Source organism: Gopherus flavomarginatus, chromosome 3, assembly GCF_025201925.1.
Source record: "Gopherus flavomarginatus isolate rGopFla2 chromosome 3, rGopFla2.mat.asm, whole genome shotgun sequence".
NCBI lineage: Eukaryota > Metazoa > Chordata > Testudines > Testudinidae > Gopherus > Gopherus flavomarginatus.
In genome coordinates, this window is record NC_066619.1 from 143209115 (window position 1) to 143280566 (window position 71452).

The 71452-nt window shown below is 48.4% G+C and overlaps 2 protein-coding genes across 3 annotated transcripts; one reads left to right on the plus strand and one right to left on the minus strand.

Annotated features, from left to right (window-relative positions):
- Window positions 1-1050: 1050 nt before the first annotated feature.
- Window positions 1051-15884, plus strand: HOPX (HOP homeobox). Of its 2 annotated transcripts, XM_050948360.1 has the most exons (4): window positions 1051-1203; window positions 6057-6243; window positions 12027-12221; window positions 15224-15296. In XM_050948360.1, exons 1-3 carry the CDS (start codon window positions 1052-1054, stop codon window positions 12213-12215), a joined length of 528 nt encoding a protein of 175 aa, XP_050804317.1. In that variant the 5' UTR covers window position 1051; the 3' UTR covers window positions 12216-12221; window positions 15224-15296. The 2 variants fall into 2 exon arrangements, with proteins under 2 accessions (XP_050804317.1, XP_050804318.1); XM_050948361.1 differs by lacking the exon at window positions 12027-12221 and having other exon boundaries at window positions 15224-15884.
- An 11617-nt stretch (window positions 15885-27501) lies between these two features.
- Window positions 27502-58627, minus strand: THEGL (theg spermatid protein like). Its single transcript, XM_050948330.1, has 9 exons — window positions 58576-58627; window positions 57293-57323; window positions 54195-54251; window positions 53397-53525; window positions 49334-49471; window positions 45502-45622; window positions 37480-37611; window positions 34967-35142; window positions 27502-27616 (listed from the first exon to the last, which is right to left on the minus strand). The coding sequence occupies exons 1-9, from the start codon at window positions 58625-58627 to the stop codon at window positions 27502-27504; spliced, it is 951 nt and encodes a 316-aa protein (XP_050804287.1).
- Window positions 58628-71452: the final 12825 nt, after the last annotated feature.

Genomic DNA, 71452 nt, shown 5'->3' on the forward strand with positions numbered 1-71452 from the left:
AAATTCCCACCCCAACCCCGCCTCCTCCCCCAAGCACACCATTTTCCCTCTCCTCCTCCCTCCCTCCCAGACTTGTCGCACAAAACAGCTGTTTCGCGGCACAAGCGCTGGGAGGGGGGAGAAGCAGGACACAGTGGCATGCTCAGGAGAGGAGGCAGAGTGGAGGCGAAGGTTAGCTGGGGGGGCGGGGAACTGCTGGTGGGTGCAGAGCACCCACCAATTTTTCCCTGCGGGTGCTCCATCCTGGACCACCCATGGAATCGGCACCTATGATTAAAGTCCTCCATGAGAACCAGGGCATGTGATCTAGTAACTTCTGTTAGTTTTTGGAAGAAAGCCTCGCCCACCTCACCCCCCTGGTCTGGTGGTCTATAGCAGATTCCCAACACGACATCACCCTTGTTGCTCACACTTCTAAACTTAATCCAGAGACTCTCAGGTTTTTCTGCAGTTTCATACTGGAGCTCTGAGCAGTCATACTGCTCTCTTACATACAATGCAACTCCCCCACCTTTTCTGCCCTCCCTGAACAGTTTATATCCATCCATGACAGTTCTCCAGTCATGTGAGTTATCCCACCAAGTGTCTGTTATTCCAATCACATCAGAGTTCCTTGACTGTGCCAGGACTTCCAGTTCTCCCTGCTTGTTTCCCAGGCTTCTTGCATTTGTGTATAAGCACTTAAGATAACTTGCTGATTGCCCTGCTTTCTCAGGGTATGTCTATACTACAAAATTAGGTTGAATTGATAGAAGTTGATCTTTAGAAATTGATTTTATACAGTCGATCGTGTATGTCCCCACTAAGTGCAGTAGGTCAGCAGAGTGTGTCCTCAATACCGTGGCTAGCATCGAGTCACAGAGTGGTGCACTGTGGGTAGCTATCCCACAGTTTCCGCAGTCTCCGCTGCCCATTGCAATTCTGGGTTAAGCTCCCAATGCCTAATGGGGCAAAAACACTGTTGCAGGTGATTTGGGGTACATGTCATTAGTCGTCCCTCCCTCCATGAAAGCAACGGCAGACAATCGTTTTGCGCCTTTTTTCCGTGCAGATGCTATACCACAGCAAGCATGGCACCCACTCAGCTCAGCTCACCATCACTGCTGCTGTTGTGTACTGGATGCTGCTGGCAGCAGACGATGCAGTAGGTCTGCAAACCATCATCATCCACCGCTTCCGCTGCAACTCTGCTCTCCAGCTGTTGTGAGTGCATTAATTTTCAAGCCGCACTGCTGCAGGTCCCTGGTGTAGCCTCTGTCCTTCATGCCCTTGGAGATTTTTTCAAACATTTGGGCATTTCGTCTTTTGGAACAGAGTTCTGATAGCATGGATTCCTCTCCCCATACAGCGATCAGATCCAGTACCTCCCATTCGGTCTACGCCGGAGCTTTTTTGCGATTCTGGGACTGCATGGTCACCTGTGCTGATGACTCATCACGCTGGCCAAACAGGAAATGAAATTCAAAAGTTCCTGGGGCTTTCGTTGTGTACCTGGCCAGTGCATCTGAGTTGAGAGCGCTGTTCAGAGCGGTCACAATGGAGCACTCTGGGATAGCTCCCGGAGGCCAATACTGTTGAATTGCATCCACACTACCCCAAATTCGACCCGGTGATGTCGATTTCAGTGCTAATCCCCTTGTCGGGGAGAAGTACAGAAATCGATTTTTAGAGCCCTTTTAGTCAACAAAAATGGCTGCATCGTGTGGACGGGTGCAGGGTTAAATCGATCTAACGCTGCTAAATTCGACCTAAACTCATAGTGTAGACTAGGGCTCAGTATGAAGCAGGAGTCCTCCCCTCTTGCGCTCTCCTGCTCATGCTTGCTCCTGGTACCTCACTTCCCCACTGTAACACATGCAACACGTGTAAGGGAAGCCTGCCACAGCTCGTTCCTTCCCTGTTCTCCTACAGGAGGAGAGCTCTAGCTCTGGGGTTCACACTGGTAACTGCACATTTTTCTGACTTGACTGTTCCCTTCCTTCTTTCTTTCTGTCTAACCTGGCTGTTACACTGAGCCCCCGAACCATCACTCCAGCATTAGGCTACAATGCAGCTTCTATAGAGGGTCCAGCTAGAGCCACAGAGCTGGACTGAACCAGGGTAGAAATCAGGGTAGCTGGACATTATGTTTGATTGGACATTTGGGGGCAATGCACTAGATGACAGCTGGAGCTGGGTAAGGCCCAAGGGAAGATGTGGCTTTTGAGGGTGGATGTGAAGGCAGGTGCAGTTGTATAGGCCAGGGGCTCAGGAGGGATGTCCCAGCACAGGGGCAGTTAAAGAACTCTGACTCCTTTACTGCAGTTCTCTGTGGTGACTTGGAGAGCAACACTAATACATCACACAACTCTGCCTGCACTGCGCCGGGTGACAGCACATTGCCAGGACACATTTCCACTGCCCTGTGCCTCAGGTGGCCTTTGCATCCTCTGCCTGTGTAGCAGCTTGTAGATTGATGCACAAATTAGGTTTCTGCCCCTCTGCTGAGTGGTAGCAGAGGTCAGCGTTTTGCAGGTCACCTGCCCAGTGACCACGGGACATCCCAATACCAACTGCTTTTCTGAAATGAAAAGTCAAAACATTTAATCTCAAAACTGCTGAAGCAAATTGTTTCAACATTTCCAAGGGAAAAAAATCCAACCAAAACAATTTGCTGAATTCACAAATTGTTTCGGCTGACCAGAATCTTCATTATTATTTTTTTTTGGCAAACAAAGGTTTCGCATGAAGCTTTTCCTCCAGTGCTGTGTACTAGAAATGCACTAGGGCCTACAAACAAAACAGTAACCTGGGAGAACACAGGAATATTTTGGAGCTATTAAGATTAGAGTTTATGCAGCTATGTCCTCTTGGTGTCTAAGAGCTAGCAAACAAACCTTTGTTTTGCAGTTCTCTAACAGGGTATGAACACGTATCACAACCATGTGAAATAGTGTGACCTGCTCAGCCTTAGAATGAGAAGTATGTCAAAATACTACAGAAATCCCCTAGCAATGAAACTGAAGATGGGCATGGGAAACTCAGGCTTAGCACATACAAGAAATATTTCCACAATCAGTAGTTCAAAAGTTGTGTCGGAGTTGTTTAGGTGCCAAGCAAATGTATTGCCTTGGAAGCTCACTGGGTAACATTTCCCCAAGGTGATCTCAGGTGTGGAAAATCTTCAGTTGCTTTCCTGGAGGACTGCATTCCTTCTATCTAGGTTGGGCTCTTTGGGAATGGATGTTCATCCTCCTGAGAGCCCAGCAGGAGCTGTCCAGTAGAACCGTAAAGCACTTGTGGGGATCACGGAGAACAAACCATGGGACTCCGGGCCGTGGGAAGATGCACTGCTTTGACTGACAGTAGAATCTGCCCTGGCCTTCTCATTCGTTGAAGTGACATAGGAGAACATGACACTTAACAGATCAAAAACTAAATACTGGAGTGTCCCTCTGCTAAGGGACTTGCAAGCTAAAGATCTGCATTTGCGAAGACTTACGCATGTGAATAATTGAGTCCAATGGAGCTTTACTCGTGTGAGGAAAGTTCCTCATATTCTTAAATCTTTGCGGGACAGGTCTATATGTTGGCCATACACCATTACCAATGCTAATAAACAAGGGTTGGGGGAAAAGGCTGGAAAAGACCAGGGGGTGTTGGGCCCGGCATGCACAGTGACCAAAATCAGGACTGGGACATGCCAAGGTGGACCTGCAGGAGAAATAATGGAATAGGGGCACGAGGGGACTGTTCAATATAGACACGGTGGGAGCCAGCTGGGCCCATTGCATCCCAGCCCTGCTTCAAGCATGGCTCGTTAGTGAATCCCTTTATGCCTACACTTTCTATTCAAGAAAACAGGCTAAGCCTCCATCCCCATGTGTAGATCGCTGTGCTCCTTCCTGCTCTTATGTGCCCCTTTCCAACCTCTCTGTGCTGCCTCCATCTTCACCATCTCTACAGAACCCCGCCCCAAAATCTCACACTGCCTCCCCCTGAAAATCCAGCCAGCATGCACCCACTCTTCCATGCAGACACCTCCCACTGGCCCCAGCTTCAGTAGGGTGACCAGCTGGCCTGTGTTTATAAGGGCAGTCCTGACGTTTGGGGCTTTGCCTTTTATAGGCGCCTGTTACCCACACCCCTGTCCTGATTTTTCACACTTGCTATCTGGTCACCCTCAGCTCCAGCCACACACACATACGCCAGCTCCCCCAGGAAAACTCATATATAGGCTTCACACAAACCGCCTCACATCCGCAGCTGTCACCCTGTCCTGTCCCTCTCACCCCTCCAAACAGTGACAGAGCCCCCTTCCCTGTTTGCTTTCCTCTGTCTCCTCCTTGTGCACACCCAGAGGTTGGAAAGGCTCCCACTGACCCCGAGGGAGCAAAACTTGTCCTGCCATTATCATGTCCCACATAGAGCTGGGTGGGAATTTTTCACATAACTTTTTTTGTTGGAAAAATACCAGTTTGTCAAAACCCAAAGGTCTCCTGGGAAAAGGGCAGGTTTGACACATTTCCCCTTTCAAAAAAGTTGAGAGAAAAACCACAATTGTCAAAAATGTCCCATTTTGACATTTTCAAAATGAAAAATCCCATTTTCAGTTTAAAATGACTCTGGTTCAACTTTTAAGTTAATTTATAGTTTTAAAAAAATGGTTTTCAAAGAAAGGTCAAAATCAAAATGAAACATTTCAATTGACCCAATCTGAAACAAAATGCAGATTTTTCAGTTCATGAAAATTTTTGACATTTTGACTTTTCTGACAATTTTGAGACAGAAATGTCTTTTGAACTCTAGACAGTTCTCCTGGGAAGGGAAATCATTCCCCACGCTGCTCTAATCACGGCCAATAGGTCACACTCCAATGCAGTGGTTCTATAAGGAGTCCAGCCTTGCAGGGAAGCCATTCTATTGCTGATACACCCAAGGAAAAAAACAGGCCGTAAAAAAAACCTTTCAGACATTCTTTCAACATCAGGGAGAAATAATCAAAAAGCACAATGCATTTTTTTCCCCTTAGCAGTTACCCTTAATTCACTAATTTGTTACCAAGGCTTGCAGGGCACTACAGGATCCAGAGGACTGGCTCTCCCAGTGCTATAACTAGCAGCCTTCCTTCCCAGAGTCCTGCACATTCCTGTAACATCCCCAACCAGCGACGCCAACACCTAAAGTTGTGGACAGGAATCAGCCCTGCAGGAGTCTGCTGGAACTGTAAACATGGCAAAATAGCTTTGCCCAGCAGATCACAGAATCAGCACGGAAAGAGGTGGTTTTCTGCTCTACAGGCTCTTACATCTCAAGCAGATACACATTGATGTGAACTAGCTAACACTCTCCCCCCATTTCCTCTCTTCCAGATCCCCCTAAACAATTTCATTTAGGCCTTTCTGCTAATCTTTGGGCTGAGCAGTTGTAATCACACCGGCCCAACACTCTGTCCCCTCCATCACGTGGGGAAGGGTCTGTGCCAGCTCCCAGGGGAAGGAGCGATGCTTTTGCTCACGGGGAAGCAGCTCCTTGTGTTACCAGTGAAGGGGCTCTGCTCAAACCCAAGTGGGAACAAGGAACATAATGATATGGAGCCTCTGACTGGTTTACATGTAGCAAACTGAGCATTGCCCCGGGTGCACATTGTCTCGCAATAACTAGCCCGCTGGGCCTGTGCATCGGGGGCCTGGTTACTCCATTCAGGTATCTTTGGCGGCTGTTTCTGCCCTGCCTACGATGAAGGGGGGGTCCCAATGAGCCAGCACACTAAATCTCACTCATTCAGATTAGCCTGGTTTGGGACAGCCTCCAGCATGAGATTCCCCTGGCATTTGCCAGTGTGGCAGTCACAGCGCACGCAGGCCCCGCAGGGCCCAGAGACCAGGTGCTGCACGTGCTGCGCGGCAGCAGTGCCCTGCTAACATGGCCGTTCTGGCTGCTGAGTAGAGCTGGCTGTGGGGGGTACAGGCTGGAGCTGTGTGTCAAGGGCTGAGCTGAGCACCAGCAGCACAGGCCAGGAGGGGACGCAGCTCCACTCCCTGCTCTGGGCTCAGGAAGAACCTTCTTCTCCCCAGGTGCCTCCTCAGCCCCTCGCCCAGCACCCCGTGCGCAGAGGAAATGGCCACCGAGCAGCCAGTGGGCCCCACGCAGGAGCAGCTGGAGATCCTGGAGTATAACTTCAGCAAGGTCAACAAGCACCCAGACCCCACCACCCTCTGCCTCATCGCGGCCGAGGCGGGGCTGACCGAAGAGCAGACCCTGGTGAGTGCCCCAGCGCCCACAGCCCTGCTCTGGGGCCGAGAAAGCCATCCCGCCCACAGCCCTACCCACCCCACAACCCACCCCATAACTCCACTCCTCGCCCCATAAACCTACAGCCCTACCCACCCCAACTCCATTCCTTGCCCCGTAACCCTACAGCCCCGACCCACCTCACAAACTGCCCCATAACTCTACTCTTCACCCCGTAACCCTACAGCCCCGACCCACCCCACAACCCGCCCCATAACTCCACTCCTCACCTCGTAACCCTAGAGCCCCGACCCACCTCACAACCCGCCCCATAATTCCACTTCTTGCCCTGTAACCCTACAGCTCCAACCCACCCCCAACCGGCCCCATAACTCCATTCCTTGCCCCGTAAACCTACAGCCCTGACCCACCCCACAACCCGCCCCAGAACTCCACTATTCACCCCATAACCTACAACCCCGACCCACTCCGCAAACCACACCATAACTCTCTCCTCATTCTGTAACCTTACAGCCCCAACCCACTCCTGACCCCACACTCCATGCCATATCTCCCTCCTCGCCCCATAACCTACAGCCTTGAGCCACTCCACAACTTACCCCATAACTCTACTCCTTGCCCCATACCCTACAGACCTGACCCACCCCAAAACCCACCCCATAACTCCCTCCTCGGCCCATAACCCTACATGCCCGACCCACTTCACAACCCACCCCGTAACATCCACTCCTTACCCCATAACCCAAGAGCCCTGATCCACTCCACAACCCACCCCATAACTCCACTCCTTGCCCTGTAACTCTACATCCCCAACCCACTCTGCACCCCACCCCATACCTCCTCCTTGCTCCATAATGCTACATCCCCGACCCACTCCACAACCCACCCCTTAACTCCATTCCTTGCCCCATAACCACACCCCACCCCATAACACCCTCTTCACCCCATAACTCTACAGCCCTGACCCACTCTACAACCCACCCCATAACTCCCTCCTCGCCCTGTAACCCTACAGCCCCGATCCACTCCACAACCCACCCCATAACTCTACTCCTCACTCCATAACCTGCAGCTCTGACCCACTCCACAATTTACCCCATAACTCCACTCCTTGCCCCATAACCCTACAGCCCCAAACCATTCTACAACCCACCCCATAACACCAGTCCTTGCCTAAAAACCCTACAGCCCTGACCCATTCCACACCCCACCCCATAACTCCACTCCTCGCCCAATAACCTGCAGTTCCCACCCACTCCAAAACCCACCCCATAACTCCCTCCTCGCCTCATAAACCTACAGCCCCAATCCACTCCACAACCCACCCCATAATTCCACTCCTCGCCCCATAACCTACAGCCTCGACCTACTCCATGACCCACCTCATAACTCTACTCTTCACCCCATAACCCTACAACCTTGACCCATTCCACACCCCGCCTCATAAATCCCTCCTCACCTTGTAACCCTACAGCCCCAATCCACTCTACACCCCACCCATAATCCCTCTTTTCCCCATAACCTACAGCCCCGACCCACTTCTCAACCCACATCATAACTCCACTCCTCGCCCCGTAACCCTACAGCCCCAATCCACTCCACACCCCACCCATAACTCCCTCCTCGCCCCATAACCCTACAGCCCCGACCCACTCTGAAACCCACCCCATAATTTTCTCCTTGCCCCATAACCCTACAGCTCCGACCCACTCTGCACCACACCCCATAACTCCCTCCTTGCCTCATGACTCTACAGCCCCGACCCACCCCATAAGTCCCTCCTTGCCCCATAACCCTACAGCCCCAACCCACTCCACACCCCACCCCATAACTCCACTCCTCGCCCCGTAACCCTACAACCCTGACCCACTCCACACTCCATGCCATAATTCCCTCCTCGCCCCATGACGCTACAGCCTCGACCCACCCCATAACTCCACTCCTTGCCCCATAACCCTGCAGCCCTGACCCACTCCACACTCCACCGCATAACTCCATCCTCACCCCATAACCTTACAGTCCCGACCCACTCCACACCCCACTGCATAACTCCATCCTCGCCCCATAACCTTACAGTCCCGACCCACTCCACACCCCACCCCATAACTCCATTCTCACCCCATAACCCTACAGCCCCGACCCACCCCAAAACTCCACTCTTCGCCCCATAACTACAGCTCCAACCCACTCCACCCCATAACACCCTCCTTGCCTCATGACCCTACAGCCCTGACCCAGTCCCAAATCCACCCCATAACTCCACTCCTCACCCCATAACCTACAGCCCCAACCCACTCCACACCCCACCCCACAACTCCACTCCTTGCCCCATAACCCCACAGCCCTGACCCACTCCACACTCCACGCCATAATTCCCTCCTCGCCCCATGACTCTACAGCTCTGACCGCCCCATAACTCCACTCCTTGCCCCATAACCTACAGCCCTGACCCACTCCACCCCAGAAGTCCCTCCTTGCCCCATAACCCTACAACCCCGACCCACTCCACAACACACCCTATAACTCCATCCTCGCCCCATAACCCTACAGCCCCGACACACCCCATAACTCCACTCTTCGCCCGTAACCTACAGCTCCGACCCACTCCACCCCATAACGCCCTCCTTGCCCCATAACCCTACAGCCCCAACCCACTCCACAACCCACCCCATAACTCCTCATCTCACAACACACCTTCCTACAGCTGCATCACACTGCCATAATCCTGCTGTCCAGAGCACAGCCCCACAATCTCACCGCTCTGCCCCATAACTATGCTGTCCATCTTCCACCCGACTCCCACCCCACCACTCCTCACCCCACGCCACAGCTCCATTCACCCTATGCTCAACACACACCCATGAGCCTGCTCCCATCCCACCCCATATCCCTGGAAGTGCTCCCCTACTCCCTCCCAGAGCCTCAATTAGCTCCCCAGAACTTCGCCAGCACCTGCCCTTGCTACCCCAGGGCTCCGTCCCTTCCCACCAGCCTGCCTGGCCTGCCCCTTTTCATCTCTCTCTCTCTCTCTCTTCCTTTCAAGCATGTTTCTTTCCCGCTGGCTGGCTCTAGCTGTCACTTCCCCTCCCGGCTGGGCTCCCCGTGGCTCCTCTATTGCTGGGCTCCCAGCAGCAGCCCTGGCTGTCTCTGCTCTTACAATGCCAACCAGGCAACTTACAGCACCTTGACAACGGCCCCTTTCCCACGGGCTGTTCTCTCCTTTTGCCACTCCACCCCCAGCCGGCTGCTTTGTGGCCCCTTTAACTCTCTGTGTCCTCATTCCCGTCCCTTTCGATCAGATCAGTAGCATCAGCAGAATTCTCTGTGGACTAAAAGGGGACAAAGAAATCCTGGAAGCTCCTTCAGTACGAGGCAGGAGCTGCCAGACTGGCTGCAAGATGCAAGGTCAGGCCTGGGAGGTGGGCCAGACTGTCCGTGGGGTGCTGTGCATGCACACAGAGTCTTTGGAGGATTGTCCACACACACAGCTCACTCACGGCTGAGAAACTCCAGGCCATGGATTTTTCTTGGGGAACTGCTTGGACAGACTCACACAGACACACTCTTACTCGTGGCATGACTGCTTATGAGCCACGTGTGTTTGGGTGCAAGGCCCGGCTCATGGAACGGTTTGGAGCTCACCACTGGAAAGTTAGTGCATAGCTGAAAGGTCGTGCTGGCGCCCAGGTGTCATGCATAACGTCAGAACTTACAGACTGCACAGCAGCAGGCCGCAGATCCCAGAACTGATTGAACCTGGTGATATGCTGAACAAAAAGCTCTCAGCCATGCTCGTCGCTGCTCCCCTCGCTTCTCGCTGACTCAGCTATTCGAGGCTTCTGTGTGACACAGGCAGAGACAATCCTGGCATCTTATTATATGGATTAAGGCCAAAGTGAGCAGGTGCTGGTGGGAGAGAACACACAAAAAGCCTCCAGCCCACCCCTCCTGCTTGTGCTCCCAAGCACCCCTACAGAGGGCAGAGAGGAGATGGAGTCAGGGACCACCCCCTGGCCAGCACAGGCTAGCTGGGTGCACCGGGAAGGGCATGCGGCATTCTCCTTAGGGACGGTGCAGCGCACACAGTCCCCCAGCACGCAGGCAGGGAGGACGTATTATGATTCCTAAGCGTAGCCTCCCCATGGCACATGCTGGTGCCATGCAGCTCAGTGCTGCCCCCAAGTGCAGGGCTGGACCTTAAAGGCCCCTTGATGTGTTGCTCTTTAGCCAGCCACACGCAGCAGCTGGAAAGCTTGCTTCCTGCCTGCTGTTAGTACCAGGATGAAAGGGCACCAGGGACATTAAAAAAGGAACTGGATTAAAAGGAGCCATGGGAATACATTTCGATGCAGCATTTCATTAGCCTGTGGGAGTAGCTTGGGCTAGAAAGCTGCAAGGCAAAGAGGGCCAACAAGAAGAACAGCAGCTGCAGTGCCCAGCAGGGCTGCCATTACAGGGTTAGCCAGGGTCAGGAACCATTCCCTCTCTTGGGAATTGCATTGCTCAGCTGGCTATTTGCACTTTACACCTTCCCTGGAAGCATTTGGTTGGCAATGGGCATGGCTGGAGCTTCCCTGCTGAGGTCAGAGAGACGTTTCCTCCCGCAGAACGTCCCACCATTAGCAGCATGACATGGCCCACCACAGACTCCAGCCTTGACCCGAGATCAGAGGCCTGTGGTTGGTTGCAGTATGTTCTTCCCTTCTTTGGGACCAAAGCTAGTTCCCAGGCCTGAGCAGGGCAGACAGGCTAACTCTGCACCAGCCAGCACAGCTCCTGTGCACTGCAGAGCCAGCACTGGTCAGGGCAGTCAGCAGAGTCAGGAGCTTCCCTCAGGCACGCTGCAGCCTGAGTTCATTCCAATACTCAGAGACACAAGGGCATGCATACAGCTCAGGCCGATACCTGGGTGTAACCTACTAACACGCTCAGCATGGGCTGAGGATCTTATCCTCCACCCCTGGGCGTTACAAATGTGTTTGTTTTCATTCTTCTCTGGAGAAGACCTGTGAATATATAGGGGCAGGGGGAGAACAGGGCCTTACCTTCCCAAGACAGCTGCCATACTCTTCTCCAAGCTGCGTGAGGAGACACCAGCTCTCCCACATTCAGATCAGATCAGTGAAAAAGTCCCCATCTAAAGAGCTTGCTACTTCCTTTCCATTCCTCATCACCTTGGGGCCCTGCCCTCACTTTCTTAGATCAGGCCAGGGCCAAGCGGTACTCTTGGCCTGTTTCGTGCACTTGAATGCCCATACAGCCAGGACACCCCACTATACTCTCTTCCCTCCGTGGCTGGCCAGAAACTGGTGCTCCGTGCTGTTGGGCACAGACCTGCCCACGGTGTTCCATGCCTTCGTGGCCAGCTCAAGGCTGAATTGATGCAGTTCATTCTATCTAGGGCTGACGCCACCAGCCCTGAGAACGTTCCAGTCCATACTCATACACACAACGCAGCAGCCCGGGTTACTGAGAACACATAGTCCTGGTGTTCTGCTTTGCACCACAGCTACAGCCTACTGGAGCGCAGACACTGCTGGCCAGTAGGAGGCAAGCGCATGAGGCCAGGAAACAGATCATCCCCAGCAGGTAGGCCTACGTGAGACTCATGCCCACCAGAGAGTAGAGTGACTGCAGACCTAGCCACTTACACAATGAAAGACAATCGTCAGCTATTAGCTTCCCCCAGGAAGTGTTTCACTCAAACTCACACCCAGAGACACCCAGTCATACTACATTAGTTCTCCTACAGGCTGAAAAGGGAGGCTATGATTGTTACGTCTCTTCTTAAGGTCTTGGGAGGCCAGTACAGTGAAGGGGGCCAGATGAGCCCAGATAGCACAGAGACCAAGCACAATGAGCAGACCCAGGAGAGTGGAACAGCAGACAGGGCTGGCTCTAGGCACCAGCACTCCAAGCATGTGCTTGGGGCGGCACTTTCCAAGGGGCTTGGGGTGCAAAAAGCCGGGAGCCGGCCCTGAGCAGAGGTGAGCTGCAGTGGTGGGGGGCGCGGGGAGGGCTGCAGGAAGTAACCCTCCCCCCCAGCTCACCTCTGCTCCACTGCTGCCTGCTCAGCTGTTTTGTGGCAAGCCTGGGAGGGAGGGGGGGAGAAGCGGAGTGGTGGCGGTGAGCTCAGGGGAGCAGACAGAGCAAAGGTGAGCTAGGGCGGTGTGGGGCGCAGGGAGGGCCGCAGGAAGTAACCCTGTGGGGGAGGGCAGAGGAACCGTTCCCCCCCAGCTCACCTCTGCCTCCTCCCCCGAGTGCGCCGCTGCTCCACGTCTCCGTACTCCCTCTCAGGCTTGCCTGGGAGGGAGGGGTAGGACGGGAAATGTGGCATGCCCAGGGAGGAGGGGTGGCCGGGGATTTGGGAAAGGGGTTGGAATGGGGTGGGGAAGGGGTGGAGTTGAGGCGGGGCCAGGGGACAGTGGAAAAATTTTTTGCTTGAGGTGGCAAAAAACTTGGAGCTGGCCCTGATAGCGAAGCACTCACCGGGCCATTTCCATATGATAGTTTTCTTTTTGAAAATTGCCAAAGTTGCATCTAAAGAGAAAGCCACGTGCTGCAGGCTGTCTCTGAGCTCAGGGGAAGTGGAATGGAAAGGGTCCCGTCCGGCTCTCACACTGTATAACTCAGAAGTACCATTGCAGTCAATGGTGTCACAATGGTGTAAACATAGTGAGAACAGTCTCTGGCCTGGCCTGCATAAGTGGAGCTGGTGTAATATTCATTCCTTTGTTCACAGCACCCTTCTCCCTCTTCAGTTTACCCAGAGTGCAACTGACATGAGTGAGTGAAAGTAACACTTCAATGGGGCGCAGTGCAGGTCTCTGTGTCTACCACCACACTGCGCTGCTGGTTCCAGGTCTGCTGCGGGGTGGGAATCAGTCACACACGAGCTTCTTTGTGCTGATCTCCTGATTAAAACAAGCTACAAGAGAGAATCCGTGCTCCTCACTGGAGTCTCCCCTTAAGAGACTTATTTCCCTGGTTAAAGGGTGACATCAGATGATGGGCAGAGGCCCTGCTGTGTGTTAGTTTGTTAGAGATGTGCTGTGGCTCTAAAGTTTCACTTCTTCTTTCTTTACAAAGTAACGATCAAACATCACACAGGGCAAAGGGCACACAGAACCTCTCTCATGAAAATTACTGCACATTAAAATTTGACCTTCCTAGACAAGCTTGTCTGCTCCTGAACCTGAAATACTCCTATAGAGCTGAGGATGTTTGAAAAAAGGGTTGTTTATGTAATAAATCGAGACTGAGGTTTTAGTTATATAGCACATGTACTGCATCTCATACTATTAATATCAGTGTTTTCCGTCTGCAGTGCCCTGCAGTCACTAATCAGACACCAGAGAGACTACTAGTGAAGTGCAAAGTGGTAACTGGTCAACTCTTTAGGACAGGACATGTTAAACAGTCCATCTAATTGAACTGACAGGGAGAAGTTTAAGTAGCTAGTTACCAGGCTGAAGTTGGGCCAATATCCCTGTTAATGATGATAAGTGTTAGGAAAAGTGTTGTGGCACTCGTGTTTCTAGTGACCACAATAGCTCCAGAAATAACTGCTAACTGCAGAATAGTAGATCACAGGCACAGGAGTGCTGTGCTTATTCACAGACAAAGAGCAACATTGGACTGTCCGTATGGATGACTTATTTCAGCTGCTGGCGTTTTATTGAAGGCGCATGGAATTGATGACAGGACACATTTTATTATGTAAGTGTTAAAAGGTGGCAAAGGCGAACACTAAGGAAATACAGCAGAGCTGAGGCATTATAACATTGTATAGTAGGCATCTACTGGGGATGACTCTTTTTAGATTAAAGGAAACAAGAGGCAAAGAAAAAACAATATGCAGTCTCCTGTGGAGAGCACAGTGTGTGTGACTCACTCTATACTAGCTGCCATCTTGGGCTAACTCACAGGGCACGCCCCTCCAGACAGGCTAGGGAGTTCACTTTACTCTTAAAGGTGCAGAACCTAGAAAATAGCCTACCTGCACCACAAGGATCTAAATTTTTAACCAAACTGTACCTATATCCACAGAGAGCCATTCTGCTTCTTCCTCTTGCACTTTGAAATAGTTTCCTCTTTGATTACCACCCTTGTCATCTAAAGCATATGTTGGTCCCACCATTGGATTGGAGAACAAGGGTAGTTTCACTACTCCAGGTTTCCCAGCATTGCTGCTCATGCAGTGCCAATCATATTCTGGCCATTTAGGCAATACTTACTTCTATGAATTAGAAAATCAAAAATGCCAGTGTTAAAAATGTGACTTAGATGATCTGTCCTACAAAATCTGCAGCAAAAAGACAGAATTTAGTCCTATAGTGAAGATAATTTCCACACTTATATTAAAGTGCACTGTGATCACAGCCTTCAATATGCACATACACTTGTACTCGCTACCACCAACCAAGCCCTATTTGTGTGCTTGGAGATGCGCAAACATCAACTCCCATCGTGCACAAATCTGCCTGCAGGTACTTTGCCCATGCAGGATTAGGGCTATAGTCCCTGCCCTAGGGAGCTTTCATACCTATTTTATATGTAAAAGATTCAGTCCAGTGACTCACATTTCTTTCCCCACTCTCTGATGTCTACATGAACTGGGAGCACATGATATCAAAGCAGACCCTTGCTACAAGACAGCCACATCTCTCATTCTCTCTGATGCTCTCTCCCACCCCGGATTCATCTGGTTGTGATATAAGACTATTGGAAAGCTAGATCCTACTGACAGAGTCTTTAGAAAGCAAGAACGTAAGAGTATGGGTAACACTGTCAAAAGCACCTAACTGACCTAGGGACTTTACTCCTGTTGATTTTTGGTGGGACTTTAGGTTCCTAAATCAAATCTGCACTTCCGAAAATTTTACCTTATGTGTGATTGCAATGGAACTTATAGCAATGCAAAGAAGTTAAGTGCATCATTCTAATTTCCTTCAAAATATTCATCCTTGTACAATTCTCTGTTCTCTAGAAATGGTTCAAGCAGCGCCTTGCAGAGTGGAGAAAATCCGAAGGACTCCCGTCAGAGTGTGGATCCGTTAGAGACTAAGGAAGATGACTCGCTTTTTCCCTACGCACTGAAAACAACTGAATTTGCTTTTCCTTCTCGCAATAGATTCTATGATCCAAAGTAACATCTTGCTATTTAACATGGTGTTTTATTTAAAGTGTACATAACCAGAAAAAAATACTGATATAAAATTGTATACAGCTCTTGTAACGTATTACAAGTGGCTAAGAGGAGAGCAGCTGTACCCTGTGTGGATTAGAGTTCCATATGGCATATAAATGTAATGTCAGCTGCACAGAGCAGAACCAGTTAAGGACCTCTGAGCAAAGCTACTACGAAAGGGCAGAATGATAGTATGAAAAATGTCCTTTTCTTCTGATCCCCGTATGCACACTCAGTGCCAGCATTAACATCCTCTCGGTTCCCGGAACAGAAAACCAGATGTGTCATTAACTGAGCTTCCTCAGCTCAACACACAGAGCATTGAAAGTCACGACAGAGGAGAACTGAGGACATTCGTAATTACTAGATCATGCCAAGAACCCTTGATTTTATCTGAAGTGTGTCTAATAAATGTCACTAAAGGAAAAGGAATATTTCTCTGACGTACTAATAAAATTATAACTTTTTGTTAAAACTGAAAATATTTGTGTTCTGGTCACACTAAAGTCAGTTCAAGGCCAGACGAGCCCCCACCCTCAGCTCACCTAGTCTGACCTGTATATCACAGGCCAATGACCACCCTCCTGCCACCCGCATGCCAAGCCAAACAACCCGAAGTAGATGTTCACATTCTTCAGCCTGTTTTCGTCAGCCTGGGGTGCTCTTAGCACATGCTCACCACTTGACTCACAGCCCATCCAAAGCATTCTCTATGACAACACAGGGCTTTTCTTCCCTTCCACAATAACTGTCTTTAAAAGGTTGCTGGCCATTTTGCAGGTCTTCCGCATGTGGCAGACTCTGGGGCAGTCTCATGACCTGAGGGGTTTTGTCCCATCTGTTGTATTTTTAAAAAGCTTTTGGATGTGTATTATTTGTCCTCCAAATTCCAAGCTCAGGCAATGACGTGGCAATGCAGGTTACTGAGATGACTCTGATTTATCAGAGGTTCTCAAACTTTTTCTTTCTCACCCCCTCACTCCCCACAACATGTTATAAAAACTCCACAGTCCAGCTCAGATGTTCAGGCTCAGGGCTCCAGTCCCGCTGGGCACCAGCCAGGCTAACACCAGCTCTGTTTGGCAGACCCCCTGAAACTGGTTTGTGGTCCCCAAGGGGTCCTGGACCCTGGGTTGAGAACCACTGCTTTAGACCAAACCAAGAGGTGGGAATCATTAGTGTACCCAAAAGCTCAGTTCCCACTGTACTGGTGAGAGTCACTAGTCAAGCTAAAGCAGTGTTCTCAGCCTGGGGGTTGTGACCCCCCAGGGAGGTCACAGGCCAGTTTTGGGGCAGTCGCAAGTGCAGGACTGGCTTCCTGGTGTGCTTTAACATTGGGCTGTTTGAAAGCCTAATGCCTGGGCACTCCTCCTGCCCCTGGAACTCCCAGCCCTGAGTTAGGGGGCCAGGCTCCCCATAGAATGCATGGGCAGAGCTAGGGGCTAAGAAAGTGAATCTCGAAGCAGGAGCCACCTAAGCTAACCAGGACTGAACTGCAGAGGAAGGAGGTGGGGTGCAGGCACCTAACTTCCATCGCTTTTGACAGACGGATCTGTCTCTGCTCAGGCATCTCAGCCACGAACCTGTTCCTGGCATTGGCCCCACGCTCAGCCCTTTCTCATGAAAAGAACAGAAAGGGGCCCCTCCCATTACAGCCAGCAGCCATGAGACACCCAGATTCAAACCGTGCTCTGACTGATTGGAGCAGGGACTCGCAGCCAGGGCTCCCAGCTCTCAGGAGAGGCCCTGTGGGATATTCAGGGGAGGGGATAGTTCAGTCTCTCCTGTTAAAATCATTCCACCAGGTATAAATAGTCACCTGGCTCAGAGAAAGCAAGTGAGGGATTGACTCTAACCCAGCGACTGGGCCCTCAACTTGAAGATGCCAGAGCCTGGTTGAAGTCCCTTCTCCTAAGCAGACAGAGCAGGGATTTGAATTTGGATCTTTCCTCTCCCCAGGAAACACCCTGCCCACCTGACTCCTGGGACACATCCCCACTCATCCTGTCTGGGTGAGATCGGAGCACACCTACCAGAGTCGGTCCCTCACAGGAGAAAGGCAGGGAATTGCCTGGCTGGAGCATCCTGCTGGGGCAGCATCAGGACTTAGGCACACACAAGGCTGCCCACCAGGCAAACCTTAGGTGTCTGTGGGCATTGAGATGGCAGCTGAGCAGGGCTTTTGAGAACATCAGTGGCACCTAAATATTGAAAGAGGCAGTTAGGTGTCCATCCCTTTGTGAATCCAGCCCAGAAACCTGTGTCATAGGGTGACCTGGTCCTTCGGGGGTGTGTGGGGAGGTGGGGGCTAAGCTCAGCCCACCTGCCAGGCACGTGATGGGTTTGGACTTGGGGCTGGTGACTAGGCATCACGCGATGGTAGCCCCAGGCAAAGCTTCCCATGAGAGGGGGCTCAAGAGCCCAGGAAGGCCCTTGGAGAGCTCTTTGGAGCAGGGTTGGCAGCACTCCCCTGCACAGAGAGCTGTGGGGGCTGAAAGAAAGAACTGGGGCTGTTCTGATACAAAGGTAAAGGGCTATGTACAGGAAAGCCAGAGTCAGAGCAGACTGGGGAAGGGGCTCTCCAGGCTTCCCAGGGAGAGGGGCTGGTAAAAGTGCCCGGCCATGAGGGGCAGAAGCTCCAGAAAGGGAGCATTGGAGGGAAGCATTCAGGCAGAACAAGCTGGCTCTGGGAAAATGGGTACTGAAAAGCCGACAGCAAAGAGGGACTTGGACACTTGCCCTTGTTTATTAAGGGAGAGGGGAAGCCTCTCTTCTATCGCCCTGATTTGCTCAGTGCAAGGCCCTGGTAAGGCACCTCCTATCAATCCAGGGAAGGCCCGGCATGAAGTTGCCAGTGTCTGTTTTGTTTAGCTGAACTGGGGTGTTTTAATACCATCTCCTGGAAGGGATATTTGACTTGCCTAAGCATCTGGGACATGATTTGAAAGCCTGAGAGCAGGGAAATTGAGGCAGCTAGGGGCAAAGGTGCTGAATGAGGTGAGATCATGCTGCTCACAGTTTTCATAGAGATTTCTAAATATTAGCTGTGCTGGCCCACAGCTGGGTGGGGTAGGTGGGGTAGATTTGGGAGTATGGCAACAAAAGTGAGAGGGAAGAACTATTGCAGTGTCAGACCAACAGGCCTGAGTGCAATGTAAGCTTTTCTCCCTGACAGGCTGGAGTGGAATCTCTGCTATTCCCTAACTGGCTGACATGCATTCCTTTCCTATCTCAAAGAGGACCCAATATGGCAGCTGTCATGAATGCTAAATATTTATTCCCCCCAGTGCTCTGAATACCAGCCTTTCAAAGAGCTGTGGAATTGCTCGTCCCAGCACTGGGATGTGTCACATCACCATGGAGAGTAGCAAAGGCTAGACATTCACGCAGGAGCAGAGTTACTGTGCAAGTAGCTAGAGTCCTAGCATCCTAGGCCCTTGTATTTAAAGCAATATCACACTTATCCTTGCTGGAGTTGGTCTAACTGATGCAGTGATGTCTGAGTCACTAGAGGAGAGAGAAAAGCAGCAGGTTGTTTTTAGCGGGGAAGGGAGGTTTAAGAACTGATGCCAAGGAGAAACACTGAACATCCTGCATTCAGCTTCCAAACAATGAGCATGAATACAGCCCATAAAGGGGGCAATATTTAAAGGGCACTGCATGGCACACTCAACACCAGAGCCAGAAGGTGACTGAGCATCAGCATTGCAGCATCTAACGACAGCTGCCCTACCGCTTAGCGGAATATTCAGCCTTGAGTTAGGCCTTGGCTACACTGGAGAGTTACAGCACTGTTAGTGGCTTTATAGCACTGTAATTCTCTCCCTGTCCACACCGGCAAGGCACATACAGCGCTGTATCTCCCTAGCTACAGCGCTGCTTGTACCCACCTCCACAAGAGGAATAAAGAGTATAGTGCTGCTGCTGCAGCACTGGAGTGCCAGTGTAAACAGGGAATAATCTTACTACGCTGTAACTGACCTCCGGAACCTTCCCACAATCCTTTTAAGTAAAGATTACACTCTTTGTTTTGTTGTGAACTCCAGGCTCCCGAAGCTGCTTATCAAAAAACCAAACCCAGCTCCCGTTTGCTGTGAATGAGCAGCGGCAGACAGGGGGCTCGCTTTGGAACGCCCACAGCTAGTGTTTACTTGAAGAGAGGGGGAGGGAGGGGGCTTGAGGAGAGAAGCGGCACGCGGGAGGGAGGGAGCAGGGGTCCGTTTCGGGGAGGCTGCTTATCAGCTGCTGTTTGCTTTCTGTGAGAGTGGGGTGGGGCAGGGGGTCGGAACTTGCAAGGCAGCTGCTGACAGAGGGTTGGCTCCAAATATCCACTCTCTCTGTCTCGCCCACGCTCCCTGTCACACTCCACCCCACCCCTCTCTTTTGAAAAGCACGTTGCAGCCACTTGAAAGGGGGATAGCTGCCCATAATGCACCACTCCCAGATGCTGCAGATGTGGCCACGACAGTGCGCTGGCAGCTGTCAATGTGGCCACACTGCAGCGCTTTCCCTACTCAGCTGTACGAAGACAGCCTTAACTTCCAGCGCTGCACAGCTGCAAATGTAGCCAAACTCTTAGGCTCTCTGCCCAGGACACAGGGAGCATCACAGCGCCCAAGAATGGGATACACAAAAGCAGTATGCTGAGCAAGGGAGCTGCCCAACCTACTCAGTAGAATAGAGCGAGGAGAAGGGAAGTGGTCTAAGCCTCATCCTCTTAGGGAAGTGGGGCGGTAACTCGGGGCTAGAAGGAGGCACTTTCCTTTGCTTGGGATTCACGGCTGCAAACCCTCTGCTGAAGCCAGGCGCCCAAGCCAAAAAACCAAGGTGTTGGTAGCAGTGCCAGCCCCACTTACGCCCAATAGCCCACTAGATAGAGAACTCAATCCAGGATGGGCGAGACTGTGATGGGGCAGCGCAGGCCACACAGAGACCTTGCTTGTAACCCCCCTGCACAGTGTATTTACAGTGTTTTAACCCCTCCACAATACACAGCAGTATCTCTGCACCTTTACACACCACATCTCAACTTTCTCACCCCTTTGCTAAAATAAAAGGAGGGGGAGGTGAACAGCCTAGCTCTATCCACATGCATCCGACGAAGTGGGTATTCACCCACGAAAGCTCATGCTCCAAAACATCTGTTAGTCTATAAGGTGCCACAGAACTCTTTGCTGCTTCTATCCTCTTTGGACCCCCCCCTTTCAGGTAGTTGAAAGCTGCTATCAAACCCCCCTCCACCACTGTTTTCTTCTGCAGACTAAATAAGCCCCAATTCCCTCAGCCTCTCCTTGTAAGTCATGTGCCCTCCGCTGGATTCTCTCCAATTTGTAGTGAGGGGCCCAAAACTGGACACTATACTCCAGATGTGGCCTCACCAGAGCCGAATAGAGGGGAATAATCACTTCCCTCCATCTATTGGCAATGCTCCTACTAATGCAGCCCAAAATGCCGTTAGCTTTCTTGGCAACAAGGACACATTGCTGACTCAGATGCAGCTTCTTGTCCATTGTAATCCCCAGGTCCTTTTCTGCAGAACTGCTGCTTAGCCAGTAGGTCCCTAGTCTGTAACAGTGAATGAGATTCTTCCATCCTAAGTGCAGGACTCTGCACTTGTAATTGTTGAACCTCATCAGATTTCTTTTGGCGCAATCCTCCAATTTGTCTAGGTCACTCTGGACCCATCCCTATCCCTATCCTCCAGTATATCTACTTCTCCCCCCAGTGTAGCGTCATCCACAAATTTGCTGAGGGTGCTTAAGAACATAATAATGCCCATACTGGATCAGACCAGTGGTCTATCTAGCCTAGTATCCTGTCTTCTGATACTGCCAGGTGCTTTCAAGAGAATGAACAGAACATGGAAATTGGAAGTGATCCATTCCCTGTTGTCTAGTCCAGCTTCTGGTAGTTGGAGGTTTAGGGATATCTGGAGCATCGGGTTATATCCCTGACCATCTTGGCTAATAGTCATTGATGGGTCTATCTTCTATGAACTTATCTAATTCTTTTTTGAACCCAGTTATAATTTTGGCCTTCACAGCATCCCCTGGCAATGAGTTCCATTGATTGACTATGCGCTGTGTGAAGTGGGTGTCCCCCTAGTTCTTCTGTTATATGAAGTAGAAAACAACACTTCCTTACTCACTTTCTCCAAGCCATTCACGATTTTATAGACCCTCTATCAGCTTAGTTGTTTCTTTTCTAAGCTGAACAGTCTCTGTCTTTTTAATACCGCCACATGTGGAAGCTGTTCCACACCCCTAATCATTTTTGTTGCATTTCTCTACACCTCTTCAGATTCTAATGTACTTTTTTTTAGATGGGGCGACCAGAACTGCACATAGTATTCAAAGTGTGGGTGTACCATGGATTTATATAGTAGCTGTATGATATTTTCTGTTTTATTATTTATCCCTTTCCTATAGTCGCTTTTCGGACTGCCCGCTGCACATTGAGCAACGGTTTACAGAGAACTAGCTACTGACTCCAAGATCTCTTTCTTGAGTGGTAACAAATAATTTACACCCCATCATTTTGTATGTACAGTTGGGATTATGTTTTCCAATGTGCATTACTTTGAATTTATCAACACTGAATTTCATCTGCCATTCTGTCACCCAGTGCCTCAGTTTTGTGAGACTCCTTTGTAACTCTTCACAGTCTGTTTTGGACTTAACTATCATGAGTAATTCTCTATCATCTGCAAACTTTGCCACTTCACTTTTCATCCCCTTTTCCGGATCATTTATAGCACAGGTCCCAGGATAGATCCTTGGAGAACCCCATTATTGCTTTCTCTCTCCATTATGAAAACTGATAATTTATTTCTATCTTTTGTTTCCTATCTTTTAATCAGTTTCTGATCCAAGAGAGGACCTTGAGCGCTTACTTTTTTTAAGAGCCTTTGGTGAGGGACCTTGTCAAAGACTTTCTGAAAGTCCAAGTGCACTATATCCACTGGATCACCCTTGTCCACTCTTGTTGATGCCCTCAAAGCATTCTAATAGATTGGTGAGGCATGATTTCCCTTTTAAAAAGCTATGTTGACTCTTCCTCAATATATCAGGGCCATCTAAGTCTGATAATTCTGTTCTTTCTAGCCATAGAGATTTTATGAGACAGTTTGATTTATTTAAGATTTGTAATTTATTTGACTCTATCCTTTCTGTCACACAGTATGCCACTCCCCCACGAGCACAAACTACTCTGTCATTCCTATATATTTTGTACCCTGGTATTACCACATCCTATTGATTATTATCATTCCACCAAGTTTCTGTTATGCCTGTTATGTCAACAGCCTCATTTATTGCCAGGCATGCTAGTTCACTCTAGTATTTAGACATGTAACATTTGTATATAAGCACTTGTACAGTTTGTCAATATTCAGTTGCTTTCCTTCACAGCTCATATTTAAATGGGATGCTTTTACACTTGACTGTTCCTCACTAGCTTCTACATGTACTTTATCAGCTTCTTTCTTATCCTCTTTACTAGTACCCCATTTAATAACTGCTTTGTTGAGGGGTGCTATTATCAATGGCTATTAGCCAGGATGGGCAGGGATGGGGTCCCTAGCCTCTGTTTGCCAGAAGATGGGAACTGGCGACAGGGGCTGGATCACTTGAGGATTACCTGTTCTGTTCAATCCCTCTGGGGCTCCTGGCACTGGCCACTGTCAGAGGACAGAATACTGGGCTAGATGGACCTTCGGTCTGACCCAGTATAGCCGTTCTTATGTTCCCTAAATATGTGCTCCTCCCCACCTATTGGCATTCCTTATGGGATTTTGAGTCCATAAAGCAAAGAACAGATTACACTTCAGTATATACACATTGTCACAGACTCACAGATCGTGCCCACTCATGGCCCCGTGCGGTCTGTGGGGGGTGCCCCTTCCAGTGCGACAGCCCTTCTTGGGGGTTCACTCTCTCTTGGGGTCAGGCCCCTCCACCTCCTGGAGCCGCACCTCTCTGAGCCTTAGCACATCTGTCTCTCGCCATGGGCCCCCTCAGGCAGTCCACGCTCTCTGGACCCCCCGGGCTGTCTCACTCCCAAAGGGGTTGATGCAACCCTGTTCTCTAGACCAGAGCAACTCTCAGCCAGCGTAAAACAGGAGGGTTTATTGAGAGTTGAACCCAGCACAGGAAACTCTCAGGGCCTCAGGCCTGACCTCCCTCAGCACAGCACATCCCAGTCTCCCTGCAGCCAGGTGGGATCTGCCTGCTCCCCGTCTCCAGCCCAGAGAACCCCTGCTTCCCAGTTGGGCCTCCGATATCCCCGGCCCCAAGCCCCGCCTCTGTCCATTGTCTTCTCTCCAGGTAAACAGGGTCGTAAACAGGAAGGCCTGAGTCTCCTCTCCTCTGGCCGGAACTGGCTGGTCAGGTCACCGGGGTCCTCTCTTCGCAGCCCATTGTCCTCCCACTGGTCAAAAGCGGTTGTGATTCCTGAGCTGGGTGTCCGGGTCCCCAGGTCACATCATGATCGCTGGGGTCTCCATCCTCCACGCCATCGGCCGGGATCTCAAGTTCCCTCTCCGGTCCTCTGTAACAATAAACTCCCTCGCCCCTCACCTCGTTAAACCTGTAACACCTGGGGACAAGGAGTCCCTCTCTCTCTACATGCAACCCACTGGAAAACACAGAAAACCCAAGAAAAACCCCCGACTTTGTCACACACATCCCTTTTATCTGTTACAGTAGCAATATGTGAATAATATCCTTCATTTACAAAGTAATCCAAGTGTAAATCTATCCTAAGTATTATTTAACTGTTTCAGAAAAGTATGAGAATAGAGCTGGTTGACTAACTGATTTTTTTTCAGTTCAGTGGCCAAACTGAAAAAAACACAGAAAAATGTTTTGTTTCAGGTCAACTCAAAATGATAATTTTTCAATATTTCCTCACCCTAAAAGAATTTTTTTTTCTTTTGAGTCAAACAAAACATTTAGTTCAACTCAAAATAGAATATTTTGTTTCATTTTGGGAGCTTTTTACACTTTGGGGGGAAATTAGCTAAATTTTTAAACAAATCATCATTTTGAAACAAAAAATCAAAATGTTTCACTTCAGCATTTTCAGATTATATTTTCCTTTTTTTTCCAGCCAAAACTATTTACTGAGTTCAACCCAAATTTGCAAATAGTTTCAGTCAACCTGAAACTGCATTTTTTTGGTGAACAAACTATTTGCGAGAAAAAATTCACCCCGCTCTAACAGTGAAAGGAAATCTCTTATGAAAAACATCAGAAAGGATTTCTGCATTGGATTGTAGGTGCCTCCTGGTGAAGCAAAAGGCATGCACCCCCTTCCCACCCACCCAAGTCCCCAAACTCCCTCCCAGAGCCTGCAGCCCCTTCCCCTTCCCACACAATCCCTCCCGCCACCAAAATCCCTCCCAGAGCCTGCACCTCATCCCCACCAGAGCCAGATTAACCTTTTGTGGGCCCAGCGCCCAACATATTTGTGGGCCCCCCTGGGGGCAATGGAGCATGGTGCAGAGGGTTGGTCCCTGGAGTGAGCGGCTGGCCTGGGGCACCATAGTGCCCAGTGTGAGGGCACTGTTTACAAACCTGCAGTTGCCAGATGCACAGTGGCCAGCCCAGCCCTTTGCTGCCACGCACAGACCCCCCACCCACCCACCCAACACTGGAACAGCCCTCCAATTCCCTATGGCCAAAGCTTCCTCGGACCCACTATGTCCAGCGCCCCTGCCCCCTAGACCCTGCCACAAATACACAATGCCCTGCATAACACCACCCTGTCAGCACCCCCACACCCCCACCACAGCTGCACAGAACTCCCACTCCCTAGTACCCCAGCACACACAGATCCCCCCTCACAGCCCAGCACCCCCACCCCAGTCCCTCCTGACACACCCTCTCCCATGCCCTGACTCCCAGCAGCAGTCACTGGCCCTGCTGGAGGTGACTGTCGGCTGGGCTGAGCCGCCAGTGCAGATCCTGAGGCAGGGAATCGCTCTGGCCCCTCGGGAGTAGTGTGATCAGCCAGGACAGGGCCTGCCCCAGCCAGCCTCCCTAAGGACCCTCTTGCCTGGAGGGGCCCAGCCAAGCCCCCCATACTGTTCCCCCCCAACTGGCTGAGACTGGCCAGGATTCTGCACCAGTCCCAGACAGCTCAGCCCCAGGGAGACAGGAGGGACCCCACAGGTGGTGGGAAGCAGAGACTGCCCGGAGCCGGAGGTTCACTGGGGTCTGGCCAGGGGGCAGAGAGAAGCCGGAGGGTGGGGCCAGGGGTGAAGAGGAGCCCTCGGCGGGCAGGGCAAGAGGAGCAAGTGGTGGGCAGGGTGGGGGGAGCCAGCAGGCTGGTGGGGTCTCAGGGAGCACTGCAAGGAGAGCAGGCTGGTGCCCCTTCTGAGCATGGGCCCAGCTCCATGGCTCTACTGGTGCCATTGTAAACCTGGCTCTGATCCCCACACCTCCTCCCAGAGCCTGAGCCCCATTCCTACACAACCTCTCAGCCCCCAAACTTCCTCCCAGAGCCTGTGCCCCCATCTCTACACCCGCTCCCATCCCCACACTCCCTCCCAGAGCTTGTGCCCCACCCCCACACAACATCCCAGCCCCCAAACTCCCTCCCAGAGCCTGTGCCCCCATCTCTACACCCCCTCCCATCCCCACACTCTTCCCAGAGCCTGTGCCCCACCCCCACACAACATCCCAGCCCCCAAACTACCTCCCAGAGCCTGCACCCCACCCTCTCCCTACATACCCCTTCCTGCCCCCAAACTCCCTGCCAGAGCCTGTGCCCCCATCTCTACACCCCCTCCCATCCCCACACTCCCTCCCAGAGCCTGTGCTCCATCCCCACACAACCTCCCAGCCCACAAATTCCCTCCCAGAGCCTGCAACCTCACCCCCTCCCCACATACCCCTTCCTGCCCCCAAACTCCCTCCCAGAGCCTGTGCCCCCATCTCTACACCCCCTCCCATCCCCACACTCCCTCCCAGAGCCTGTGCCTCATCCCCACACAACATCCCAGCCCCCAAGCTCCCTCCCAGAGCCTGTGCCCCATCCCCACACAACATCCCAGCCCCCAAACTCCCTCCCAGAGCCTGCACCCCCACCCCTCCCCACATACCCCTTCCTGCCCCCAAACTCCCTCCCAGAGCCTGTGCCCCCATCTCTACACCCCCTCCCATCCCCACACTCCCTCCCAGAGCCTGTGCCCCATCCCAACACAACATCCCAGCCCCCAAACTCCCTCCCAGAGCCTGTACCCCCATCTCTACACCCCCTCCCATCCCCACACTCCCTCCCAGAGCCTGTGCCCCATCCCCCCACAACATCCCAGCCCCCAAACTCCCTCCCAGAGCCTGCACCCTCACCCCCTCCCCACATACCCCTTCCTGCCCCCAAACTCCCTCCCAGAGCCTGTACCCCCATCTCTACACCCCTCCCATCCCCACACTCCCTCCCAGAGCCTGTGCCCCATCCCCACACAACCTCCCAGCCCACAAACTCCCTCCCAGAGCCTGCAACCTCACCCCCTCCCCACATACCCCATCCTGCCTCCAAACTCCCTCCCAGAGCCTGTGCCCCCATCTCTACACCCCCTCCCATCCCCACACTCCCTCCCAGAGCCTGTGCCCCATTCCCCCACAACATCCCAGCCCCCAAACTTCCTCCCAGAGCCTGTGCCCCCATCTCTACACCCGCTCCCATCCCCACACTCCCTCCTAGAGCCTGTGCCCCATCCCCACACAACATCCCAGCCCCCAAACTCCCTCCCAGAGCCCAACCTCTCACTCCTTCTGCACTCAAACTTCCTCCCACAGCCTGCACCCCAATCCCCTACCCCAGACCTCCTCCTCCACCCAAACTCCATCCCAGAGCCTTAGGCAGGTGGGAGGTGGCGTTTTGGGGGGTCGTGTTCTGGGCAGCATGAGTGACATTGGGCCATTGAGAGGATTTGAGGACGGGCACTGGACCTAAGGTAAATTGAGTTTGAGACCCCGACGTACAACATGTAATCAAACACACTAGGGAGGGGGACAGCCGACAAGACAGCCATGAATTTTCAAAGGATTTAATGAACTTAAGAGCCAACGGGTTCAGCGCTCAATAGGGTGTGCTAGTTTTTGAAGCCTGCTGGAGCAAACTGCCTTCTTGGCAGACTCCTTTACTAAAAAGGCATCTGGATCAAACTGAGCAAGGTTCGCAGTGAGCCTGAAACAGTGAAAACACAGAAGAAGAATGGGTTAGGAGTATGAATTGTGGCACAGTGATTTCTGAAGACTCCCTCAGTTTTAACAACTGGAGCCTAAGTTCTGAGTCTACAGCTACTAATAACAAGAACTTATGTTCTCAGGAGACCTTCAAACTGCACCCGTTACACTCTGCACAAATCACTGGTGACCTCTCCACCTCTCTCAGCCAAGATTTAATAGTAGGTGTCAGTGAAAAGTCCCACAGTACTAAAATTTCATTATTTTTGCAAAATATATCACAGAACATTTTGTAATACATGGTGATATATTGCCACAGATAATTAAGGTTGACATGCTGACAGGCCAGGTGCCAGCGCATGCCAGATTCTCAAGGCACTTTCCTTGATTGTGAATATCAAAGATGTTGATTATATTGTTTTCATCTGTCTATATTCCATATTTTGCTATTATGTTACTTCTACATTATGTATACCCTGTAATCAAAGGTGTGTTCATGTAAGATTGTAATCAGGAGTTAAAACTTCATAAAAACTAATGAAGGATTGTTGTTTGATATTATATTACCTTTTACATCGTGTATATCTCTGTGACTAAACTCATTAGATATAAATGGAACCTTGGAAATGCTAATGAAAGACTTAATGGCTATAAAAGGAAATGCTCATTTCAAATACAGGGATCATGGAGGAATAAAGTCACTTATCAGATTACCTTTTGTGGGGGAAAGCTATAAATATGGGTTCATGGAATGATCCTGCATCTCTGGACTATCTGGATTCCAACAGGGTGGAAAAACTAAGCGAGTGGACAGAAAACCCCAGACTTCTCCTGTGTAACTAATTAATGATCTAGAGGATGGCGTGGACTGCACCCTCAGCAAGTTTGCAGATGACACTAAACTGGGAGGAGTGGTAGATATACTGGAGGGTAAGGATAGGATACAGAGGGACCTAGACAAATTGAAGGATTGGGCCAAAAGAAATCTGATGAGGTTCAAAAAGGACAAATGCAGAGTTGTGCACTTAGGACGGAAGAATCTCATGCACTGCTACAGACTAGGGACTGAGTGGTTAGGCAGCAGTTCTGCAGAAAAAGGACCTAGGGGTTACAGTGGACGAGAAGTTGGATAGGAGTCAACAGTGTGCCCTTGTTGCCAAAAGGCTAACAGCATTTTGGGCTGTATAAGTAGGGGCATTGCCAGCAGATCGAGGGATGTGATCATTCCCCTTTATTCAGCATTGGTGAGGCCTCATCTGGAGTACTGTGTCCAGTTTTGGGCCCCACACTACAAGAAGGATGTGGAAAAATTGGAAAGAGTCCAGCGGAGGGAAACAAAAATGATTAGGGGGCTGGAGCACATGATTTATGAGGAGAGGATGCAGGAACTGGGATTGTTTAATCTGTAGAAGAGAAGAATGAGGGGGGATTTGATAGCTGCTTTCAACTACCTGAAAGGGGGTTCCAAAGAGGATGGATCTAGACTGTTCTCTGTGGTACCAGATGACAGAACAAGGAGTGGGGGAGGTTTAAGCTCGATATTAGGAAAACTTTTTCACTAGGAGGGTGATGAAGCACAGGAATGGGTTACCTAGGGAGGTGGTGGACTCTCCTTCCTTAAAGTATGAAATTAATTCGAACTTATTCTATTCGAATTTTCGGAAGCTATTTTATACATTCTGTGTTGCGTGTCCCCAATAAAATGCATGAATTCGGTGGAGTGCGTCCACAGTACCGAGGCTAGCATCGAAAGTCAGAGGGTGCACTGTGGGAAACTATCCCAGAATTCCCACAGTCTCCGTCGCCCATTGGAATTGTGGGTTAAGCTCCCAGTGCATGATGGGGCAAAAACATTCTCATGGGTGTTTCTGGGTGTGTGCCATCACTCACTCCTCCCTCCGTGAAAGCTACGACAGATGCTGTACTGCCAGCAGACAGTGCAGTATGGTGCACCACCTGTCTCCTGGTACTATGAATCCAGCTCGCATGTCCTCTTGTCTTTCTATCTACTCTTTTATCTAACCATTGCCCACCTTTTTTCAGCTACCGTGAACCGAGCAGCACAGCTTCTGCCGCAAACTCTGCTCTCCCGCTCTTGCATTGCTAGCTAATTTTTCCGTGTTCTCTGTCATGGGCTCGAGTGCAAGCTACAGAAGGCAACAATTCCCCGCCATTTTTTGGCCATTGTGAATGGAGACACACAGCTTCCACAGCTTTTTCCATGTTGTCGGTCCTGGGCTCCTGTGGAAGCTACAGAAGGCAACAATTCCCTGCCATTTTTCGGCCATTGTGAACTGAGCCGCACAGCTTCCGCCGCAAACTCTGCTCACGCTTCTGCCGCAAACTCTGCTCTCCCGCTCTTGCAGCTCTAGCGAGCTTCCCAACCCTGTGAAAGCTACAGAAGACAACCATTTACCGCCTTGTATTGGCCATCTTGAACTGAACAGACCTCTTACGTTTCGTGCCCTTTTTCCAGGATTACCTGTGCAGGCCCCATAGCATGGAGCCCGCTCAGATCTTCACTGCAGTTTTGACCATTGTAAATACCTTGCGCATTATCCAGAAGTATGTGCAGTACCTGAAAAACCAGGTGAGGAAGCGACGACAGTGCGATTACTATACTGATGAGGTCATGGACACAGACGTTCCTAGAAGCACGGCATATGGCAATTGGGAGATCATGGTGGCATTGGGCCAGGTTCATGCTGTAGAATGTCAATTCTGGGCCCGAGAAACAAGCACAGACTGGTGGGACAACATAGTGTTGCACGTCTAGGATGATTCCCAGTGGCTGCGAAACTTTCGTATATGTATGGCCACTTTCATGGAACTTTGTGACTTGCTGTCCCCTGCCCTGAAGCACACATACACCAAAATGAGAGCAGCCCTCACAGTTGAGAAGCAAGTGGCCTTAGCACTGTGGAAGCTTGCAACACCCGACAGCTACCAGTCAGTCGGGAAGCAGTTTGGAGTGGGAAAATCTACTGTAGGGGCTGCTGTGCTGCAAGTAGCCGGTGCAATCATTGACCAGCTGCTATCAAGGGTAGCGACTCTGGGAAATTTGCAGACCATAGTGGTTGGCTTTAATGCGCTGGGGTTCCCTAACTGCGGTGGGGCGATAGATGGAGCACGTGTCCCCATCTTGGCCCCAGCACACCATTGTGGCCAGTACATAAACCGCAAGGGGTACTTTTCCATGGTGTTGCAAGCATGAGTGGATCACAAGGGACGTTTCATCGACATCAACATGGAATGGCCAGGAAAGGTGTATGACACTCGAATCTTCAGGAACAGCTGCAGGAAGGGACTTACTTCCCTGACCAGAAAATAACCATTAAGGATGTTGAAATGCCTATAGCTATCCTCAGGGATCCAGCCTACCCCTTAATGCCATGGCTCATGAAGCTGTACACAGGAACCCTGGACGGTAGTAAAGATCAGTTCAACTACAGGCTGAGCAAGTGAAGAATGGTGGTAGAATGTGCTTTTGGACATTTGAAAGGGCGCTGGCGCAGTTTACTGATTCAGTTAGATCTCAGCACAACCAATATTCCAACTGTCATTGCTGCTTGCTGTGTGATCCACAATATCTGTGAGAGCAGGCGAAAACGGATTCCTCACTTGCTGTCTGTGCCCTGTCCTCCTCCTCGTCTTCGTCCTCCAGTGACTCTTCCTCCTCGCTCCGTGGCACTCCCCTCTTGCAGGTGTCCATGGACAGTGGTGGGGTAGTGGTGGCATCATCCCCTTAATTGCATGGAGCTCACGGTAGAAGCGGAATGTATGGGGCTGTGACCCAGAGCGCCCGTTCGCCTCCCTGGCTTTTTGGTACGCTTGCCTGAGCTCCTTGATTTTTGCACGACACTGCTCTGTGTCCCTGGAGTAGCCTCTTTTTGTCATGGCCCTGGAGACTTTAGCGTATGTATTTCCGTTCCTTTTTCTGGAACGTAGTTCTGCCATAACAGACTCACCTCCCCAGCATGCAATGAGAGCCAGTACCTCCCGTTCGGACCATGCTGGGGCTCGTCTGCGATTCGGGACTATGTGATCTCCTGTGATGGTGGACTCTGCATGGTCATCTGTGATGGTGGACTGTGCTGATGGTCACCTGTGCTGATGGTGACCAAACAGGAAACGAAATTTAGAAGTTCCCGGGGCTTTTCCTGCCCACCTGGCTAGTGCATTGGAGTTGAGAGTGTTGTCCAGAGCGGTCACATGGGAGCATTCTGGGATAGCTCCCGGAGGCCAATAATGTTGTATTGCGTCCACAATATCTTTAACCCAGGATTACGATCTCAATTTAAGCACTACCCCACTTGCGAAGGTGGAGTACAGAAATCGGATTAGAGAGCCCTTTAAATCAAAAAACCAGTTTGGTCATGTGGATAGAATCATTTTTTTTTCGAATTGGGGGTTGATCCTGCTTTGAGCAGGGGGTTGGGTTAGATACCTCCTGAGTTCCCTTCCAACCCTGATATTCTATGATTCGATGATTCTATGATGATTCTATGAACCCTGAAAGACTTTTGGAGATTGGCAGATTACTACATCTCTGCTAACATTTGGATTTACAAACTTTGACTCACCTGTTAATATGTTTTACCTACTTTAACCTCCCAATAACTCATTTCTTTTTCTTAGCTAATAAATCTTTAGTTAATTTACTAGAGAACTGGCTACCAGGATTGTTTTTGGCATAAGATCCAGAGTATCACTTGGTTTGGGGTAAGTGACTTTGAGATTGGGAATAACCTAATGTGATGTGATTTTTTGTTTCTATAACTTTTTAATCCCAATGTTAAGTTTGTCTGGATGGTAAGATAGGCTCGAGGGTCTAAAGGGACTGTCTGTGACTCCAGGTATAGTGATCCAGGCATCCAGCTTCTCATCCACTGTAACCCCCAGGTCCTTTTCTGAAGAACTGCCGCTTAGCCAGTCGGTTCCCAGCCTGTAACAGTGAATGGGATTCTTTCATCCTAAGTGCAGGACTCTGCACTTGTCCTTTTTGAACCTCATCAGATTTCTTTTGGCCCAGTCCTCCAATTTGTCTAGGTCACTCTGGACCCAATCTCTACCCTTCAGCATATCTACCTCTCCCCATCTTAGTGTCATCCGCGAACTTGCTGAGGGTGCAATCCATCCCATCATCCAGATCATTAATAAAGATGTTGAACAAAACCGGCCCCAGGACCGACCTCTGGGGCACTCCTCTTGATACCGGCTGACATTGAGCCGTTGATCACGAGCTGTTGAGCCTGACGATGTAGCCAGCTTTCTATCCACATTATAGTCAATTCATCCAGCCCATACTTCTCTAACTTGCTAGCAAGAATACTGTGGGAGACCATATCAAAAGCTTTGCTAAAGCCAAGACATATCACTGCCATTGCTTTTCCCACATCCACAGAGCCAGTTATCTCATCATAGAAGGCAATCAGATTGGTCAGGTTCTCCCACTGGTGTAGGTAATCCAGTTGCATGAGAGGTAGTAGCTAAATTGACAGAAGAAGTCTTTTGCTTACATAGCACTGTCTATGTGCAGATTTAAGTCTGCTGAGCTATGCTGCTCAGGGGTGTGGATTATCACATCCCAGAGGAAAGTAGCTAGGTTGATCTCTCTAGAGCGACCAGCCCTTAGAGAGTAAGTTCTTTGGGGCAGGGACTGTCTCTCACTATGTGCTTGGGCGATGTTTAGCACAATGGGTCTCTGGTCCTGGTTGTCTTCCACATGCTACTTAATAGAGACAGCAACGAAAGGTGCCCACTATAACTTAGTGCTGCCCTTGCCTGAGGCAAAGCAGCATCCCTAAGCCTGACATGAGGAATGAACACTGCTCTCAAAGAAAACATACAGCACTGCTGAGAAGCAGAGAAGAATTCAACAGACTGAATCACAGAAGCCAGAGAAATCAAATGATCAGATAGGGAGTAGGGTGAGGGACTCCTACCTCCCTGCCAAACCAGGGAGTATACTTTGAAATGTATTGTCTAGACCAGCTATAAAATTCCCCTTGATGCTACTGAAGCATCTAATTCATCTCACGGTCATGGCACATCTCCTGATATTCCATCTATGTTTTATTTTCTCAATTTCTTCCCATTACCCCAGCTATGTCCTGCACAGTCACACGGATAAATTCCTCTCCTTCCTTGGTGGTTACACCCCTCAAATTTGCAGAGTATCACATCCTCACTTAGTCACTGCTTAACCAAGTTAAGTATATTTAGCTCTTTTCTCACAAGTCAATCCTCCAGACTTGGATTATATTTATTGCTGTTCTCTAAGCTCCCTCCAGCTTGTCAATGTCTTTCTGGTAATGCTTGACCAGAATGGAGCAGGAATTTCTACCTACTGTCACCTCAAACCCATCCCAGCTCTGTCACGATACCTTTGTCTGAGGCCTCAAATTGGATTGGCCTCTTTTGCACCATGGGCCACTGCCAACTCCTATGAGGTGACAGACAGCACGTTAAACTGATCTTTCAGTATTGCTACTTACCAAGTGTCTCCTTCTGATTGAGCTGATGTTTCAGTTCATTTTTCTTAGCTATGTTAGCATGTGTGTGTGTGTGGAGGGAGGTGTTTCCAAGCTGAATTATACTTTATTTCTCTGCACATGCCATCTTTTCTCTAGTTTCCTGTCTTATTTCTCTGCCCTGGGTGGCGATAGCAACTCCTCCTAACTCTTCAGCATCTGTTAATTTCATTAGTGTGTTTATTCCACCATCCAAATGATGATAGATTAGGATGTTAAATAAGATTAACCCTTGCAAATTCCTTCAGTAACCTGCCTTCCGCAACTAGATACATTGCCCTTTAACATTATTCCTTCACATTTGTTACTGGCTTGGTAAAAATTGAATAATATAACACATCACCAGTTTGTGGTGTCTGCCCTTGTTTTCTGACCATCTGCCCTGAGATAGGCACTCACAGTTGTGAGCCACTCCAGACAAAAGCTACATGAATGAACAAAGACCATTGTATGATACATTAGCCTTACTTTTCTTATCGTATTTACTAACTAATGTGGTAAATTCAGTAATTCAGAGTGGTTTTCCCAGCTCTGCCATCTCAAAAAATTTAAAAGCACTTTTCAACTATATAAACAGTCCAATACACATTCACGAGTTGCTTCTTCCAATACTAACATGCAAACATGTGTTTAACAGCACAACTAGCTTTTGGGTTTCTACAAGAACTAATTATGCTTAATACATTTCCACATTCTGTACGAAATGGCCATAGACCCAGCTGGTGAAACACAGGAACAATGACAAAGAAAAGTGCTCTCTGCACATCTGAGCAACCTCTCACCTCTCCTTTTAGCGAGTCCCTTTGGTGAGCACATACCTTTTGCACGGCTGGGACAGTTCCTCAATCCTAGGCGTAGTCACTGCGTGCTTTGCTGCCTTTGTCACTGGCCGTTCAGTATCATGGGCAGGCAGATACTCAGGTGACACCACTTTTGCTTTAGCCAACTCTAGTGTCCGAACACTTGCTACTGCTTGCTGGGCAGACCTAGATACCTGTGAGAGGAACCACAGGAGGCACTCCCCTCGAGTTCTGTCCTGAAAGTACAGCTGTTAGATTAAAGCCAAAGGAGCATTCTGCTGTGAAGTGCTGGGCTGAATGTTAGGAAGCCACTGGGCAGCCAGTGCCAATCTGCAGCCAGTGCCATACTCTTCTGTCAGGAGACACCACTTCCCAAAGGGATGTAAGGTGTACCCAGTGCAGCCCAGCATAGCAGCCTAGAGGTAATAAAGGCATGGATCACAGTAGCAAAGTCCACAGCCAAGAGAAAAGGCTTGAGCCTCCTGCCCAGACACCGCCTGGCCACTGCTGTTATTTGATCCTCGGGAAGCAGCTGGGAGTCTACCGAGTCTACTAAGTTATACACCCAAGTGACAAATGCTACACCCATCCTCTCAATCAGAGGGGCTGGCAGTGTCTTTGCTAAACCCTGCAGCTGCTTCCCCCAGCCTGCCATCATAGGCTCAGTCTCAGCAAGAATGAACCTCATGTCCAGTCCTGCCCAGACCTGGAGAGAAACACACCACCGTACTCTCTGGCCTGGACTACACGGCCCCATTATAATGCTGGAGGCATCAAGGCGACTCGTGGTAGGGACACAAAAGGGGGCACCAGCTAAAGGGAGGGCAGGTGAACTCCCCACATGACTCCTCCCCACCCTACCTCCAGCCTAGGGCCCCTGCACACTCCCCATCCACCATTACCTGGGGCTCTATCCTCCCACTGTGCCAGCTCCCCCCTGACAGGTTCGACTGTTCTTGGCAGCCAGGACCCAGAGTCACTCCCAGATGCTGCCTGGCAGAGTGCCTGGCTGTGGCAGCAGCAGGCTGCCCCCTGCCCAGGCTCAGCTTCTGGGGACAGCGGCTGAGTGAGCCGGCGTGCCCCCAGGAGCTGAGCCTGCATGGAGCAGCATCCCAGGAAGGCAGCGTGTCTGGAGACAGTGCCATAGGTGCACAAGGTGATGTGAGAAGAGAGGCCTCATTGGTCCAAAGAGCTAAGTTAGATAACTCCAACAAGAGGAGCAGAGGGAGGGAAGGAGACAAGTGAAACGGAGGGAGGCAGCATTGTCCAGTGTCTAGGACCCAGGAGACATGGGATCTATTCCTGGAGCTGCTACTGACAAGATATGTGATCCTGGGCAAGTCACCTCCCTTCTCTGTGCCTCAGTTTCTCCTCCCTACCCTGACCACGTAGACTAGTTTCATTGGAGAGGGGTCCTGAGTGCAGGATCTCAGCTAGCCAAGGTTTGCTAGAGGCTGAAGTCTGAGTTTGTGGAATGGACCAGAACAAAGGGGCAGGGTCTGGAGTTGAGGGAATTCTTCTCCTTCATTTCCCTCTCATAGCTCGTTCTTTCCCATCACTAGCTCTGAAATCCACCCTTTCCTCTCCATCCCAACCACTAACACCTTGGCCCTGGACTCGATTCTCTTTTGCCCAAGCTCCTAGCCTCTTTGGTCTTATCTTTGGTATTATAGTGGTGTCCACAGCCATCAGGCCTTGCTGTGCTGGGCACGGCCCACACGCAGTGAGAGAACTTTTACAGTCTATATGGACAGGGGAGGGAGGAGAAACTGAGGCCCAGAGAAGGGAGGTGACTTGTCAAAGATCATATATCACCCTGGCTTGTCAGGCTATCCTATGCCAAAGCACTTTCATTCCACGCATCACCTTCGCTGCCCTGCATGGTGCACTCTCCATCTTAACCACTGCATCTCCCTCTTCCCATAAACTGGACAAGCTTCAAATGGATCTGTACTGCTGCAACATTTGCTCCTTTTTCTACTGGGATAAGTCCAAAGTGCAGTGCCAGCCTGAGAACCATGTCAGGTGCCAGGCAAATGCATGGGTGGGAGAAAGAATCCTTGTCCCAGGCTACAGACTGGATGCAGGACTGTTCTGCAGCAGCTACTTCAGCCTAATGGCTAGAGCAGCTTCTCTGGGCCCTTATGCATGGAGGAGAATGAGAGGATCGATGCAGTGCTCGACCTTCCTGTCCCCTTCTCCTCCAGCCTGTCCATCTCATCCACCTGCCATCTATCCATCCACCTCGTGTTCATGCCTTGCACATCTTCAGGGTGTCGGAGCACCATGTGCCAGGCACCCAGGATCCAGCCTGACCCATGGCACAGCCTGACCCGGGATTGCCCCAGAACCATTGCCCAGAGGTTCTCCGCAGGCAGGGAGCAGGGTACTGGCTTGTGAAGCCATAAGCTGTTTTTTATACACTGAATGCACAAGTATTGTCTGCTTAGTCATCTAAGGGAGACCAGTGACAGCCCATCAGTAGAGAGGACGGCCCTTCACACCAAAGAGCTGCAGTCACATTGCCTTACTGGACAGATCATGGACTCGGGACTTCCCCGGTCGTAGCACAAAGTATTCTTCCGAATCTTCGGCTGGGCAAGACGCTGTGTTCTTGGAGGGGTGAGAGTCGTCCTTGCAGTGTCTGTAATTTGTGTTTCAACCTACAGAGGGCAAATAAACCAGTACACAGGTCTGTTAGAGGCCAATATTATCACAGGCAAGTTTCTCACCTTAGGCACCAGTATAAGAGTTTGATTTTCAGAGGAGCTGAACATGCCCAGTTCCCATTGACATCAGTGGGAGCTGTCTGAAATCAGGCCATTTTTAATGTGGGTGCCTAACCTGGGATGTAGTTCCCTAGCTTTAGGTGCGTAAATTTGAAAAGTTTGATCTCTGACACATACTAGTAACCAAGTCAGCCTTAGACAGCAAGCCACAAAGATTCATTGAAACATGCAGAACGAAACTTTTAAAAATCTCCTCTTGGGGGGGGGGAGTTTCAAAAGTGCCTAAGTGGTTGAGGAGCACCACTCCCATTGAATTCAAGGGGCCCTGGAAATGTCACCCTGGCTCCCCAAACCAACCCCTGCTGAATGTTGTTTGGAAGTTTGGGTGTTGGCCTTCTTTATGAGAGGAAACAACGGGTGTGCCAAGGATGTCATGGAACTGCTCCTACACATCTGGTGGAGCCGCAGGCAATGGAAAGGAAGGACCTTAGATACTGTTTACAGTGGCGTGGTCACAGTACTGTGCTCAAGGGTGGATTAACAGCAGCCACAGGAGGAGAATACAGGGATTATAAATGAAGAGAGAAAAGGGGATGGCTTTCCAAAGTTTGTGTGTGCGCGTGTACCTGGCAGCCACCCAACCTGCTCAATGGAAAATCATCCAGGGTGCCCCAGGCACACAAAGGCTAATCTATCAGAGGGGTAGCGTGTTAGTCTGTATCCACAAAAACAACGAAGAGTCCGGTGGCACCTTAAAGAGTAACAGATTTATTTGGACATAAGCTATTTTGGGCGAAGGCTGATCTGTAAGGCAAGAAAAGCAAGAGGCGGGAATAAAATGCCTCACACATATAGATGGCACAGAACTGCTTAGTCTCCAGGAGTTACTGGGCCTGGGAAAAGTGCAGCAGCAGTCCCAGTGGGCCCCAGGGGATCTCCGTACAGTAAAGTCATTTCTCACCAGATGTGCAAGGTACTTGTCCTGACATCAGCCCTTCCACTTGCCTCTCCACCACAATGTCAGGCTCTTTATGGTCCACCAACCACTGTACTCTATTACTTTCACAGACCCTCACAGACTTCGATCGTGCTACTCTTCCCCCGGCTCCTACACTCGTCCTGAACTTCACTCTCAGCACCTAACCTTTCTGGCCATCTCTCCAGGCAGGCTGCAGCAGGCTTCCTGCTCCTGTCCAGCTGTGAGCACTGCTCTGACCCCTTTCACTACATGTGCAGCTTGATCACATCCCTGCCAGCCCTGGGCCCTACAGTAAAGGACCTGGCAGTGTGGTAGAGGAGAGGATAGAAGGTCTGATGTCAGGCACCTAGCTCGTACACCTGGTTTGAACCAAGGCCTATTGGACTTGAAGAGAGGGGGCTGACAGGACTCCCGGGAAGGTAAAGCCACCTGGCATTCACTGAGCTGTCACGGGCATACATGTGCTAGTATAACTGTAGACACTGATCCAGGGAGCTAGGACCGTGCTTCATTGACAATAAACCTGACCAAGTGCCTTCGCACCTTGATGGATCTTGTGGGCATTGAGTGGTTTGCTCGAGGTCTGCTGTGCCAGCTACCTGCCCAGGACTGGGATAGCATATGGAGGAAACACATGCAGCCAAACATCTAACTACACTGGCGACCCCGACTGCTGATCTGTTAAGTAAACGAGCTGCCCTCTGTAGGAATCACGATCTAACATGGCAGAACAATATGAGTTAGGGAACCCCCAATACCTACCCTGCAAATCCCCACAGAGCTTGATGAAATTTGGACCCGATGAATTGACAGCAAGGGGGGACTGATATGAATTTTAAAAAAGAAAATGGAGAAATGACAATAGGTGCTGCACTTTTAACCATTACTTGGCTTCCAATTTGCCATTGCTTAATATCACTGTTTTCATCTTGATTCATTTTTTGCTGTTCTGCAGCTGGTTTTGCTGCAGCAGACCCTTGGGCAGTACCCAACCAGTGTTTAAGATTGTTTATCTAGATCGTTGTTGCCATTGCTTTTAGTTTCCCAACCTGGGGGGTATAGCAAGTTTTTCCAGACAGGCATGGGTCTTCCAAAGAGCACCTCAGAAAGGCTAAATCCTGTCATGCAATTTGGACGGCTCCGGATTCTCATATGAACCCATGGGAACACCACATCCCAATTTGTTCCCAGTTCATTGCACACTTTGGATAATTCAATTTTAAGAGACTTTTTCATACTTTCCACCTGCCCTCCAGCTTGAGGATGGTAGGGATGTGCAAGGGTAAGGGAATACCAGCCCATGTACCCATGTTCTGGAATACTTTCCCAATGAATGCAGGTCCATTATCAGAATCAGTACTGTGTGGTAGTCCTCATCTGGGGAATACTTCCATCATCAGCATTTTAGCAGCTACAGGGCTATCTTCCTTCCTGGTGGGAAATGCCTCTACCCATTTACTGAAGGCATCCACCACAACTGATGAGCAATGGCCCCATAAAATCCACCTGCAAGCACAACAGCCTGCAAGAAACTCTTTAAAGCCTGGTGTATTAGTTCTCCCCACCTTTTCCTTCTAGCAGGGCTTATAGGGAATAATCACGTAATCCCTCACATATATCCATCTCTACACCGGTACTACTCTATAAAGTATAAGCACAATACACTTATAATAGTGACCAAAGCCAACTAAGTAGAAAGGTCTCCTCATGTCACCCAAAAGTTATCCCAAAACAACTCTAAACCCCACACATCAGTCATAGTCCCGGGCCTAACATTCCCAGGTCCACCACAAGGAACTAACAACAATTAAAAAATTAAATCTGTCTATCAGTCGTACGAGAGAATGTGCAGATTACAGATGAGGCATGAATGTGTAAGGTGACTACGTAACACTTTTTAGTCCAATGGGTCATCTTCAGTCCATGCATTATGCTTTTCCAGGACAATGGGTGAACATCCTCCGCATAAAAAGACAAAAAGTGGAGGAATGTAGTAGAAAGAGAGCCTTGCATCAGAGGCCTGTAATAAGGTCTGAGGCCTGGGCTAAAGTAGTGATCAAAGTTAGGCTGTGAGCTAGGCAGGACCCGTTCACAGAATCTGGCAAGAACAGGGCTGATATTGCAAAAACACACATTCCAAAGAGGTGCTAGGCACAGAGCTCTCATGCAGACACATTCCAGTAGGGTGGTACCAGAATACCTTGATTCCAGCACATTCCCTAAAGAGAACAGAATCATGCTGACCCATACTAAAGATAAGGTCAGGACGACAGCATGATGGATAGAGATGTTTTGATCAAACTAACATGTAAAAGGTGATGGGTGGCACCTAACTACATCAGCGGGGCAATACATAACTTGTTTGCATTGATATGTAAAATGGAGTCTCGGAGGGAGTGTCTTTGGCCAGCCGAGGGGGGAATGGAAAGTCCCGCCATTCACTGAACTGGTCCGTTGCCACAGGCATGCATGTGCTAGTGTATCTATAGACATTGATCTGGGGAGCTAGAACCATGCTTCATTAACAATAAACCCGACCAAATGCCTTTGCAGCTTGATAGATCTTATGGTCATTGGGCAGTTCACTCGAGGTCTGCTGTGCCAGCTACCTGCGCAGAGCTGGGATGGCATACAGAGTAAACACACGCAGCCAAATATCTAACTACATTTATTACTCTACATTGTTGTAGCACCAAGGAGGCCCAGTCATGGACTAGGACCCCATTGTGCTAGGTACTGTACAAACACAGAACAAAAAGACTTAATCTAAGTGTAAGACAAGAGACAACAGATGGACACAGACAGACGGGGGAGTGCAAAGAAACAAAAAGACAATATGGGTCAGCATGATGGACAGTGGGATACGCATACCAGCAGCCTGACCGTTGTCAGGTTTTCTTTCTGTATGCTTCTTGGAAAAGAAGGGTGGTGCAGGATGCCAGTGAGGTGCCTTGGTGGGTGTTTAGGGAAGCTCCTCCCAAGGGGGAGGCACAGCATGGCAGGAAGCACAAAGAAGCTCGTCTGACAATTTAGCAAGTGGAGTTTTGCAAGATCAGCTAGGGGACTGCAGTGCCTTTTGGGGATATGATTATTGTACTCATCTTCTTTTGCTGGCCACACTGTATCTGGGAAATAGAGAGAATCATAGAATATCAGGGTTGGAAAGGACTTCATCTAGTCCAACCCCCTGCTCAATGCAGGACCAATCCCCAATTTTTGCCCCAGATCCCTAAATGACCTCAAGGATTGAGCTCACAACCCTGGATTTGGCAGGCTAATGCTCAAACCACTGAGATATCCCTCATATCCTGTCAGTTCAGCCGAATGTTGTTCTTGGCATTCACAGCTGGCATGAAGTAGGCAAACACCTGCATCCAAAGATATAAACTGGCTATACACTATGTACCTTCCCATGCAGCCCTACTGTTACACAACAGAAGTCACTAAAGAGAGGGAAGTGTTGCTTTCCTAGACTACATCAATTTTTCAGCTACACTGACAGGAAATACTGTGACAAAGAAATATACTGACCATAAACAGTCCAACTATTGCACAAAGCATCCAGAGATAGTTATACAACGTCATTAGCATTACATATTTTTGTAGCTAATAGGATTCATGGTTATTATTGTTTTTTTATTTTAGTCAGCTGATTGAAAGGAAATGAAATTACTGAACTACGCCCAAATAGAATTCACAGAACGAGTTATGTGAGCAAAATGCAGAAGCAGGTTTCTCCCTATGTTGTAATAGTGCTGGATGCGGCAATGGCCTGCAATATCTTGGAAGACCTTACTGAATTAAGTTTCTTTGGGGTCCATTATATGAAATGCAAAGTTTAAGTATTATTGTGGGGAAGGATAGTATATAACCTCTCTGAGGGCGGGGCAGCTGTGATGTGAGGCATGAATGATCAAAGGACTATAGTGAACAATGTGCCAGACAAGAATGGACAATTGTGAAGGGGATTTCTTGGGAAATGCCCAGGGAGAGGTGAATATAAATTTCCTATCTCCAGTTATGCAATAACCAAGCTCTTTGAAGCTCTGCGCTGAGGAGTGGGCTTTTATCTCATCTGTTACATGACGCCAAGATCAAAGGCCCAAGCTGTATACAGGAAAGACTGAGCTATTCATGATTGCTCTGGTTCTGTATCTGAGATGGTTATAAACTTGTAACCATGGCAATAACCCAGCAGTGGGTTTTAAAGGACTGACACCGACCAGAGCCTGAGGTTGGAGTAGGGGTAGCGTCTGGTAAGCTTTTGAGAAGGCATGTAGGTTCTTGTACTGCCATTAACACCTTTCTCTGTTATGCTTTCATCCTAACAATAATTGTGCTTGCTTAGATAGAGCTGTGTGGTAATTACATTGTTCATAGCCTCCAGAGTGAAAGCAAAGTGCAGACACTGGCTTGTTAAGTACTCTGGCTTGCTGGAAATATCACAGTGTAGGCAGGAAACCATGCAGCCTAGAAAATCTCTGGGCAGGGGGGAGAAAGACAGGTCTGTGCCCAAGAGATGTTATTGCTGAGGAGCTGTCAACCTAGAGTGGGTACCTTGGTAAGGATGGAGGGGGACACAGGTGTAGTTGCCCTGATCCATGACAGTAATATTTCCCACAATAAAGCAATTTTCTAATCCTCCTTCCTGACAGTCATAACATTTATTTGTTAAATATAGATATTCATGTTCCATTAAAAAACACTTTAACAAAAAGAATGGTCTCTTAACTTGCAGCTTCAAAGGCGAGAGTAATTTATGTACTGGAATAGGATTTTTAATTCTCTTTTTGCAATAGTCATAATTGGGGCCAGAAGAAACCGCTATGATCACCTAGTCTGACCTCCTGCATACCACAGGTCACAGAACCTCATCTAGTGATTTCTGCAGTGTAAGCACTTCTGCTTCCCTACTATGTACATGAATGAATATGACTCATGTTGTCTGAGATCCTGCCTGAACCCTCTCACTCCCTAATACAGAGTGACCGACTGAGGAAGAGAGACTTCAGAGGTCACTCTCAATTTAGGTTTCCTGTACAATAGCATCAAAAAGGGGGGAACTGCAGTTCCTGGCCCCTTCTTCTGTCCTTGTACAGTGGGTAAGTATGTCTGATGTGAAGGTGGCTAATACATTCCAAATGTGGTTTGCATTATCTAGTAACAACAGGGGGTCAGAATTCTTATCAGCCAATCAGTTCTTTCCATTTTCCCAACCCACTTTATCATGCACTATAGCCAAGAGCATTATTTTGGCTTGTAGTTATTTTTGGTCACTTAGACTAGTCTGTTTTCAATCCCCATCAGATGTCTTTTGGAATTGCTGTAACACATAAAGAGAACATGTAGACTCATAGATTCTAATACCAGAAGGGACTATTGTGATCATCACAGGCCAGAGACTTTCCCTCAAATAATTCCTAGAGCAGGTCTTTATGAAAAGCATCCAATCTTCATTTAAAAATTGCCAGAGACGGAGAATCCACCATGACCGTTGGTAAATTGTTCCAATGGTTAATTACCCTCACTGTTAAAAATGTACGGCTTATTTCCTGTCTGAATTTGTCTAGCTTCAACTTCCAACTGTTGGATTGTGTTAGACCTTTCTCTGCTAGACTGAAGAGCCCACTATTAAGTATCTGTTTCCCATATATGTACTTATAGACTGTAACCAAGTCACCCCTCATCCTTCTGTTGGTTAAGCTAAATAGAGTAAGCTCCTGGAGTCTGTCACTCTAAGGTAGGTTTTCTAACCCTTTAATTGTTCTCGAGGCTCTTCTCTGAACCCTCTCCAATTTATCAACATCCATCTTAAATTGTGGGCACCAGAACGGGACACGGGATTCTAGCAGCAGTTGCTTCAGTGCCAGTTACAGAGGTGAAATAACCTCTCTGCTCCCAGCCAAGATTCCCCTGTTTATGCATCCCAGGATCACCTTATCTCTTTTGCCAGTAGAGTCACACTGGGAGCTCATGTTCAGCTAACTATCCACCCCAACCCCAAATCTTTTTTGGAGTCACAGGTTCCCAGGATAGAGTCCCCCAGCCTGTGAGTATAGCCTGCCTTCTCTGTCCTCAGATGTATCCATTTACATTTAGTGTTAAAATGCTTGTTCCTGTTTCCAAGCATTCTAGAGCATTCTGTAGCAGTGACCTGTTCTCTTCATTAGCTACTACTCCCTCAATTTGTGTGTCATCTGCAAACTTTAACAGTGATAATTTTGTTTTCTTCCAGGTCCTTGATAAAAATGTTAAACAGCATTGGGCCTAGAACCAATCCCTGCAAGACCCTGCTGGAAACAGACCCAATGACAATTCCCTGTTTACAGGTACAGTTAGACCTATCAGTTAGCCAGTTTTAATCCATTTAATGGGTGCCAGGTTAATTTTGTATCAGTCTCATTTTTTTAAAATCAAAATGTCATGCAGTACCAAGTCAAAACCCTTACAGAAGTTTAGGTGTATTCTGTCACCACTATTATCAACCAACCAAAGCAATAATAATAATTTAAAAAAAAATCATGCAAACAGGCCAACATTTAAGTCACCACTAAACTACAAGAAAAAAGACGATTTAAAAATGGCATCAGTTAGTGTGGCTGAGCAGCCATGGCAGGTCTGGCACAACTTTCTTAACCTAGTAATTAAAAAGCATATCAAGCAACTTGTGCTCCCACTCCTGAACGAGCAGAACCATCCAGCTGTTTCTGTAGCGGGAACAAGCCATTGTGTCTATTCCATGGCTAACCTCAGGCTGCAGCAACCAAAATGAAATTGTTGCTGAAAGCCAGTACAGGGGGGAGCGATGGTTCCCCTTTCCCAGTTTGGCTGAACATCACCATCACCTTTCTGTCTAGCAGGAAGCCTGGATGCACTGATTTGGGACGTGCAAGTTCTAGAACCCGCTGAGAAGCCTCACAGGTGAGTGCAGCTGTTGGTACGGGCCACTCTGGAGAACTACGAGGCCTAGAAAAAAACACAAACATGCAACATGGACACAGTTTCAGGGTGTTCCCAGAATAGGCTTGTTTATTTGAATTAAACTAGTGAAGTTGTTGCAGAATTATTGTAGTTGTTTGTCTACAAGGATTGTGGTGGTGATGCTGTAACAACCAGCCCTAAAAATGGTTTGTGTTTAATGCCTGGTGTAAATAAAACCAAAGCCATAGAGATGGTGTAACTTAGGGAGTGCATGAAATTATCTGGAGTAGGTGTGTGCTTGAGGGAGCCATCACCCTGCTAAGCAGTGAGCTGGGTGTGGAGTCCCCACTCCACATGGGCATGGGTCCAGTGTGAAAGGTCCAGTCCTACCCACCAGCCCTGATTGAATTGGGAGGCAGAGAGCGGAGCTGGCCCCAGAGCTCTGCTGGCTAAGGGATGGCTGGCTTGACTCCGTGAAGCCAGCATACCACCCCTCATTGGAGGAGGGGAATGCCACTCCAGAGCAGGAGCTCCGCCTAGCCCAAGGTGGGGCAAGTGATTGGCTGCAGCCCTGGAGGGCTCTGGGACAATCACCAGGCACAGGGGTGGGGCTGGAGAAGACTGTGGGGTTAGGTGGGGAGCACATGTTTCTGTGGGAGGGAGCAGGACCACATGCAGCCTGGATCTGCAGGCTGGGGATCAGCCCAGGGAGCAGAATGGGGGCATGGGCATGGCAAGGTGGAAGGAGCAACCTGGACCCAGCGAGGAGCCCAGTGACACAGAGATGGATGCCAGGCAATGCAGCAGAGACCAGGATTCACCCTCCCAGCTCATACCCCACCCAGGCACCAGCCAGTGCTGCCAGGGGCAGGAGGTGCCTGTCCTGGGACTGGAGCTGGGGGTTGGATGGATTCTTATTTGGGCTAGTGAAAGCTGGTGTGTATGTCTGGGCTCTGGGGACTCAGTACACTATGCTCTGGCTGGAGGAAGGATGCGAGACTCCCCATGGGCCCACAAATGGTCTCCTGTGCCATTTGTGGGTTTGTCCAGTCCACATAAAGCCACTGGCCTGATAGCTGAGTGCAGCTTTTATTTCCTTGGTTAATTCCTGCCTCCTCGAGGGCTGTGGAGGGACCCAGGGGGGTGGGAGGCAAGCAGGGTTCCCTCAGGCATGAAGCCTGGGATCTGGGGTCCACATGATGAACCGGGGGTGCTCCACCCCGAGACTGAATTGCCCCAGATTCTGGAACTGGGAAACAAAGTGAGTTGTTGCTCTCTTTGTCACCTATGTGGCTAAGCCCTCCACCACCGTGCACCTCGCTATGATGCAAAACCATCAGCCCTGAACCAAAACATGGTCTAAGCCACTTTGTACATGAATATTTAGCTGCTCTGGTGCATAACTCCAGTGGTCAAATGAACAAAGAAAGCTAGGGTGATTGTGTGAATGAGATCAAAAGAAAGAGCCAGGGAATTACGATGAGCTGCTGCGTGGCCAAGGGGAAATCCTGTCATCTCACACCTCTCCTCATCACAAAGCAAGGTAGAAAAACTGCCCGAGAAGATAGTGCCCATCCCCAAGCTCATGTTTCAGATCAAAGGCTGGGAACATTGTTTAACAAAATGGGGGAAGGGGAGCATTTTCACTTGGTGAAGAAGCAAAAGGCAGCAGCTGAAAATAAAGAATATGGGCATCCTAAGTAGATCTGCAGTGATGCCCAAATCCCATTGACTTTCACTAACTCCTCCAGTTCCCAGTTTAAAGGTGCACACAGTTCATGGTCTGGTGCTGCAAACTTGATGATGGACAGCTGCTAGTTTTGATTATCTGTTCCCCAAGCACATTCTGCCTCTACTTCTCTTGGGAGACACCATAAACAGGGCCTTTCTTTTTCTACACTGCAAACAACTTGCTGCCTGGTTAGCCCATCTCTCTGGTGAAAAACAGATAAGCCATTCAGTGCTGCACTTTGCAGGGGGAAGCTCTTAAGAATTCTATACCTGTCCCCTAGCTGCTACCCTAAATGGACCCAGAGCAGAGAATTCTTATGATCAGGTTCACCATTTCTGATGGTTTCTGTCTATCCAGAGCTTGATAGTGGGGCCATCACAGCAGAATCTGTCTCTCCCCAAGAGTTATAACCAAGCCTGGGGCTTAATTTGTTTCCCTACTTCCTCAGAGGAAGTCAGACAGTTTCCTTTCTTCTTTCCTTTTCATCTTTCTTCCTCCCCCTACCCACTCCACTATCTTTTCTCCCCTTAATCTCTTCACCTCATTTTCCTCCTCTTCCTCTTTGATGTTTTAGATGCAGCCGTGAGGAAGTTATATTGAACAGGTGAGTTTCACATGTCCTTCTGAAGGCAGCCAGATTAGTGGTCACTCATCTACTCAGCCCTGCTCAGACCCTGTCTCCCACTCTCACCAGCATCACCCTGGAGCCTGACAGCTGCACATATGCTGAGGAATGCAGCTGCTAAGGGAGGTTATGGTCACACAGGGTTTGTCTAGACCTGGAAAAGAGGTGGACATTAGGCCGGGGAAGAGCTATTGGGGAAACAACCCCTTTTTTTTCCAATGCAAAGAACACTCATTTTCATCTAATTTTCCACAGAATAATCAGATTTTTTTTGGCAGTAACTCAAATACCAAAAAATGTGTCCAAAACTGAAAAAATTCTATATGGAAATGTGGCCATGGTGCCTCATGGGAGTTGTAGTTCAGAGGCCTCATGCTCCCTTTCTCCTCTATAAATTGGGCTCCCTGGTTTCACCAAGTCTCCCCTTTTGGAGATGGGAGGCAGTGTATCATGGAGTCCTTGGCAATAGTCCAACCGGAGAGCCTGGTAGATAGAGAAGAATGGAGACATGAGGGAACTGAACTACAACTCCCACAAGGCACCACTGCAACATTTCCAGATTGAAACACTTCTATTTCCATCATTCCATTTTTTGGCTAATCAAATTTTCCCATGGAAAGCAGAAGCTTTTCGCAAAAAAATTAATTTAGTCAAAAACCCATTTTCATGTCAAAAAAACATTTTGGACTGACTATTTTCAGCAGCCCTACTCAGGGGCAGCTAATATGTATTAGCTAATACAGACCTATCCTCACCGTTTTTCCTAATCTAGCCAAACCCAGAGACAAAGGAACTTTCTCAGAGCCTATGGTCAATTCTATGGAGGGTCTGTTACATCAGGACTGCGCTTTGAATCTGATCCAGTGCTCTATTCTTTTCATCAGATGAATGTGTGTTTATGGTAAATGTATCCTTGTCTCACATTTATAGCCCTTCCCTATTCCAAGTATACCACCGGTTTTGCCCTTGAAGGAGTCCCTAACGTAATGATGTGCTCTCTAGGATGGTTCTCAATCATTTTCATAGTGTGGCGTTTGTTGGCCACACAAATACAGAGACTTTCAGCCCTCCCATTCACATTTATGCTGGCCACTTCTCTCCCTGTGCAGGGTATGGCAAGGGAAGGTGAGGAAAGCACTACATGTATGCTTAGCTTCTTTCAACCCAGTTTGGCAGCTGGAATGAGGCGAGTCCACACAATGACAGCAGCCAGCTAGCTGCAGATCATCAGCAAGTGCCACACAGAGCATAGCTACACAGCACCTCTGCTTTCCCCCCTTTTTTTTGGTCCTGTTCGTTTTGCTCCTACTCCAACCAGGCATACTGCTTTTGAACGCTAATTATGCTGAAAACCCACTTGAAACACCTGTAGCATGATACGAGCTGTGTCGTTTTTTACCTTTGTTTTAAGTACGCTGTTTGGTATTTTTTAGGTTCTGCCAACTTCAATATTCGAGGAGATGGTAAAGCTAAATCCATCAATGGTGGGCGCTGCCAGATCTCTGACATCCGGCCACAGCTGGACAAGAAGAGGCACCTTTGGGAATGTCATGGAAGAAGTAATGAAGAGAGTCAGCCAGGACCACAATCTCTTTAAAACACTGACAAACAGGCATGCATGGCCAAACCAGGATAACTTAAATCCATACACAGACATTGCACATGCAAAAATCCACATTTCTGCACTCAAACTAGGTACACTGCCTAAACAAATGGGTATTTGCACATGGGATTACCCGACCTGGCCATGCAAATACCTGCTTGCTTGCATGCACAAAGGACTTTTTAAGCACAATGGGGGGAGTGTGGGGGGAGTGAAAATGTAGTCCTTTCTATGGGCAGTTTTGAGAAACTACTTCACAATACGTATCCCACAATATCTCTGTTGTTTATTTATGCAAATTAGAATCCTTCTAAGTATAACATTTAATAATATATTGCACTGTTATAGCTCCTTTCACGTCAGGGTCTCAGAAGTGCAGAATTAACTTGGCCTCATAACAACCCCCTTGGCAGGTGGAGTCAGGATGATTATTCCCACTGTTCTGGATGAGGAAAATGAAACACAGTGAGGTTTGTCCAAGGCCACACCGAATAAATCAGTGGTGGAGATGGGACTACAATGCGGTAGTCCAGATTGCCAACTGCTTCTCCTCATCGCCTTGTTATTCTCACTCCACCTATGATACCAACTTTACTGAACACTGGCATTTTGTTTTGTGTATGTAAATCAATGTTTTGTATTAATTCTGAGTAGCAAAGAGATGAGAAACTAGTGACAATGGCAAGAGAGAAACAAATACATTTGTACTGTCATGACATCCCCAATCCTTATTCTGGCTACTGAGCATCATATTCAACAGCACAAGAAATGCATAGACACATTCTCACAGGGGCTAGAAATCTGCTCTACACCCTGACAGAGCTCTGGCCTAGTCTCCTCATCAAAACCACCCCCTCTCATAATTATTTCAAAACAGGAATTGAGACTTATAAGCACTTAGTGAAACCTTCTGCTAAAAAATCTGCAGTTAGGCCCCTGGGGTCTATAAAGCATTGGGGACAGTGAACCTTTAAGAACAGACTGGTGAATGATTTCAATGATTAGCACCTGATAAGCAAAAAATATTGTTTATTCTTTTGGGACTTTATTGAAACTGCTACCGGAGAACTGCAAACTTGGGCTTTGTCCCCCTGAAACAACTTCGAACTACGTAGCCATATGGCCAGTTTGTCCCCTGGCTTTGCCTTTTTCCAACAAATCCATAAGTTATGAAAAAGAATGCTCATCTGGAGGAGGGGTAGCTCAGTGGTTTGAGCATTGGCCTGCTAAACTAGAGTTGTGAGTTCAATCCTTGAGGGGGCTATTTAGGGAGCTGGGGCAAAATCAGTACTTGGTCCTGCTAGTGAAGGCTGGGGGCTGGATTCAATGACCCTTCAGAGTCCCTTCCAGCTCTATGAGATATAGGTATCTCTCCATATATACAGATTTTTATGATGATAAATACAATTGGCAGATGTTAATGAAACTGAAGATTCATTGCCATAATATAATCAATAGTGGTAATAATCATTCACCTATGCCTCAAGATGGGCATTTTAAATATGTACATGTGATGAACCCTCTTTTGAAAGAGGAACTAAATAACTCTGCTCAGTGACAACACTTGTTAAGGCATGTTTTCTTCTTGAAAGTTGTTGGCAGTGGGTTGGTTAATTTGTTGCCTTACAGCCACATTCCTTGGATGATATTCTGCTCTCGTTATTTGCCCTCATTTGGTATCCTGGCTCGTCTTCCATATCATCACATGCAGTCTGGTATGTTAACAAAATTCCATGCGACAAATTCAACCTTATTAATTCATATATCTTTCCATTCTCTTCATCAGCATGTGACACAGGGATGTTTGTTGAACACAGGGGGAATTTACACAATGTAGACCAGGAGTCGGCAGCTTTTGAGAAGTAGTGTGCCAAGTCTTCATTTATTTACTGTAATTTAAGGTTTCGCGTGCCAGTAATACATTTTACATTTACAAGGGCCGGCGGATGGAACCCCAGACTGTCAGTGGGCTGAGCGGGGCCAGCGGGCAGAACCCCAGACTGGTAAGCGGGCGGCAGACAGAACCCCAGACCGGCAGCGGGCTGAGCTGCTCAGCCCACTGTCGGTCTGAGGTTCCATCTGCCAGCCCCTGCCAGCCAGGGTCCTGGCCACTGGCCCCGCCCAGCCCGCTGCTGGCCTCGGGTTCCGTCCATCCAGGCTGGCAGTGGGCTGAGCAGGGCTGGCAGCAGAGTGCCAGTAAAAATCAGCTCACATGCCACCTTTGGCACATGTGCCTCAGGTTGCCGACCCCTGATGTAGACGATTTGCTGAAGGATGCATATCTTCTCTCCTTCTTCTCATGGAACAACAAGGTCATGAAGGACAGAGGGCTATGGTCTGGGAGAGCACACAGGGCATTGTTCACAAGGGTCTCAGCCCTGGGGCATTGGACAGTCTGTGCAAGACAGGACAGCTGTGGCTTGCTGAAGGCCTTTGGGTGCAGGGCCCTGCAGACCAGGGGAAATGGAGAGGTCAAAGACAGCCCCAGCCTTGTGCAAGTTAGCAGATCACTGTAGAGAACCCTGTGCTCTTACAGTGGTGGGGAGGAGGGAGGTGGAGTGGACAGCAAGCCCAGAGCTTCTGACCAGGCAGTCTTCCCACCTGGCCCTGCACACCAGCTACCGAATTATGGAGTGGGACTCTGCTCCTTCTACCCTCAAGCTGCTGGATCTTTATGCCTTTGAAGTGGCAGCACATGTGGGACAGGCAGTTGACTAAATGGGTGAACAGTGAAGGGGAGAGAGGTTGGGCAGGGGACAGTGCCACATAAATCCTGGTCTAATGCTGCATAGGACACAGGGCTTTGCACCTGGGCCAGGGTATGACAATCCACACCCACACACATTACACAGACACAGACACCATCAGTCACACGCCACACACCCAACGTTCCACTCCAAAGCCACACGCCACATGGAAACCAAGATCAAATTGGCACTAGGCTGAAACTGGTGTCACTGGAATTCTAATAAAAACAAACTGTTGCTCCAGCAACAACAACTTCCCATTACGTGACTCATACCCTTCTCACAGCCCATCACTGCTCCACCCTTCTACCTAATCCCTGTATTGCCTGCCAGGTTTTGGAGGAAGCCTGAATTAAAACTGAAGTACAACTTAACCTTTCCAATTTCCCTTTGAAAAATCAACCTGCTCCCACTTTTTTGGAACAAACATATATTTAGAAGGAGACTATATTATGAAGAACCAAGACTTTCTATTATGAAGAATTGGGGTTTTCAGAAGTGACTAGTGATTTGCTGACTCCGTATTTGGGTGCTCAACCTGAGACACCTTAAAAGGATGGCTTGATTTTCAGAAAGTGCTGAGTGCTTGCCCTCTGAAAAAATGAGACTCCTTAAAGTGTCTCAGTTTGGCCACCTGAAAATGGCAGCACCCAGAATCATTAGTCCCATGTTGAAAATCTCAGCAACAACATTTAGTGACCAAAACAACCACAAAGATGAATAGATGGGAAACACTGAAAAAACATTCTTTTTAGAGACATTTATAATAAATGCTTTACACTTCTGCAGCCCCTTTTCATCCAGAAAATTGCAGAACTCAGCCAAACTTACAGGCACCTTAAGATGGCAAAATTGAACAATTGCCTTACTCAAAGATAGCAGCTGTGCTGAGCTGATCTCAGAGGGAAGCTATTCATGGTGGACTGGGCTACAGTCATGATGTGAAAGTGCAGAAACTTCTGCTTTCTTCTCCTTGCCCAATGGTCTGGATTCACCTCTGTACAGTTGTCATGCCTTTATTTGTATTAATTATTATCAATAAACCCTAAGATGTTGATTTAATTAGTGAATGTTTTCCAACAGAAGGAAGAGTGCTCCTGAATACAACCAACCTGCGCTGAAGGTCACCATTGAAAATTTTCTTGGGTTTGGCCAGAAACAAAATTCTTGGCGTTGGCTGAGCCGTCAAAGCACTCAGGGAGAGCGGCCAAATTGTCTCCTGATTTCCCCATTCTAACCTACTGTTAAAACAGGGAACAAAAGGGAAACAAAATTTCCGGTTAGATGATCACTAAACTAAGCTTGGCACTGAGCCTCTGATGCTCTTCCAAACTTGCAAAACAACTGAGGAGCAACGTGCATGTTTATTGGTTGCAATCATTATTGTTGCACAATGTTAGCAGCCCTCTCAATGCCATTCCCGAGGAACAGCATGACCTGCTCCATCCCACCATCCCCAGGCATGTCCACTCTCAGGAGGGGCCATCTCCCAGCCTTTAAACACACTGGTAAGGGTGGGTGATAAGTCTCCCCCTTGCTCTCCTCCCAACTATCCAAAACGCGCAGGGGAACAAAAACTGGCCAGGCATGACAAGAACCGGCAAAATGCACAGCCACCCACCCAAGTGGCAGGTGAAACGTGAGGACTACAGTAATCCTGACCACAACCAGCGCTAGACCAAGGTGTAAGCAGTACATGTTCATGTCTTAGCCTGACCCTGACCACAGCTTCTGTGCATGAATTTAGATTCTCTAGCACTGTAAACGAAAAGCCACAGTCTTTTGTCTTTCCCAGATGTCAGATGGAGACAGCTCACCAGTGCAGAAGAAACCCATTCTCGACATGCTGCACTTTTTATTACCTGACTGTTGTCCATTGAGGCCCAAAGCTTTGTACTTTTTCCACTCACCTACTATAGTTCTCCCAAGCTGCTTTAGGCTTCTTTGGTCTTGCTAGTTCTCGGATCCTAGTAAATGCAAATCAAGGTTACATGAGCAATTGAACTCAGAGACTGATAAAACAAGCATAGAGCAGGGGTTACCGTATTCTGAATCTTAAATAATTCTTGAGTCACTCAAAGACTTTCATCATGAAGCCAACGTGACAAAAGAACACTGATTCTTTTTTTAAGTAATGGGCCTGGCTAGTCATTGTCTCTATAACATTACCTATCTTCTCAGTACATGTATTGATGTAAGAATTCTCTCCCTCTCAGTCCAGCTTCTCCTTTGCTCAGTTCTCTGGTGAACTCATAATCCAGTTTTTTTCGGTTACAGTAGTCTACAGTAGTAGCCAGAATTGCACAGAAAAAGACTTCATGGAGATGGGCCAACGTGGAAGCACTTTTTATTTTTTTAATAAAGTGATATTAATACACAAGGACGAGGAGGTCAGAGATTCTCCCAGCCAACACAAAAATAAACAGAATAAGCACCACACAAAAGTGCATGCATCATTATCATCATCATGATTATTAAATAAAATCATTCACACGGTGCTTTACAAGTATAGATTAAGTCACAGTCCCTGCACTAAACTGCTTACACTTAAGATCGATTTATTATATTACTATTATTATTAATGTTGTTTGCCTATTTCCGCTAGTACCCACAACGTGCAAGGCACTGCAGAAACACACAAAATGCACAGTTCATATCCCTAAAAGCTTCGCTGCAAAGAAGGTAAGATGGTTACACTGACTGATCAAGAATTCCCAACAAAGTATTGTCTGTGTCTGTTTATACAGTGTCTGTGTCTGAAGCATGGGCAGGCACACTTGACTGGTGTTTACCCAGATGCAGTTGCAAGATTAAATATTCAGACTGCATATCCAATCAGGGAAGGGATACAAGTAATTGATTTAGCAGTTCAGTAGTATTTGCAAGGTCTTTGAATTAGAATCAGACTAAGTCCTCTGTCAACAACCTCTCTGCTTGCTGTAAGTTAGTGGCAAAAGAGTCCAATAAAATAGATGAAGTGCCTTCAAATTCTTCCTCCTTCTCCATAAGTCCCATATTTCATATGTTGACATCCTTGGTGTCTATTCAATTCTTTCTCCAGGCAGGAAGAGGGCTGGTGGCTTCCCTTTACTTTGTGACACTTCCCTTACCAATTGAACAGAAGCAGGTGTACAAATTATACACTATGGGCCTGATCCAACGCCCATTAAAATCAATGGTGTCACTAGGCTTTGGATCAGGTTCTCTATTAGCCTGGCAATGGGAACACAGCCTGGTGAGGGGGTGGGGCTGGAGCAGTGTCTGCGAGATGGTGGTTAAGAATGCATGTATGATGTGATTATGCTGTTGGCTTCTCTTAAGGGCATGGGGCCCGATTTGAAAGTGCTGAGAACTTGCAAGATGCTGAGCACAGTAAGCTCTCCCTGAAGTCAGTGGGAATGGGGGAGATCAGCATTTTGCAGGAAGCTGGAAAGATGCCTGCAATAGCAGATTATCTTTTAGGCAGTCTATTGTTTACTTGATGCAAGAGGCAAGATAATAGACCATGCTCATTATACTTAAACTCTACCATCCTCACATCATGTACAAACTCTGCTCTCAGAAAGATCAGTACAACTCCCACGAGCTTCAGAAGGATTTGCTCATGAAACTCTGGTCCTGTGCCTTCCGCTCATGGCAGAACATGTCCAGGTATGGCCTTGTCTTTTAAGGAGCCAAGCATCAGTTTCATTTTTTAACTCCAAGTCAAGTTGTTCTACAATGGTCTTCCCTTGAGAAGCAGCAGCGGGCCAATTACAATTTCATCTAGAACTATTTTTAGTTCCAGCCTTGTCACAGCATAAGTTTAGCAATAGATAAACTAGTTTACTGAAAATGAGATTATTACTGGGCATCCTCTCAGCAGAAGAGGCTCATTAATATCTCTCTAACCTTTACTCATCCACGCTGGCCTAGATCCGTTTTCTAACTATATCCAATGGATTATAAGGAAAGTCTGACTGTAATGCTTTATGTTTTCCTAAGAAACAAACCACCTCACAAAATATGTTCTGTGCAACAGATTCCTCTCAAGAAGCACGAAAAACACCAAGACGACCTTCTGCTTGTATGCTGTTTTTTAAAAATGACAGGATGGCGGTAATTTACATCTCAAATGGAGACCTTCAGTTTGAAATGTTGTCACTTTACAGAAATAAGTTAAAAGTATTTTCATGTCCTACTCCTGCCCCTGAATTCCACCCACAATTTTTGTGTTTTTTTTAATCAATCACATTTTCCTGTTTTTAAAAATATGTCATTCTCTCCTCTTCTGTCACGTGAAAGACTCCCACAAACAGGAGAAAACGACTCTCTGAGGTCCCAGCCCAGCAAATGATTTACATAAGTCTGTAATTTCAAGCACGTGTGCAGTCCCATTGACAGGGGAAATGATGAAATTGACTATACCGGTCTAGTATTTGGGTTTTTTTACAAATTAAAATAAATAAGCCCAAATCCTCTGCATACAATGAATGCATTTCTATTCTTTATGTGGGCAGTATAATCAAAACTAGCATGTCTCCAGTTTTGTATGCATGGGAATTTCTGGTAAGAGATTCTTCTAGTTGGGACAGAATGGTCTTTCACATTAAACCGCCTGCATTCACAGGCTGCTCTTTCACAAAGGTGGTCAGGGTCAGCACCACACACCTGTACACTGCTACAAACATCTATATCATGGAATAGATATTTTTTTTTTGCAGGTGTTACATTGAAATAATGTGAATAATTCTTGTAATAACCAGTTGACACAGACCTCCAAAAGCACATCAGTACTGTAAGAAATGTAACTGATTTACTCATTCCAGTTCCCTTATCTGCAGGAGACATTGCCTCCTGATATTTATGACATTAGCCCCGGCCCGATGAATCCCCTTGGAGCCAGGCCTGCAGTCCATGCTCAGGCAAAGCTCCCATTAGGTAGGCTGGGAGCTCTGTCTGAGTGTGGAAGAGGACTTTGAGCTATGTACTTGTATTTCCAGATGCCTGCTGGGTTGTTTTTTCTTACCTGTCACTTGAATATGAACAGAAGTAAGAAACTGCGAAGAAAACAAAACAAAGTGAGTATGAAAAGGCTGGATAACACCTGCATTCTATGCTGTCATTTATTTGCATTCATTGTAAGTAGGTGACTATACTTTAATCTCTATAAAATAACTGGCAAGGGAAAAGAAGTGTGTCCGACTACTTAGGCCTCAGTTATCTGACAGCTTTGTGTACGTTTTCCTAGGAGTTATCCTGAAGGTAACTACACTGCAATGTACACATCATCTCTCACACTGCCCTGTGGTTAATGGTTGCAACAAAAAATGTTCAGGTATCTCTTTGAACCATGTGAGTGTAAGCAGGGTCTGAATGAATGCTTTCCTGACAGCTAGCTAGGAGGAGGGGAGACTACAGGTGTGTTTATGTAAATACAGTTTGCTCCTGCTCTGTTTACATACTCATCATTTACAGCGGTGTCAAAGACCAACTTGGCTGGTGTTGGGTACAAATCATCTTAGTAGTGAATGCAAGGGTAGTGAACTATGGTTACCAATGATCGCTTCTTGGCTCTGTGAGCTAAGATGTGAAAAAAATATCTAAATTATTGTAGGAATACAGGAAAGCAGGACTGTGCTTACTCTAGTGGTTCTCCCACTTCTGTAGTGATGACCCCTTTCACAGAGCAAGCCTCTGAGTGCAATCCCCCTTATAAATTAAAAACACTTTTAAAAATATTTACCACTATTATAAATGCTGGAGGCAATGTGGGGTTTGGGGTGGAGGCTGACAGCTCGCAACCCCTCAGGTAATAACCTTGTGACCCCCTGAGGGGTCACAACCCTGTTTGAGAACCCCTGGCCTAACCTGTCCCAAATGAGGGGGGGCACCCCCGGTTGAAAGAACCTCATTAAGCAGGGGCTTGAATGTCAGAGCCTTGTGAAAGTAAGAGGGGTAGGGACAGGAGTCCTGGTCAGGAGGCTGCACAACCCCACCCCCACCTCGGGTCCTCTGTAGACTGGCTTAACCTGTTCTTCCCCACTGCTCAAAGAACAGAGCTAAATAAACTTCATTAGGAGCCTCTTTTGTTATTTTAAATGCTCAGTTAGAGTTGAAACCAGCTGTGGTAGGACTGTGTTTCTGCCCTGCCTGCTAACAGCTAAAATCACCAAGAGCTGAAATCACTTGAGATGGGGCTAAGATCAAAGTGTAGGAAAAGTATGCCCCGCCCCCCCGGCCAACATGGCACCTGGAACCCCTGCAACGAGCGAGTGCTACGGACCTGCGGGATTGGTCAATGCTACCCACAGAGCATGAGGCACCTCATGGTCTCTGACACCATCCGATGGTCCAGGGACATCTACATGGAGCACATCACTGGCCACCGACAGTACCAGGAGATGTGAGCCAGAGTGACATCGTTTTCTGACTACGAGAAAGGGACCAAGACACTTTCTCTGTTGGATCATATGAACTGGAACCATAAACACCCTGAACATTAAATCTCACCAAATGAGGGTCAATCCATCCTCCTCATCATATCCACTCATTATACTCCACACCCGAATATAGCCACTTTATGAACTTCATACCCTCATATCTCAATGTCTGTACTTTGACTCACCAATCTTTTACCCCCAATCGAGGATATTACAGATTATATATTCCTTATGTCACCTGATCTTAAACCAAACTTTGCACCTTCGATAATGTGTATGTTATTCCCTGATAAAAGAAACTTCTATGTTTAAACTCTGTACCATTCACTTTTTTAACATCATCTTAATAAAATTTTTAAATCTGTTCTTCTTATCTGTTCTTATCAGTTTAATATCTGCAAAAGAGCTGAAAATCACTTAGAGGCTGATTTGTAGAGGTCACAGCTGAGAGGCAGAAGGCAGAAGCGAATGAGTGACCAGCAGGGTGGCAGCAGAGAGGCATCACAACCAAACAGCAGGGTGGTGGCAGAGAGGCGTGACGATCGAACAGCAGGGTGGTGGCAGAGAGACATGATAAGTGGCCAGCAGGGCAGCTGGTGGAGGGGTGCGGTGAGAGTGGTGAGCAGGTGGCCGGTGAGCGAAGCGAGTAAAGTACCTCTTTTTGAACTCTGCAGATGCACCTCTGAACTCTGGGTCTGCACTGACCAAGAACAGCAACTGTGAGTGGGGTGCAGAAAAGAGTTGGGCATGTGAAAGGGACTTTTGGATTGCTAGACTTAAGAACCTGAGGGGAAAATGGCACTGCCCAACCTACTTGGGGGTGGATCTTAGAATAACAGAATATCAGGGTTGGAAGGGACCTCAGGAGGTATCTAGTCCAAGCCCCTGCTCAAAGCAGGACCAATTCCCAACTAAATCATCTCAGCCAGGGCTTTGTCAAGCCTGACTGAGAGCTGGCTCCAGCTTTTTGCCGACAAAAGCGGCGAAGCAAAAAGTAAAAAAACATAATAAGCCGATTGGCGGCAGCTCAATCGTGCCGCTTCGTCCCTCGCTGCCTCTCTTCCTCTTTGGCGGCACTTCAGTGGTAGCTCAAAGAGGAAGAGAGGGACTGAGGGACCCGCTGCCGAATTGCTGCCAAAAACCCAGACATGCCGCCCCTTTCCATTGGCTGCCCCAAGCACCTGCTTCCTTTGCTGGTGCATGGAGCAGGCCCTGGCTTGACTGTAAAAACCTCTAAGGAAGGAGTTTCCACCACCTCCCTAGGTAACCCATTCCAGTGCTTCACCACCCTCCTAGTGAAATAGTTTTTTCCAAATATCCAACCTAAACCTCCCCCACTGCAACCTGAGACCATTACTCCTTGTTCTGTCATCTGCTACCACTGAGAACAGTCTAGATCCATCCTCTTTGGAACCTCCTTTCAGGTAGTTGGAAACAGTTATCAAATCCTCCCTCATTCTTCTCTTCTGCAGACTAAACAATCCCAGTTCCCTCAGCCTCTCCTCATAAGTCATGTGCTCCAGCCCCCTAATCATTTTTGTTGCCCAACGCTGGTCTCTTTCCAATTTTTCCACATCCTTCTTGTAGCGTGGGGCCCAAAACTGGACACAGTCTCCAGATGAGGCCTCACCAATGCCAAAGAGAGGGGAATGATCACGTCCCTCAATCTGCTGGCAGTGCCCTTACTTATACAGCCCAAAATGCCATTAGACTTCTTGGCAACAAGGGCACATTGTGGACTCCTATCCAGCTTCTCGTCCACTGTAACCCCTAGGTCCTTTTCTGCAGAACTGCTGCCTAGCTACTTGGTCCCTAGTCTGTAGCACTGCATGGGATTCTTCCGTCCTAAGTGCAGGACTCTGTACTTGTCCTTGTTGAACCTCATCAGATTTCTTTTGGTCCAATCCTCTAATTTGTCTAGGTCCCGCTGTATCCTATCCCTACCCTCCGGCGTATCTATCACTTCTCCCAGTTTAGTGTCATCTGCAAACTTGCTGAGGGTGCAGTCTACGCCATCCTCCAGATCATTAATGAACATATTGAACAAAACCGGCCCCAGGACTGACCTTTGGGACACTCCGCTTGATACCTGATGCCAACTAGACATAAAGCCATTGATCGCTACCTGTTGAGCCCGAGAATCTAGCCAACTTTCTATCCATTTTATAGTCCATTCATCCATACTACTTTAACTTGTTGGCAAGAATACTGTGGGAGACAGTATCAAAAGCTTTGCTAAAGTCAAGGACTAACACGTCCACTGCTTTCCCCTCATCCACAGACCCAGTTATCTCCTCATGGAAGGCAGTTAGGTTAGTCAGGCATGACATGCCCTTGGTGAATCCATGCTCACTGTTCCTGATCACTTTCCTCTCCTCTAAGTGCTTCAGAATTGATTCCTTGAGGACCTGCTCCATGATTTTTCCAGGGACTGAGATCAGACTGACTGGCCTGTAGTTCCCTGGATCCTCCTTCTTCCCTTTTTTAAAGACGGTCACTACAATAGCCTTTTTCCAGTCATCTGGAACCTCCCCCATTCGCCATCAGTTTTCAAAGATAATGGCCAATGGCTCTGCAATCACATCCGCCAACTCCTTTAGCACCCTCGGATGCAGCACATCCGGCCCCATGGACTTGTGCTCGTCCAGTTTTTCTAAATAGTCCTGAACCACTTCTTTCTCCACAGAGGGCTGGTCACCTCCTCCCCATGCTGGGCTGCCCAGTGCAGCAGTCTGGGAGCTGACCTTGTTCATGAAGACAGAGGCAAAAAAAGCATTGAGTACATTAGCTTTTTCCACATCCTCTGTCACTAGGTTGCCTCCCTCATTCAGTAAGGCGCCCACACTTTCCCTGACCTTCTTCTTGTTGCTAACATACCTGAAGAAACCCTTCTTGTTACTCTTAACATCTCTTGCTAGCTGCAACTCCAAGCGGGATTTGGCCTTCCTGATTTCACTCCTACATGCCTGAGCAATATCTTTATACTCCTCTCTGGTCATTTCTCCAATCTTCCCCTTCTTGTAAGCTTCTTTTTTGTGTTTAAGATCAGCAAGGATTTCACTGTTAAGCCAAGCTGGTCACCTGCCATATTTACTATTCTTTCTACACATTGGGATGGTTTGTTCCTGTGCCCTCAATAAGGATTCTTTAAAATACAGCCAGCTCTCCGGGACTTCTTTCTCCCTCATGTTAATCTCCCAGAGGATCCTGCCCGTCAGTTCCCTGAGGGAGTCAAAGTCTGCTTTTCTGAAGTCCAGGGTCCGTATTCTGCTGCTCTCCTTTCTTCCTTGTGTCAGGATCCTGAACTCGACCATCTCATGGCCACTGCCTCCCAGGTTCCCATCCATTTTGCTTCCCCTACTAATTCTTCTCTGTTTGTGAGCAGCATGTCAAGAAGAGCTCTGCCCCAGTTGCTTCCTCCAGCACCTGCACAAGGAAATTGTCCCCTACACTTTCCAAAAACTCCCTGGATTGTCTGTGTACCACTGTATTGCTCTCCCAGCAGATATCAGGGTGATTAAAGTCTCCCATGAGAACCAGGGCCTGTGCTCCAGTAACTTCTGCTAGTTGCTGGAAGAAAGCCTCGTCCATCTCATGTCTCTGGTCTGGTGGTCTATAGCAGACTCCTACCACGACATCATCCTTGTTGCTCACACTTCTAAACTTAATCCAGAGACTCTCAGGTTTTTCTGCAGTTTCACACCCGAGCTCTGAGCAGTCATCCTGCTCTCTTACATAAAATGCAACTCCCTCACCTTTTCTGTCCTGTTTCTCCTTCCTGAACAGTTTATATCCATCCATGACCGTTGTCAAGGTTTTTTCCCCCACTTTGAACTTTAGGATACAAAAAGTGGGGACCTGCATGAACACTTTTAAGCTTAATTACTAGCTTAAATCTGGTACGCTGCCACCAGCCAGAATTTAGTGTCTGGCACACTTTCTGTTCCCCCAAAAACCTTCCCTGGGGAACCCAGACCCAAACCCCTTGGGTCTTAAAACAAGGAGAAATTAACCATTCCCCTCCTTTTCCCCCCAGACTTTCCCCTCCCTGGGTTGCCTTGAGAGGCTTCACACCGATCCAAACTCCTTGGATCTTAAAACAAGGAGAAATTAACCATCCCACCTCCTTTCCCCCCCACCAATCCCTGGTGAGTTCAGACTCAATCCCTTGGATTTTAAAACAAGGAAAAATCAATCAGGTTCTTAAAAAGAAAGCTTTTAATTAAAGAAAGAAAAGGTAAAAATTATCTCTGTAAAATCAGGATAGAAAATGCTTTACAGGGTACTCAGATTTATATAGACCAGAGGGACACCCTCCTCAACCTTAGATTCAAAGTTACAGCAAACAGAGATAAAAATCCTTCCAGCAAAAAGACACATTTACAAGTTAAGAAAACAAACATAAGACTAATCCGCCTTGCCTGGCTATTACCTACAATTTTGAAACATGAAAGACTGATTCAGAAAGCCTGGGTGTACGTCTGGTCCCTCTTAGCCCCAAGAGCGAACAACCAACAAAACAAAAAACACAAAGACTTCCCTCCACCAAGATTTGAAAGTATCTTGTCCCCCTATTGGTCCTCTGGTCAGCTGTCAGCCAGGTTTACTGAGCTTCTTAACCCTTTACAGGTAAAAGAGACATTGACCCTTAATCATCTGTTTATGACAACAGTACTCCAGTCATGTGAGTTATCCCACCAAGTCTCTGTTATTCCAATCACATCATAATTCCTTGACCATGCCAGGACTTCCAATTCTCCCTGCTTGTTTCCCAGGCTTCTTGCACTTGTGTTTAGGGCACTTAAGATAACATGCTGATTGTCCTGCTTTCTAAGTGTGAGGCAGAAGTCCTCCTCTCTTGCACTCTCCTGCTCGTGCTTCCTCCCGGTATCCCATTTCCCCACTTACCTCAAGGCTTTGGTCTCCTTCCTCTGGTGAACTTAGTTTAAAGCCTCCTCGCTAGGTTAGCCAGCCTGCTTGCAAAGATTTGCAAGAGGGAAGTATTGCCTCTCAGAGGTGCCCAGAGGTGGTGTGTAAATTTCCCAGGTTACTGAGTGGGGGCTCAAGCCGGTTCTGTGTTGTATCAATGGAAAAGAACCCGAAAGACTGAACCCAGCCCTGGTTGCTGCTGGCTTCCCCTGGCAGAAGGATGACATGAGCAACAGTGGGAAATTACCATTGGTTGTAACAGGAATGTACAGGTCCCTCTTTGGCTAAATCTAATAATCTATTATGTGCTTTAACTGCAACTTCAAGGGAATTTTTCAGAGCCTTAGGTAAGTAGTATTATATAAACTGTACAAGACAAAGGAATAGTGCCATTTTTGGAACTGGGATGCTTGAGAAATAGGAAAAATCCAGGGGAAGTGATGTATGTTGTAAAGGCAGAAGTGAAGCAAATGATATCATACTTGTGACATTATTGGGAAACAATGCACTATGAGGACCTCAACAAAAGCCAATCTGCAGATGGTGTGAATTGTTACAATTAATTTCTTCAGACACTGTTATTTCAACACCACTACTTGAGTCTTTATAGCTGAGGTTGTCATTTGTTCCACATCCTTTTAATCTGTTACCAAACACGACTTTTTACGGAGTGATAGAAATCAGCTTTAAATATTCATTCTGGGCAGTAGCCTGGCATGTAAGAAGAGCAAAGCAGGAGAAAAGAGCAGTTATTGCAATGTTGGGATTTTTTTGCAATTTCTAGTTGATTTCTACATAATTTAAGTTGTACGTTAAAAGGAAGTTGCTAACCCTTTCTTGTGCAAAGACAACTTTCCAAATGCACTTTTGCACAATTAAGCCAGCCTTGCAAAAATCTGTGCCCAGCTAGACAATTGCAACAACAAAACATGTAAACTGTTCCTCCCGTTCACCCAAATGGGAGGTTTACTTAATTATTTTCCTGAGATCACTACAGTGCTGGAATCAGATGTTTTTTTTAAAAAAAACTTACCTTTCCTTTTGGGGACCAACAACCATGAATCACTGCTTGGAGGCATGGGAGATAGAGTGTCATATCACTCTCCCTGCTCCTTCCATCTACAATTGTGAAATCGTGTTATTCCCAGTAGCCCAGAGACTTGGAAAAGTGGTGCTTTGGTTATGAACACAGTATCAGCAGATGAGCTGGGGACAGAGTGTTGTGACCTCCAGTCTCACAGACTTGGACAGCACAACCGTGTCAGGATTTCCTCCCACTTACATGAACAACGATGATTATTTCCATTGAGGTGGCACCTAAGGACCCCAGTTGATGATCAGGGCCCCATTGTGCTAGGTGCTGTACAGGTGAATGACTGCATAAATGTTCCATGTGGCCCAAAGACAACTGATATGGACACAATGGCAAAATGAGGACAGATACATGCATGGAATTAAATGGCAGGCTGTAACTTTTATTAAACAAGAGAGGGGCACTACCCACCCATCACCCCACTCTCATATACCAGGCATTTAATTGGGGGTTACGATATAGCCCATAACGAGGGGTAGGCTCTCCTCAGCCCACTCCCATGGGGGGGACAGATGGTGCAGCAGGATAGGGATCTTGGCCCATGAGGGTCACAAGCCCTGATCTCAGCCCACAAAGGCCACAAGGTCTCATCTTATCACATGAGCCAAGGACCATTACCCAAGTCCCAGGTCTTTTACCTCTGGAAACCACACACTTTGTTCTCTTAATCGCACTGGAAACCAGCAGCAAGTTGCGATGAATAAACACCAGCACCTCTGTACTGCAGTTAGGTGCTAAGCGCATTCCTACTCAACCCACTGTGGCTTGCAGGTGCTGCAAAGAAGGCCAAAAAATCCTCCCAGGTCCTCTGCCAATTGGCCTATGGGAGAAAAATTCTTTCCAGACCTCCTAAACAGGCAATTGGCTACACCCGCAGCATCTGTCAGGCCGGGCTCCCACTCCTAGTTCGAGGGATAAGGTGGGCTGCTGGAATGGAGCTCAAAGAGGCTTCACATGGCCCCTTCACTGGGCTAAACCCTGGGAGTTGGGGAATACTGGCCAATTAGCACCCCTCTCCTCCAGCTGGCCAATAGATGCCAGAGACTCCTGGGGGAGGAACTACCTATTGTCCCTTGGCCCCATCAAATTCCCTCACCCATTGTTGTGGGTGGTGGCATTTCATACCATCATGGAAATCTCAAATCATAAGTACACTGCAGAGGTCGTGAGTATGCACTATCCTAGGGAGACAAGGTGCCTAGACTTACTTTTGTGGCATTCAGTAACACCCTTTAATGTGCCTTTTTAATTAATTTATATAAACGGTTGAGCTTCCCTGCCTCTTGGTTGTTGAAGCAAGGTTCTGCTCTGGAACACGACCCTGCAGAAATGAGAGAATCGCTGTAGGGCTCACTCCCTGTTGATTATCTCTCTCTGATTTCCATATCAATTGTCCTCAGTTTCTAGGTAAAACATATGGCTCTGGCTTCTCCCAGCTGCTCTGCAAAGAGGACGGATTCTGTCTGGGAAGGGCTGTAAGGGGATTCTCTGACGGGAGGGCTGAGGGAGGCAGAAGAACCGTTCCTGCACCAGCTGACCTTATTAAGAACTTTATGCAAGGGCTGTAACACTCGAGCAAGCCCCAAGTGGCTATAGCTTCTGCTGGGGCTGGCTGGCACTGGGCTAAGATGCCACTCAGGTCCCATCCCCCCTGCACTCAAGCAAAGCTTATGGGCCAGGGGAGGGGAGGGAATCCCACCTAATGTTTTTCTAACAGCCAGCTCTGCACACTCCACTCGTATCTTAAAGCCAAAGTGGGCTCTTTCTGACTGCTGTGTATCCTCAGTCAGCCTCTGTTGCAGGGAGCATGACCAGTGTGCAAGTAAAATCAGCCAGGTGCCCAATTCTGTGAGCAGGGTCATCCCTGGGGTCAGGGCCGGCTCCAGGCACCAGCCCAGCAAGCAGCTGCTTGGGGCGGCCAACGGTGAGGGGCGGCACGTCCGGGTCTTTGGCGGGGGGTCCCTCACTCCGTCTTGGAGCAAAGGACCAGCCGCTGAATTGCCACCGAAGACTGAAGCGGCGGCGGTAGAGCTGCAGATTGTGAGGGGTTTTTTTGTTTGTTGTTGTTGTTGTTTTGCGCTGCTTGGAGCGGCAAAAACCCTGGAGCCGGCCCTACCTGGGGTAGGGGTGAGGCTGGATGGTCCCGCATGGGTGGGGAATGAGTGGCAGGGTCACTTTGGACTGGGGAGTGTCCTGTGACGGAAGAGATGAGCATCGGTGACTGGAGTGGGTTGAGAGTCTGCGAATATGAAGGCTGAAAGAGGGGGCACGTGGTGTCATAAACAGATAGCTAAGGGTTAATGTCTCTTTCACCTGAAAAAAAAGTAACCTGAAGCACCTGACCAGAGGACCAATCAGGAAACCAGACTTTTTCAGGTCTGGGTGGAGGGAAGTGTGTGTCTGAGTTCTTTGTCTTGAATCTGTCCCTCTCGACTATGGGAAGGATTTTTCCATTTCCTGCTTTCTAATCTTCTGTTTCCAAGTTGTGAGTACAAAGATAGGTTTGTTTTTTTGTATTTACATGTATGTAGTTGCTGGAGTGTTTTGAATTGTATTCTTTTTGAATAAGGCTGTTTATTCATATTCCTTTTAAGCAATGGACCCTGTATTTGTCACCTTAATACAGAGAGACCATTTTTATGTATTTTTCTTTCTTTTTACATAAAGCTTTCTTTTTAAGACCTGTTGGAGCTTTTCTTTAGTGGGGAACTCCAGGGAATTGAGTCTGTGCTCACCAGGGAATTGGTGGGAGGAAGAAGTCAGGGGGAAATCTGTGTGTGTTAGATTTACTAGCCTGACTTTGCATTCCCTCTGGGTGAGGGGGGGAGAGAGATTAGCTCTCGGTACTTCTGTTTTCCAAGGCTGGAAACGGGGAGGGTGGAATCACGGAGCTTGTTTCTGTGTATCTCTCCAGGAACACCTGGAGGGGGGAAGGGAAAAGGTTTATTTCCCTTTGTTGTGAGACTCAAGGGATTTGGGTCTTGGGGTCCCCAGGGAAGGTTTGGGGGGACCAGAGTGCCCCAAAACACTCTAATTTTTTGGGTGGTGGCAGCTTTACCAGGTCCAAGCTAGTAACTAAGCTTGGAGGTTTTCATGCTAACCCCCATATTTTGGAAGCTAAGGTCCAAATCTGGGACTAGGTTATGATACGTGGCTCTCAGAGAGTGATCTGAGAACAGGGTCACATGATTGTGAGCAGGTTAAGGCAGGTACTGGTGTGAAGACAGGCTTCCTCTTCTCTGGAGGAGAGGGTTAGGAGCGGCTTTCTGGCTCTGACCATCAATGAGCCAAGGCCCCTGCCCCTAAGCAGGAGCCAGCCCCTCTGGTGCCTGTTTTCACATGATGAGCCAGTCCCACGGCTTTCAGGTACCCAGCTCAGACTGTAGCTTCCACGAGCTCTAGCCATCAACCTCCCAGAGCTCCCATCGTCTATCAGCCGAGTGTCTTAAGTTACACAAACCGTGGCTACGGCTCTCATGGAACCTGCACGCACTACAGCCCCTATACATATCACTCCTAATGGCCACAAGGCTGGATTCTCCTCACGCTTACACTGGTGTTACGCTGTCATAACTCCACTAACTGGATTGGGGTTCTCTTGATTTATACCCACGTGCAGGAAGAAAATTAGGCCCATAATCTCCACAGGGACCTTAGTACAAATCCCAGAAATAAAAAATGTGGGATTGCCTTGCATCTTGAGGAGTCCTTTACCCATGTGCAAAGTGTGTGTGCAAAGCACCACCAGTCTGAGCTGGGAGCACTTCACACCAGTTCTGCACAGGAATAAATAACTCTGCAAGGGGAAACAATGGAGAGAATCAGACCGTGATCTGTACTAGCTCTAAAATTTTCAATGCAGCCTTAGTAAAAATAGTCCTATGCTCAAAGTCTCAAAAGTACTAATAAATACATTGTTACATTTCAATCCTCTCATAGTTATTATATTTTGTATCTATTAAGTAAACAAATGCACGCTGGAAGCTTTTACAAAAAAGGAAAGAACGCTTTTTTTTAAAAATCCCTTACTGCAAAAATGATGAGCCTCCAGCTCCTCGGGTTAGAAACTGAACATGAAAATCGTGAGGAGGAAAGAAACATCTTTTGAAGAAGTTACACAGTTGTTTGCGTGCGCTTGGAAAACTGGGCTTAAAACCTTAGCTGTGGAGTAATGTAGCTCCACACCTCTGTGTCTAGTATCTGAAGTTAAAGCCTGCCCTCTCCTGGAATAAGAGACGTAGCACAAAGAAACAGATTCATGCCAAGCTTAATCAAAAATCGTGATCAATGTAACATTGTACCAGACTTGTGATATAGGACAGAAATGAACACTGTTTACTGTCAAGGAGAAAAGGAGAGAGAGTCAAGACAACATTCAGGCTTTATGCCTTCCTCCATGTATGCTGTTCTCTCATCAAGCACTTCCTGTGTATCTTACCTAAAGCTTTACCATCCCCTGATGATAACCTAGGCAGGCCTAGTTTCTTCAGATACCCCAGCAAGTGCGCGGCCGTTAGCCTGGCTCCCGCAAACAACTCCCAGCTCTCTTGAGAGACTGTTCCTTTTTAAACAGGTCAGGATCCTTTTGCTCTCCTGTGTCCCTAGGCCTTTCCCCATTCTAGCATTGTCTCTTGGCAACCCTCAAATGCTTGCTGAAAAGTGGCTTACTGTGAGCCATTCTTTTTCCTTCCTGACAACCCCTTAGTAAACTAAATCAGTATAGTCACACAGCAAACATCCCGCTAACCAGACCAAGACACAGCATACATCGCTGCAGGCACTACCGATTTGGGAGACTTGCCCTTTCTACACATAATACATCATTTGAAAGTTTATTATGTCTACTTTAACATGAGCTGACAAGTGGTGCCATCACCACAGAAATGGGGATAAACAATCACACCATCATCATGTTAAAATATTTGCATTTGTTTTTGTCAGTTTAATGACTCTATGAATTATTTCAAGAAATAAAATTAGATTTCTTTGTGATCTCAAAGCATCATAACAAGAAGGGTGAAATAAAATCTAATTATAAATGTGTACAGGGATCATTAAAATGTAATCACGCTTGTGACATTTTGCCCTGGTATACACTACGAGTTTAGGTCGAATTTAGCAGCGTTAGATCGATTTAACCCTGCACCCGTCCGCACAACGAAGCAATTTTTGTTGACTTAAAGGGCTCTTAAAATCAATTTCTGTACTCCTCCCCGATGAGGGGATTAGCGCTGAAATCAACATCGCCGGGTCAAATTTGGGGTAGTGTGGATGCAATTTGATGGTATTGGCCTCTGGGAGCTATCCCAGAGTGCTCCATTGTGACCACTCTGGACAGCACTCTCAACTCAGACGCACAAGCCAGGTACACAGCAAAAGCTTCAGGAACTTTTGAATTTCATTTCCTGTTTCGCCAGCATGGGGAGCTCATCCGCACAGGTGACCATGCAGTCCCAGAATTGCAAAAGAGCTCCAGCCTAGTCCGAACGGGAGGTACTGGATTTGATCGCTGTATGGGGAGAGGAATCCATGCTATCAGAACCAGGACCGGCACTAGGGTTTTGAGCGCCCTAGGCAGACAGCAATTTTGCCGCCCCACACGCTGGTCCCGCAGCTCTGGTGGAGCTGCCGCAGTGGTGCCTGTGGAGGGTCCGGTGCTCCGCGGCTCCGGTGGAGCTGCTGCAGTGGTGTTTGTGGGAGGTCCATCGGAGCCGCGCGAGCAGCCGACCATCCGCAGGCACGACTGCGGCAGCTCCACGGGAGCTGCCTGCTGCCCACTCTGGACACCTTGGGCTGCCGGCTGCCACGGCGGTGCCCTGACCCAGGAGACACCCTGGACTGCCGGCTGCTGCGGCGGCCCGGGGTTTCCCTGGGCCAGGGGACCCCCGCCCCTGGACTGCCAGCTGCCGGGGCGGTGCCCTGACCCAGGGGACCCCCTGGACTGCTGGCTGCCGCGGCAGCACCCTGACCCAGGGGACACCCTGGACTGCCGGCTGCTGCCGGCAGCTCAGACTCCCTCTCTGTCCCAGCAGCAGCGGCTGCTCAACCATTTTTTAAAAATTTGGGGGCACTTTTTGGCGCCCTCAAATCTCGGAGCCCTAGGCAACCGCCTAGTACACCTAAATGGTTGCACCAGCCCTGATCAGAACTCTGTTCCAAAAGACGAAATGCCAAAATATTTGAAAAAATCTCCAAGGGCATGAAGTACAGAGGCTACAACTGGGACCCATAGCAGTGCTGCGTGAAAATTCAGGAGCTCAGGCAAGCCTACCAAAAAAACAAAGAGGCAAACGACTGCTCTGGGTCAGAGCCCCAGACATGTTGCTTCTATGATGAGCTGCAGGTAATTCTAGGGGCGGCCCTACCACTATCCCACCCCTGTGCATGGACACAGGGATGAGGATTTTGGGGATAAGGAAGATGAGGAGATGGAGGAGGAGGAGGATAGCGCACAGCACGCAAGCAGAGAAACCATTCTCCCCGACAGCCAGGAACTGTTTATCACCCTGGGAGCCAATACCCTCCCAACCTGGGCTCACGGACCATGAAGCCAGAAAAGGCCCCTCTAGTGAGTGTATCTTTGTAAATATAATGCATGGTTTAAAAGCAGGCGTGTTTAATGATTAATTTGCCCTGAAGACTTGGGATGCATTCACGGCCAGGACAGCCCCTCCTTTTAAATGGCCAACCCAACGGGTGCTTGGTATGGGAAAGGAGGGTGCTG

Excerpts from the sequence above, each read along its gene's own strand:
- HOPX (XM_050948360.1), top strand. The coding sequence starts at position 1,052 with ATGCTATACCACAGCAAGCATGGCACCCACTCAGCTCAGCTCACCATC. Across the intron at positions 1,204-6,056 it reads AACTCTGCTCTCCAGCTGTT|GTGCCTCCTCAGCCCCTCGC; the intron begins GTGAGTGCATTA and ends TCTTCTCCCCAG. Across the intron at positions 6,244-12,026 it reads TGACCGAAGAGCAGACCCTG|GTCTTGGGAGGCCAGTACAG; the intron begins GTGAGTGCCCCA and ends TCTCTTCTTAAG.
- THEGL (XM_050948330.1), bottom strand. The coding sequence starts at position 58,627 with ATGTCCCTGGACCATCGGATGGTGTCAGAGACCATGAGGTGCCTCATG. Across the intron at positions 54,252-57,292 it reads TGTTCATATTCAAGTGACAG|GATCCGAGAACTAGCAAGAC; the intron begins GTAAGAAAAAAC and ends TGCATTTACTAG. Across the intron at positions 37,612-45,501 it reads GCTTCCTGCTAGACAGAAAG|GTTGAAACACAAATTACAGA; the intron begins GTGATGGTGATG and ends TGCCCTCTGTAG.